Below are 60,948 nucleotides of genomic sequence, written 5' to 3'. Positions count from 1 at the left end.
TAGCCTATGTGTAACTAATCATATAGGTAGACTTTTAAGGTCAACAATGCATGGCCACATGTTCAAGATCATAAGCCAACTTACAGTTAGGCCCACAAATATTTGGACATAAACACAATCTTAATGATTTGGATTTGCATGCCATCACATGGTATTTGAAATGAAACAACTGAGATGCAATGGAAGAACAGACTTTCAGGATTTATTCAACTGGTTAAACAAAAATATTCTATGAAACTACAACACTTTGCAGCCAATGACTGCTTGAAGTGGACATCACCAAATGCTGGGTTTCCTCCTCTACTTCTCTTTCAGCTGTTGCTTGTTTGTGGGTCTTTCTGTCTTAAGTTTTGTCTTAAGCAAGTGAACGCATGCTTGACTGGGTTGAAATCTGGTGACTCAGACATTGCAGAATATTCCACTTCTTAGCATTAAAAACTCTTGCTTTTACAGTATGTTTTGGGGTATTGTCCATTTTTTTCCACCTACTTAAATTATGAAGGATTAATGAAGGAATAACCCAAGCTGCCTGAAAGAGTGGCTGCCTGTTACTAGTAGCTCTGTGATGTAAACCGTTTTTTAGGGTTTTGTTAGTGTGTTATTGGTTGTTTTTGTCTGACTTGTTCTTGTGTTTTTTTCTTGGCCTTGGACCAATCAAAATGTTTTTTTGTTGTTTTTGTTTTTTTGTGCTGTTTTTATTTTGTTTTGTTTTTTCGGACTTTATGTTTGTAGCTGTGTCATTAGTTGTGGAGTTTTGCAGAATGGCCGTTGTGTCTGGTGGTGTGTTCCTGTGATCGAGAAGATGATGAGATGACGAGAAGAGCCGACTCCCAACAGGGAGAGCCAAATCATCAGCAGATCCTGTTTAGCTTCCATGCAGACTGGAGCAGGACTTTATTTTGATGGACCCACCATGGCCAATTGTGTGAATTATGTGAAAGAACTAAGGGTGGCTGAAGCTCCAAAGACAGCCATTGTAGTGGCACAGACCAAGTAGACTACACAGTGCCACAGAGAAATGGGGGAGTCAGATTTAAATGCTTGACTTAAGTGCGTTATGAAAAAGTGAAGAAATTAACAAAAACTGGACATCCGAGTTGAGGCATCTAGTATTTCTAAATTCCAATTAGCACTAAAATTATTATTTTTGTAACAAAAACAAATGCATAAAAACAAAACTTGAAAACAATGAATGAAAAAAATACTTACCAACACAAGTGCTTAATTAGGATTCAGAGGGGTTCCTTTTTCCTTGTCTTTTTTCTTTCCATTTTATTATGTTGAATATATGTTTGTGTATGTTCATATACATGTATATATATATAGGTATATGTGTATATAAAAATAAATGGGAAAAAATGGAGCCATTACTTTGAAAAGAGTGGTACTTCCCATCATTAGTAAGGCATCATAAAACTCGTAATTTTAAATGTTCTGCCCCACCCTTAATCCCTCCCTCCTTCCCTCCCTCCCTTCTTATGTTTGATATCTATGTGTAAAGGGAAATTGTCAGTGAGGGACTCTCATCTGAACTGCCTAGGTCTTCAAACAGAAGCACTCCCTGCACTGCGATAGCATTTCTTCTGTGTCACACAGGATGCTTCATAACATCGGATCAGGCAGGTATTTAAAGAAAAGAGCTCTGGTTGAAGGACTGAAAATGAAGAAATGTATTTAGCATGTTCTGTTCTTTTCCTGGTAGACCACTCCATTTTCCGTAACACATTGTAACACTCAATGGCGACTTTGTCAATAGTTCCTGATTAAATTTCACATGCCTACAACATTTTTAAAAATGCACATATACTTTCAAAGAAGATATTCTTAAGGATGAAACTTTGTCGTGGATTTTTATTTCTAAATACCAAATTTACCTTATTTCCTTTTTTTTGTTCCTTTGTCTTTGGTGTAGTGCGTGATGTGTGGGTGGTGTTGGTCTGTCTGGTCTTTTGTAGCAGGCTGTCAAGCATGGATGCTGTTCCCCTTTGTACAAATTTTCAGGGTGGATGCCACGTCCTCTCTTTGGCCAATCTATTTGATCGCGTTATTCAACACTCAGCCAGGATGCATGGTATTTCAAATGACCTCCACTCCGAGTTTGTAAGTATCCTCATGAAGGCTGTCTAATGAAGTTTATTGAACAAGTTTGATCTTAAAATTATGATGTTTAGTCAAAGTGAATGTATCAGCACAAAGTTGGTGTCCATATATAGTTATTACATTAGGAATTTCTATAAACGGATACAAAAATCTTTCTTTACGAAGCTGTCAAATGCGATGTGTGTAGTCAGCATCTCAGTGTCTAAAAAAACAAGTCGTTTTGGGCATTTTCTTACAACATTTTGAAATGGCGAGAAATTAAAAAAAAAGAAGGAACAGCCACAGTAACCTGGTAGATGAACAGACACAAGTGATAGGCTGTACAATGTAACTATTACTGAGTCCTGCTGTTCACAGATGCAGGACTTCTCATGTCAATGCCACAAAAATTACAGTATTTGCTCACAAACTCACCAAAATTATTGTCTGATATCTTTATTAAACAACAGTAATCTTTAACTTAAGTTTTTAAACTGCATTGCTATTACCAATACCAGACCTACAGTGTTCAAGATTTGGAGAAAAAAAACGTTTCAGAGAATTGCATGGCTATTTAGGACATAATGTATTTTATTGTTTAATTGTACTGGGGATTTCCACGATCTAGCCAATATTTGCTGGTATGTATGATTTCCTTGCCACCGTTCCCTTTAGGCTTGGTTTTGAGGTTTCAAGACGGTTTTTGTAAAGCGTCTTGCAACAGTTTGTATTGTTATTGGCGCTATATAAATATAATTTAACTGAATTGAAGTGAAGGGTGGAGAAACTATGGGAATAACAAAACATTGTTCAAGAGTATTGTTAAGAGAACTCTAAATTCTGCCTCTGTTTGTATTCATATTAAATCTGTATACATGGATAGGAAATCATCTTTTATTAGTTCTGTACTCTAGCTACAGATGATACAGATGATATTTAAATGACACCTGACCTCTAACATTTCATTGATGTTTGTCCTGTCAGGAGCTTTACTTCTTGCCCAAGAGTCAGATTGGCCGGGTCACTCGCAACTGTCATACCTCTAACATCCTTACACCAAATGGCAAGGAGAACGCTCAGAGAATGGCGGTGAATTAGCCTTTTTTATGTATCTTCCCTTGTACAACACACCATATAAATGATACAAGTTTCCATATACATTGTACATTATTCCTTAATAATTTTGTTGATTGTGTTCCTTTACTTTTATTTTTAATTATTTTGATTCTACTTCTGACTCAAAGGGCAACTTCATTTTAAACTGACTTATAAATGTATTGTGTCCACCTCTCCTGTTGTTACTGTAGAGGTCGGATCTGACAGAAGTGATTCTAAAACTCCTGGTGGCATGGAGAGATCCTCTGTGGCATTTTCATCAGAGCATGGCTCACCACCATGACTTCAATAACTTCAGCACCAATAAATCTCTTGAAATGAGTGACATGGTGCATGAGCTACGGAAAGGTGTACAGAAAGTGGTTGAGAAGGTACTGTAGGTCTTCATATATTAATAAATATAGTTTAACAGAATGCCAAAATGAAATGCCGAGGGTGGCAGTTTACAAGAACCGTTGAAGAAAATATTTAAACTTATTTATATGTTTTACTGTATAGTTTAATCATTTCTTGTACTTAACTCTTTACACGTAACTTTCGGCATTTTACTCTGGGAATTTGAGAAAATCATGTTTTCTATCCTGCCACCTCCCCAAACGAGTGTGTATTTATTTTTGTGAGTTTAAATAGTATTTTTTATTATCTCTAGATTTTTTTTTATGTATCGCAACTTTTATTTTATTGTTGCAATGGAAATGGCGTGACCTATCCATATCTTGCATATACACTCACTGGTCACTTTATTAGGTACACCTGTATAATTGCATGTTAACACAAATTGCTTATCAGCCAATCACATGGCTGCAATTCAATGCATTTAGGCATGTAGAGGTGATCAACACAACTTACTGAAGTTCTAACCGAGCATCAAAATGGAGAAGAAAGGGGATTTAAGTGACTTTGAATGTGGTTGTTGGTGCCAGACAGGTTGATCTGAGTATTTCAGAAAATGCTGATCTGCTAGGATTTTCATGCACAACCATCTCCAGGGTTTACAGAGAATGCTCCGAAAGAGAGAAAATATCCAATGAACGGCAGTTGTGTGGACAAAAATGCCTTGTTTTTGACAGAGGTCAGAGGAGAATGGGCAGATTGGTTTGGTCCTTGTATTCACCCTGCGCCTTGTATCAATGGTTCAGGCTGGTGGTGGTGTAATGGTGTGAGGGATATTTTCTTGGCCACTTTGGGACCCTTAGTACAAATTGTTTAAATGCAACAGCCTAACCTGGGTATTGTTGCTGACGATGTCCATCCCTTTATGACCACAGTGTACCCATCTTCTGACAACTACTTCTAGCAGGATAACGCACCATGTCACAAAGCTCATATCATCTCAAACTGGTTTCTTGAACATGACAATGAGCTCACTTTACTCCAATGGCCTCCACAGTCACCAGATCTCAACCCAATAGAGCACCTTTGGGATGTGGTGGAACAGGAGATTTGCATCGTAGATGTGAAACTGACAAATCTGCAGCAACTGCATGATGCTATCATGTCAATATGGACCAAAATCTCTGATGAATGTTTCCAACACATTTTACTAGCAAGGTGTACCTTATAAAGTGGTCAGTGAATGTACAATCCCTGTATAGTTTCACAGTCCCACATAATTCTCCATATTGAGTGGATGTCTAACAATAGAGCCGAAAAAGGTCTATTTAAAGCTGAAGTCAGATTGAGAATCGTCAGGAACAATGATTTGCATAGTGTGTTCAGATGTGGGACAGGAAATCATGTGGGACTGTGGAGATAAACTATAGCCTGGCATGCTTTTTATCATCATTTCCAACTCATGTGATTTCCATTACAAATACATACTGCAAAGATGTATACACATACACACACACACGGTGGTGAGTAGTTGGTGTAGTTGGTCTGTGGAAACATCTATCATCCCCCTTTTCATCCCTTCCCCTTGACCATTGTCATCACATCCCCTTCACCATTTTCATCCTGTCTCCCTCGACTCTTTTCATTCATCCTTTTCAACTCTTCTTATGCATCTCCTGTAGGACAACAACAGACAATTATTTTTTCAGTTGATTAATCTGCTGATGATTTGTTTTTTGTTTTTTTGATCAGTTGACTATCTATCGATTGTTGTTTAAATTAATGTATTAAGTACCATCATATCTATCCCTTTCGTTTACCTCTAACATGCGGGCACAAATTTTAGGTTTGTCTGTACCACCTAACTTTTACTGTTGTTGTTGTGACAGGCGGCTAGGTGGCTTTTTTCTCTCTCTGGCAATCTAATAGGTGCCTTTTTTAAGCATATCTGTTGATGTTAAAGAAAAGCTGTAAGACTCATACTTTTTCTAAGTTAAACATACGTGACTAAGAAGGACCACGGGCCAAAGCAGATTCAGCACCTAGCAGTGATATCCACTGAGAGATTCAAGTGTCGTGGTAAAATTCAACAAGTGAGGGTTGTTGAGAAGTTAGTAATGATTCAGACTCAGTGATCACTTTCTGTTAATTTATCTGCAAATATTCTGCAGTGGAAGGAGACATACAAACAGTGTAAATCCCAGAGAGAATGTCACACCAAATGTGGGGCAATCAAGGCGTTGGTAACTGTTTTAAGGTTAGAGAGGGAGAGAACTAATTTTAGTTTGGCAATATTTTGTAGTTGGAAAAAAATACTTTTCACCCCAGAATTTATGTGTTTATCGAATTTTAAAGATCACCCCAAGATTTCTAACCTGAGTGTGAAGATTCGGTGACAGGGGACCTAAGTGATTATTTATATCTTTAGATGAGTTTTGGGGGCCAGAAAGGACTACTTCTGTCTTCCTGTCATTCAGTTGGAGGTAGTTATTTGCCATCCAAAGTTTGGCGTCTTGGAGGCAGGCAAGAATGGACTCCAAGGTGGAGTTATTACATTAACCAGGTTTAAGGGGGAGGTGTAACTGCGTATCATTGGCGTAGCAATGATATGAGATGTTGTGCTTTTGGGAAATGGAGCCTAAAGAGAGCAAGTACAGGGCAAAGAGGATGGGGCCTAAGATGGAGCCCTGGGATACACCGCACGTGATCGGGACAGATGAGGAGTAGAGATTATCAGTGTTAACAGAAAAAGATCGGTTTGAAAGGTAGGAGGCAAACCACTGGAGGGAGCTGCCTTGGATACCGACCTGAAGCTCAAGCCGGTTCAGCAGGAGGGAGTGGGAAAAAAAGTGGAATAAAGATCTAAGAGGATTAACAAGGCAGGTTTACCAGCATAATAAAATAAACGTAATAAAAGATAAAAATTTACTGGAGCACTGCGCCAACGGTGTAATGGATTCGAGGCAAACTTCCCTACCGGTGCTCCCTGGTCTGTGGGCGTATGTCCAGGACATTGCTTTTCCAGTCATTATTAACAAAAATGTACTTGTAGTACCAGAGTCAACCAAATTAGAATTTTTAACTGTGAATTGTTGTTGTGAGTGTGGGCATATCAGTGGTGTGTGACATTATGTAATCTACATAAGTGCAGTGGGGTAGGAGGTTTTTCTAACTCTGAAATCCTATTCTGAATCTGAGTGAGCTGATGTGTGGTAAGTTTAGCGAGCTGTTCTTCATTGCATGTGTTGTGTGTGTTTTCACTTCCCTTTTTGTTGTTTTGCGGGTGTTGGTCAGCAAGGACAGTCACTGGCTCAACGGCCATATTCGCCGCAGTTGTAACACTTGAATTCCTCTGATTGGCTCCCTGAAGGAGCATGCGCAAGTCTTTGTGCGTTGAGAAGAGGACCTTCCAGATAGTTTCTGACCTATCTCATCCAAGCAGTAACCTCTGGGTCTGAGCAATGAAGCCCATGCAGAAGTGCAAAAAAATGCAGTTCATCAAGCTCCAAAAGGGAGCAAATCTCCATAGTCCTCCATGTTAAAAAGCCCAACTTTACAGAAATATTAAACATGTTTACAGCCTGGTGCAAAAACAATTTTGGTCTTAATAGTTCACTATTCTTGACAACTGTACGGGACAATTTTTTTTTCTAACTCATTTGTTTTAATTATTATCCAATTATTAATTATTATTATTTTTAAATTTTACATAATTATGGGCATTCTCATTTTTTTTTTTTTTTTTTTTTTGGTCTGCATTTGTCTGCATAGTTGATCACCACAGGGTGTCAACATAATATGAGGTTGATGCAGTTATATTCTTGCAGCTGAAAGCTTTATTACTTCAGTGCGTGAGTGTGACCATCACCTGCCCTCCCTGGGAACTATCCTGTTGATCTTTATTGAGTGTAGTAACCTTGTGTGGCAGGGAGGGCAGTGCTACACCAGTGTTATTTTGAATGGCAGTGTTTTGAAATTGCAAAGATGTGACTTTATGTCAGATTGTTGCAGAGAACCGTGTTCAGTTCATTTAAAAACTGCCATTTTGAATTGCAAAATGTGTTTAAAGCAGAAAATGTGTTTAGACTTTTGGAGACTTGAGAGAAGGTTTTGCTCTCTGTGTGTCAGTTAAAATAATTGTACTATGGATGTCATTTTAGTGTGTTAGCAATTGGAAAAAACTGCAATGTCGTGTTTTCTGTTTTGTTGTTGTGTTTAGTAATTTGTGCTTGTATTTTCTGATTTGCAGTTGTGTTTAGTAATTTGTTGTTGTGTTTAGTAATTTGTCGTGTTTTCTCTTTTGCCGTTGTGTTTTCAGATTTGCCGTTGTGTTTTCTCTTTTTGTGTTGTGTTTTCTCTTTTGCTGTTGTGTTTTCTGATTTGCTGTCGTTTTTGGATTTGCAGTTGCGTTTGTCTTTTGCTATTGTGTTTTGTCTTTTGTTGTGTTTTCAGATTTGCTGTTGTGATTTGCAACTCAGGGCCACCATACAGTCCTTTTTTATGCGCTTTAATCCAGTGTAAGCAGGGTACACAGATGTGGTGGGTGTGGTTGTATGTGTGTGGTTCTTGAATAAACTTCAAATGAGAACACTAACAGCCATCATTAAAACATCTCACAATATGTTTAACCATAACACGCAATACGAAATAATAATAAAATAACCATTAGCATGATAATACATTATGATACGTATATATCATATACAGAACAAATATCCATGATATAATAGTAATAGTAATATAATGATAACTATATATCACATATTTAACTGACAACATAAAAAAACTGTCGTCAGTCTCTTTTTCTCCCTCACACAAACAGCGGTACTCTGCCTGATGAGCGCGCCAGCGCCACTAGTGACTAGATCTGGCTAAGTCACCTGCGCTGTCATGCAGCCTTCAGAACACGAACAGTTTTCGGACACGACCAGGCGGCAACAACCTCCCGGTCTGACCGATGAAGCCCATGCGGAAGTACAAAAAAATTGCAGTTCATCGAATGGCCGCTTGAGGCTGGCTGCAAAAGGGAGCAAATCCCCATAGACCCCCATGTTGAAAAGCCCAAATTTACAGCATTATTAAACATGTTTACTGCCTGGTTCAAAAAACAGTTTTGGTGTAAATGGTTTATCTCACCATGACAACTGTACGGGGGGTGATTTTTTTTCTAACTCGTTTGTTTATTTTTTATTAAGGTTTTAAATTCTGCATAATTATGGGCGTTCCCACTTTGAGTGACAGGTGACATATGGCGCTAGCTGCTAGCCTTGGTCACTCTGCTAGTCCTCACCTGAGCTAATGACAATCTTTTGGCTAAGTTTGAGGTTTTGATGCATTATGGATCATTTTAAATAAATAGTTGTCTGCTTTGCTGCACCTCTTACAAGACCATTCGGTAAGTGAATTTGAAGAGTTATGTTTATGGTCGGTGTCAGTGCCTAATATTGCTATTCTGGTAGCTGAAGTTTATCTAAATAGCCAGCTAATGAATTAGCCTTGGGCTAGCCTTCCAGCGAGGCTCCGGTCTGTTAACCAGGTTAACGGGAGGCTATCCATCAAACTGCCACCGAGGTCAGAACGTAAATAATAATTAATAATACTTTTAACTGAAATGTCTCAGTTTGGGAAATATTTAACCACCGCATAAAGTAGGAAACATTAATGTCTCGTTCATTTTTTCTATACAACCAATGTTATGCTAACAACGACAGACTTGGTACGGTTTGTTGTGTTGAACTGTGTTCAGTCATATTAAAATATTAATGTTATATTATAGTATGAATCCAGACATAACTTTAGTCTAAATGTTGAAACGAGGTTATATATTAGTAATTGAAGTAAGACTGTAATGTAAATTAAGATCAAGGAACCAAAATGTGAATATTTGTAATAATATTCCGTACACATACACATTATGTACATATAACACATACCTTATTTTACATGTCTATTTGTCTGTGTAAAATTCAGGTGATCCAGATGTTCTACGTGAGATGAAGAACTGGACTATCAGGATTTCTCATCAGGGCAGAGAACACTATGAAAGACATCACTACCGATTTTTATTATAGCCCAGATGTGACATGTGACCCATAACTTGTCACGGAACTCTATTTCTTTTAATTAAAGACATCAATCTCTAAATCATAAGTGTATTTAATATATTATATTTTAGTCATGACAAATTACATCAGACCGTGAGCGAGGCCACCGTGTAAGCCGGCTGCTAGCACCTCGGATAGCGATTAGCCTAGCTCGGTAGCCTAAGCTAACCCGGTAGCACAGAGTTGGGTAGGCGGGTTTCAACATTCAGGCTGCTTTAGCTCCGCACCAACACGAACCCCATACCCATATTTGGAGTAACCGAGTGTGGGTGAAGTAAAGCTCATCAAATGATGATGTGTAGTGTCCATAGTATATACAGTCAATGGACACTACACATCATCATTTGACGCTCAGTTAATTACATCACTACTGTTGCATCATTATGTGTCAGACTACTGCGGCTCCCTTGATTATCCCATTATAATTCCCACATTACTAAAACAGGATGATTTTGTAAGCAAATATCTGTCGATGTTCATGAAATAAAAAATTAAATTATGTTAAGAATTAGGTTTCATATTGTCACACGTAAACTCTAAAATATGTCTTCCATTTGGTATTCAATGTATGTACTCAGAACAACAAAAACACTGCATTCACTGGCGAGCAATTTACTTTTGGAGCCGTGAAAATGTTACCTGATAGCCTTCAGGATCTTCTTGCACTAGTCACAAATCAGCTATTTTGCTGAAAAGAAACTGACTTAACATAGAATTACAGCAGAGAGAAGCAATGCATGATGGGACAACCACCACCCATTAAGCGGGCATCGGATGGTCACTACTTTTTGCAATGCTTGATAGGAGTCCCATATACAGTGCATTACATATATATATATATATACACACACACACACACACACACACACACACCTCTATATAGGGATTAGGGGGTGATTTTGGACATGGCCTATATTTGGAATATCCAAGGGTGGGGTGGGGTCTGTCCACTTAGGGCTTCATTTTGGAGGTTCAGAATCCAATGGGTGCAGTCATGATGGGTTTGTCCATACTATATACAGTCAATGGTCTTGCCTTGGGACTTCCCCAACCACTTGATCTTCTTTTGTGATTTTGGCAGGTTTGAGCTACTTTTCGTGTTACTGCCATCTACTGGATAAAAGTATTAAAAGCATTAACTGTATTATCTTACGTGGCGCTTTTGACGTTTTGACGCTTTTTAGTAAACACTGTGACGTGTTGTAGTATTTTATGAAGATTAAAACCACTGACAGGAGAAGTAAATAACATTGACTATATTGTGGGAATACAATGTTCTGCTGGGAATCTTTTGGACCTGGCATTCATGTGGAAGCACCCCCACCCTATAGCAGTGACACTTCTTGATAGCAGCAGTAGGTAGGTAGGTAGGTAGGTAGGTAGGTAGAGTGGGTTGTCCATGTTCATATGCCGAAGAGTACCTGCAAGATTTGTGTGTGCCTGTGTGAGAAGCGTAGGCATAGAAGCATGACCATTTACCATCCCTAGCAGGAGCAGCTTCACAGGCCCACACACAAAAACGGTTTAGGAACTATTCAAAAAACATGAACTACCGTATGTTGAACTGGCCTCAAATTTCACTAGATCTCAAACTGCACTGAAACAAGTCTGATCCACAAAAGCCCCTCCCCTAAACCCATGGGACCTAAAGACCCCGCTAACAACATTCTGTTCCCAGACATCACAGGACTTGGAGGAACAAGGGAGACCTACAGTCGTAGCCCTAATCACGTTTAACCCTTCTCAAGCCTCCATACATTTCCCTGTAAATAAACTTCTTTGCACCAACTAAGGTGTGGTCTTTGTTTGTATGTTCAACGTGCTAAATGTGTTCCCACAATGTATGTTTTTCAGAAACAAACAAGCTCAGGATGATAGAATGTATTGTATGTACAGTATTCAGGTTATAGTGTGATTAATCTGTTATTTGTTTTCATGTTTTACTCTACAACTGTAAATAAGAAGATCAAAATAAAAACAAGACATTAACCTTCAAGAACAACTCCTATTCAGCCCACTTATGAGTTTGTGTATCTGTTCATTTTCAAGATGTTCGTGTACTCAGAAACAATAATGTGCCTTCTTTCTTGTGAATACATTTGTTTTAATTGTAGGAAGCTGATGTGCATATGTGTGTCCTTTCTGCTCTAGATGCAAATGTTGGGAATAATAAGTGACTCTGTGAGCAACATGGCTTCTCCTGAGGCTAGGTTGGCATCTCACAGTAATGGATGGCGCATCATGAAAGACTATGACCTCCTATACTGCTTTCGCAGAGACTCCAACAAGGTGCAGAACTACCTCAAGATCTTAAAGTGTCGCATTGTTCCTGAAAATGGGTGCTAAAGGATAAACCATAATGGACATTGTGCTTAACTTTTAAAAACATCAAAATTGAAATGGAAAACTGAAAATCCCTTTGTTGGAAAATGCATGGATAATAATGTTTTTGTTGTTGGACATTTACTGATTTACTGACATCTATGTGTAGGACTATTAAAATCCAAATTCTCTGCATGCCTTGCACTTCATATCTGATATTATATAATACAGTCCATCTTCTACAATCTTTCAATTATGATGAACAGGATGGAATGACTGTAATACATGACTAACCACTGTAAAATGCAAATCATACTGAAATATATCCAAATATATACTCCAGATTTTAAGTCTCATGCATTACATTATTGCACTTTGTTTGTTAATGCACATTTTATTTTTGTTTTGAAAAAAAAAAAAAAAGCTGTGTACTTCGGTGTGTCCCATCCACTAACAAGGATGAGTGACCTTTTGTGAGAAATATCTTGAATTTGTATACTTTTGTATGCTAATTAGTGTTTCTAGTTACCACAGTCAGGATAGAAAGATCAGAGGAGATCAAACCTCTGAGGGGGTGGTCTCTCTCTCCCCCTCCACAAACTATCCCCATTCTCTTCACAACATCATGGCCTCTACTGTTCCTCCCCCATCACTGGTCTTTCTCCCTGTCTCTTTGATTGCTCTTTGTCTACAGATGCTATCTCATGATTGGAGAATACAGAAGAAGGGGCGGTCCAACCAGCTGATTCATCAATGGGAAGGCTCCTCTTCAACTATAGAAAGCCAATCACAATTGATCTGTAGTTTTGGATATAACACATTGGAATGTTGGAAACTTTGTCCTCTTTGGAAAGCTTCAACAGACCAAGGAGGGACAGGGGATCCAAGGGGACCAAGGAGGGATAAATATTAACGCAGATTCTAATACTATGATCTGTACAGTACTACTTACAGTGTGTATGGAAGCTATGTAAGCTTCCATAATAAGTTTTGTGCAGGTTTTGAAAATAGCCACAGGGCAGAAAACAATAACTACAATGCAGGGAGGGAAATCCCTACCTCCCTCCCCCTCAACCTGGAAAAGTAAACGGTCGGTCCAAAGAAAGTCGACAGTCAGTGGTGCTGAGAACAAACAGCAAACATGGAGCTGCATATACAGTTAGCTGTTTGGGGATTGTGGCCTTTCTTTATTTATCAAATCCATACCAACCGATAACAGATAAGTATGTTACTGTTATAACAAATGTTTTTTTTCCACGAGGGGTTTATTTTTTAAAATGTGCAAATAGCAGCATTAAACAATAACATGACAGGGTCCAACATGTGTCTGTCGCCTTTCACACAAAAAGTTACGTGGGTGCTTCACAAAATACAAGTGGAGGCTTTTCTAGAGCGGAGGGTATTGCTATTAGCAAGCCGTGTTGTAGCTTCAATACAACGGCTGTCAGTTGTTCACACCACAGAAGATGCACTGCGTCTTGCATTACTTCCTACATTTGGTCCCGCGTTTACTCTGTTGCGGTTCGTAGGCAGTGTGAATGCTCACCATATTTCACTTTTAAGTAGACCAAACAGCTCTGGTGTGAATGTGGTAGATAGATTTTTATTAAACAGGTTTGCAAAATGGTAGCATCAGAGCTGACCTCCAACCTTACCTGCAACAAACATCAAGTGATGAGCTGCTCCTTGAAAAAAAATGTAGCCTGTGCAAACAAAACAGAGAGACAGAATAAAAAGAAACTACTTACCCATCAGCGTCCAGTCACTGTGCATTTAGTTCAGTCCGATGAGGTGCACCAAGACAAAAAAGGGAAAAATCTAAATCCAGAGCACGCTCACACACAGCCTGATGTTACTAAATGGCACGACATGGCAGCATTGAAAAATCTTGTCATATAAGTCACTCAAATCAGAGTCCATCCAACAATCCAATTCAGCACAAACTCAGTATCTGTCCTCTCCTACAGCACCAGAGAACTTCCCCACTCCTCACTTTCAGCATCCCCTGCAGAGCTTCTGGCCTCCCCAGGACCAGGACGAAGAGGAGTATAACGAAGCACATTTCCTTACCTGTTTATATTGCACATGTGGTAACGGTATTTATTTGCACAACTTTGCACAAGTGATAGTAGTAATCGTACATTCCACTGAGTCACGATAGCACTTTATTTACCATGGTTTGCACAATCCATTTTGCACATTGCTTATTTGCACATCTTTACAGATAATTAACTTTTATTTTATTTTTTATTTTATTTTTATTTTATATATTAATATTTATTGAATATTTATGAGCTTTTAGGGAACCTCGTGATCACGGCTGATTGCGTGCCGTCGGGCAGGTGCAGGAGTGCGCACTCGGCTCCACCTGCGAAAGGAGAGGAAAAGTTAAGCTCCAAAGTTGTGCACATTATTGGAAATAACACTAAGCAGCGCAGATGTGTCTGTGAATATGTATGTGCAATATGATCGTGGTAAATGAGGAAGTTAGTGTTGTTGTGGTAAATTATGTTGTTTGTGTTTAGCACTTACCTGTCCAGTCTGGCAGTCTCATAAGTGCGCGGCCAAAATGATTCCCCCGGGGGCACAGCACCTTCATAAAGGTCCCGGGAGAGACCAAGTGACAAGATAGGAAGTGGTGGGATTTTCAAATCTGGGTGTTTTTTTTTCTTTCTATTTCTTGTATTCGTATTTTAGAGGTGTTTTGAGGATAACGACAGCAGCAAAATAGAGTATTGTAGATATTATACGTGCAGGAGACATTGAAGATTTGTCTATGGTGAGTTAGCCATGTGATAAATATGTAAATTTACCTGTAAAGTGGAAGAGTCCAGTAATTAATCCAGTGGCACAGTACTTAAGGCGCCAGTTAACATCTGTTTGTGTTGCAGGTCTGACCACAAGAGACGTGTCACCCTTTACTGTTGGGTACTGATTAATTAAAAAGAAAACCAGGAAACCTGACGTTGCCTAAACTTTTCTTGGACATCATCCAGCCGCACACGGGTCACCTAGTTAACAAGGAGACACAACAGAGATTTGCTCCACAGTGTCAGTATCCTGCCACAAATCAAGCATGATTGAGGAAATGCTTTGATTGTCAGCAGAATGGATGTGAATATTGCACCCACTGCTACAGATGTGGTAGTAATGAACATTATTTCACAGGCTGCAAGGTAGGACCTACCAGACAAAACAGAGATGGTCCTTGTGACAAAGTGGGTCAGACCATTTGTCTCATTATTACCATCTTTAGTTTAGTTTAACCATACTTGTTTGTTTCAGTTATGTTGCCATCAGTAATCACCATTTTGCAGATACAGATTATCCCGGGTTTGTTTGTGTTTTGTATTATGTTTGGTTATATTTGGTAGCTCAACATCTTGGTTAAAATAAACACTTACACATATTTTTAGATTTAGTTAAAGTTTATTGATTTACTTCTTGTTAAAATAGGTTATTTTGATATTGAATTGTGTTACTTACCATACTCACCATGTGGCCAGAGTCAAAGGAGGGAGTGCGGCCATATTTCCTGCTTTTATACTCAGGTAACATGATTGGGGGCAGGTCATTGGACTAGTCCAAATGGGTAAGGGTAAGGGAAATTACTAAAAAGTATTATTTAGGTTTATTTGTTATTATATGAAGATAAATGGTTTTATTAGGAGCCAGTGGACTCTCCTCCCGTAGTGGTACAGCCAGGGAGGCTGGGTTAGGAGGAGGAGAGGTTATTTAAGCAGAGGCCTTTTGTCTGTCAAGTGGGAAACAGTGTGCTTATCAGGTGCAGCAATTTACACATGATTTAAGTTGAATTTTGCGTTTTGTTATAAGTTGAGTTTTATTTAGTTCAACTAAGTTAACTGTTCAGTTACCTTTTTTTTTCTGTTGTACATACTTTTGTTGATACAAAACAAAGCTGGAAGCACCTGTAAATAAACACCTTGTGGTGATTTTTTCTAAACAAACGGCCTTGAATCTGCCTCCTACTTATCCCGCTCCGATCAGCTTCCCAACAGTCCTTTAAATGGACCAGGCTTACAGCCACAGGACAGGGAGTAACCTGCAAAAGTGGAGAGTCCCAACAGCGTTGCTTCCATTATGGTGTCTCTGGCAAAACATAAAGACTACAACAATGTCCATCATGTAAGAAAGTCAGTTACTGCTCTAAAGCCTTTCGAGCTGAACACTGGTCAAAATACAAAAAACAATGCAACCAGCACTCTCACCCTAAAGTAAACAAGCATTCCATTTCACAAGTAAATCAACCAAAAAAGAAGACCTACACTCCCATCTTGTAGCCCTGGTAGGCAAAAAAAATGCGTTGTAGAATGCTACATACAAGAGGATACAGACGATACAGGCTCACAAGTTTGTATTGTTGATGAGAAGTGGAAAAAGAGACATTTGCCACATGAAAAGTTGAGATATGTCTCTGAGTTGCTTGATGCACCTGATGACTTGAAAATCACGGCTGCTAATGGACAAAACATGCCTTATAAGGGTTTCATTAAAGTCACTTTCAGATTGACTGCAGAGGGGGCTGACCCCAAAGAACTTGTTGTCCCCCTGCTTGTGATGAAGGGCAGGAGCCTTTCACAGCCATGGGCTTCAATGTCATTGACCAAATAGTGAAAATGAACACTGAAGAACAACTTGATGCTGCAAGAACCAAGCAGTTGCATGGGGTATTAATGGCAGCTTTTCCTCGTCTTGAGGAAGAAAATGCCACAGCCTTGGTTGACCTGGTGACAACTGAAGAGTAATATGACAATGTTGTGAAACCCACCAAAGAGAGCGTCACCAATTCCAAATTGACTGTAAAGTTCAGATGCAGTCACTGAAAAGAGACAGCACACTTCTGTTTGAGCCTGACATGAATCCTCAGTGGGTGGAGGGCCTTGAGTTCTGTGAAACTTTGGTAAAGCTCAGAAGTGGTGTCCCACCTTATATTGTTATCGATGTCCACAATCCTATTGATCATGACAATGAACTATCACTGTGACTGAACTATAACTGTCGTGGGCACCCTCACCCACTACTGTTTTGGAGAAACCTGGCCATTGCTCTACAGTGTCAGTGAGTCACACCAGTGCAGTAGGAGAGCAAGCTGTTGACACCCCCTGGGATCACCCAATTAATAAGCCATTTGAGTGAATCTGAAAGAGTAGTGATGCAGGACATGCTTTACAACGAATGCTCCTCCTTTTCCAAATCAGATGATGACATCAGATGTAGTGAGAAGTTAAAGTTGAGCATATCACTGAAAGATATGTACCCTAGCATGCACTATGCGCCAAAACCACTGTCTAAAGTTGTGAAAGATTATTTACACAACCTCATTGCACAGGGATGGGTAAAGAAATCCAACTCACCGTATGCTTCACCAGTGGTCTGTGTAGGAAAGAAGGAGGCCTTCGACTCTGCATAGATTACTGTGAATTAAACAGAAAGACCCATCCTGACAGACAACCAATCTTGAGAGTGCAGGACAAACTCGACAGCCTTAGTTTTCACTATTAGATCAAGGAAAGGCCTACCATTCAGCCAGCCTTAGACTACATTTGTGACTCCATGGGGCCTCTATGAATGAATCAGGATTCCATTTGGACTGATGAGCGCACCTGCTGCATTCCAGAGGTGTATGGAAGAGTGCTTGGAACATGTGCGAGGATACATCTGCGTGCCCTATCTGGATGATACACTTGTGTACAGTCAGACATTTGAGGACCATGTGAGTCATGTCAGGAAAGTGCCCCAGCTATTGAGAAAGTTTGGAATCAAGCTAAAGCCCAGCAAGTGTGAATTGTTCAGATATGAGGTCTAATACCTGGGAAGAATAGTTTCAGCAGAAGGGAGCAAAGTTGATCCAGCCGACACCGTCGCCGTTAGAGGTCTTAAAGATAAGAGGCCAAGCAAAGTAGGAGAGCTCCGTGCTATAGGAGAGGTCCTGTATATACTGCCTGTAGTAACTTAACAACCATCGTCGGCTTGTTAAGTTACTACAGGCTAGGAATGTCAAGATTACTCGATTTCACAATAAATCGCGGTATTAAGCGCTACAATTAATTGATCTTAACGTTTCCTGAATACCGTCAGAAAATTTTATGCCAGAACAACAGTTAAGGGCAACTCAAACAGAACGTAAACAAAGTCACGCAAGACCCACGCAGTGTTTCCTCTACATTCATTTAGGAGCGGCGGGTCACCATTCCTAAATTCTAGCCACTGCTCCTTCAAATTTTTTTATTGACGCAAATACACCACTGCTGCATGTCTCCGACATGTCTCATGGGTACTCGCAACTACTAAGGTAAACAACAGATAACTATCTTGCTCAGTATCTACTCTTTGGGGTCCTTAATCCACCGGTTACCACTGGTTAGCCCCCCATCGAAGGGAGAGGGGAAGCACCAAGCCACCACCCGAACCAACCGATACCGGAACAACCGGGTACCCAAGGGAGCCGCCACGAACCCGTCGCCACGCAGCACCGGGAGACAAAGCCAGGCCAAGAGGACACCAAAGAACCTAGGTAGGTACCCCTACCAACCGCCGTGGGGCCACAGACCGCCAGCCCAGACCGCCAAGGCCCACCAGAAGATCCAGGGAGAGCCAGCCACCGATACACCACGACCCCAGGAAAGTGAGCAAGCGCCGAAGCCACAGGGAACCCCAGGCAAGTCTCCAGCGCCACCCCACGTGGGGGAGAGGGAGGCCAGCCGGGTAAACCGCTCAGGGCCGGAAGTCAACCCAGGGGTGAGAAGGAGTAGGGCACCCCTAATGCTTGCTCAAGGTGTTGTGGTCCGGGGATCCTCCTTAGTGAACCTGGATGAAGAGGGCAATAAAATCTTTTCCATAACGACAGTCATCACTGTAAGAGAAATATTATTATAGCATTACAGTAAGTGGAACAGAAGTGGCAAAAGCTAGCAGGCAAAGTCAAGATGTAAATTAAGGTTGAGGGAGTCGCAGAATACAGACCATTTTTTGGCAGAGTCAACTGATTTTTTCGAGTAGCAGATATTTTCTCCAATGATATATAATCGGAAAGAAGGTTCAACCACTGGGAAATGTTTAGTGACTGTTTGTTCTTCTAGTTCATAAGGATTGTTTTCTTGGCGATGGTGAGAGCTACAAGGACAGATTGTGATAGATGGTGAGGAAGACTGATTGTTTCCAGGTCACCAATGAGGCACAAGTTAGGGGTTAATGGGATTCTGCAGTCCAAAATTAAGGCGAGTTTCTGTGTTACAAGTGACCAGAAGTGCTGTACCGGAGAACAGAGCCAGAGAGCGTGGAAATAAGAATCTGAATAGTTTTGGGTGCATTGCGTACATTTGTTGGATTGGGAGAAGCCCATTCTATACATCTTGTATTGAGTTGTGTGTGATCTGTGGAGTACTTTAAACTGGATCAGCTGTAAATTCGAGTTTTTTGTCATTTTAAATATATTTTGGCAGATCTGAGACCAGAAATCAAAGTCTGTAGACAGGGAAAGATCGTCTTCCCATTTTGATATTGGTACATGTATTAAATGTGTGGTTGATAGCCGCTTATATATTAAAGACAGGGTTTTCTTCTTTTTCAGTGTGAGTTTTTTAACGTTGGTGACGAATTGTGGTGGCTGTATGCAGTTCTGGAGCACTGGGATTTTCTTTTTGATTGTCTTGGTCACCTGTAGGTATTGGAGGAAGTTTCCATTTCTTATTTCAAACGTATCAAATAAATCTGTGTGATTCATAAGTAAGTTCCCCTGGAAGAGGTGATGGAGGTGGGTTATTCCTTTATGCTTCCAAGTGCTGAGGTGAAGAGGGACTTTGTTATTCACAAAGTCAGGGTTGTGCCAAATTGGGGAGAACCCACAGGGTTCCAGCAGGGATCCTGTGGTCTCTAGACTCTTCCACCAAGCCGACAGGGTGGCGGCAATATGGGGTTTTGGAAGCAGTTATGACGCTTAAGGGTGATTATAATGAAGGGCAGGTCCGAAATGCATATGTTGTGGCAGTCGGCCTGTTCTATTTCCAACCACAAATTGTAATCTGCCTCTGGGTTTATCCATTTGGTGATGTATTGTAACTGATTTGTTTGTTTGTTTCTTTGTTTGTAGTTTGTAAAGTTCGGTGCATCAAGTCCTCCTTCTGATTTATTTTTTTGAAGGGTGGTGAGGCTAATTTTTGTCTGTTTGTTTTTTGAGTAAAATTTGGTGACTGCAGAATCTATGTTCTGGAACCATTTTGCTGTGGGTTTCAATGGGATCATGGAAAATAAGTAATTAATTTGTGGCAAAATTTTCATTCTAACTGTTGCTATGCGTCCCATCAGAGAGATAGGAAGATTGGTCCAGCACTTCAGGTCATCACAGATTTTATCCAGGAGTGGATCGAAGCTCAGTTGCACTAACTCTGACAATTTAGGTGAGATGTTTATGCCCAAGTATTTGATATTTCCTATGGAAAAGGGCAGTTGGGGTTTATGGTCTGCAGGATCCCATGCTTTGTCCGTTATTGGTAGTATTGTTGATTTGGACCAGTTGATTGAGTAGTCAGAGAGGGCTGAAAATTTTGAAATACAATTATAAGCTTCCTGTAATGATCTCTGAGGTTGTTGCAAGTAAAGTAAAACATCGTCACCATATAGATTGATCTTGTGTTCAGAGATGGATGAGTGGATACCCTGGATACTGGAGTTCTGACGTATTGCGAGCGGTTCAATAAATATAGCAAACAGTAGGGGAGACAGGGGGCATCCTTGTCTGGTTCCCCTCTGTAAGGTGAAGCTTTGTGATGTGAAACCATTGGTGGTGACTGTGGCCTTAGGTGAATTATACAGTGCAGCAACCCAGTGGATAAATGACTCTCCAAAGCCGAAATGTTGAAGGGTGGCAAAGAGGAAAGCCCAGTTAACTTTATCAAAGGCCTTCTCAGCGTCCAGTGATAAAACAATGGCTTCTGTGTTTCTATGCTGGGACATGCTGATCAGGTTAAGGAGCCGTCTAACGTTATTTGTAGATTGTCGGCCTTTGATGAAACCTGTTTGGTCATTGAGAATTATTGATGAAATTACTTTCTCTAGTCTAGATGCTAGTGCTTTGGAAATAATTTTGATATCTGTATAAATCAATGACAGAGGGCGATAGCTGGAAGGGAGTGTTGGGTCTTTATCTGGTTTTAAAAGTAATTTAATTGCAGCAGTATTCATTTGGGATCTTATGCAACCTGTGTTTTTGATTTCTGTAACAGTCCTTAGGAACAAGGGGGCCAGATCTGACCAGAACGGTTTCATAAATTTGGCAGGGAAACCATCCGGCCCAGGAGCTTTGCCCGTAGGCATGTTTTCTAAAGCTGTTAATAGTTCTTCCATGGTCAGTGGCAAATCCAATATGTTTCTTTGTTCTGCCGTCAGTTGGGGTAGATTGAGTTTTTTGAGGAAGGCCTGAATGTCGTCAGGATTCTGGTTGGTAGTTGTTGAATATAATTTTTCATAGAAGCTGTAAAAGATATGATTAATTTCCTGTGGTGATTGAGTGTGTTTGCCACTTGAGTCCTGAATTGCATTTATAAGAGATTTTTCTCTGTTGCGTTGGAGTTGATTCGCAAGAAATTTGCTTGATTTATTGCTATGCTCAAAATTTTGGTATCCAAGTTGTTGAAGTACGAATTCTGTTTTTTTGGTCAAGATATTTTCTAATTGTAGTTTCGCATTTTGTAGTTGGGTCCATAATTGTTCATTTGGGTTTGCGGTGTATTGTTCTGTTATTTCTTTAATCTTATCCTCGATGTTTTTTTCTGCTTGGTGGTCCTGCTTTTTCTTGTAAGCGGAGTAAGATATAATTTTGCCTCTGATTACGGCTTTCCCTGTTTCCCAAATCAGAGATGGGGATAAATTTAGAGAGTAATTTATTTCCAAAAAACCCTTCCATTCCTTCCTTATTAATGAGTCAAATTCAGGGTCTCTCAGTAATGAAGTGTTGAGGCGCCATGTGGGTGATGGTTTTAGGGAGGGTTCTATTTGAAGGTGGAGGGACACCGGTGCATGATCACTGATTATGATAGGGTGTATACTGGTGTTGATTCTTTGTACAATAGAATTGTTTGTCAGAAAAAAAGTCAATTCTAGAAAAGGATTGGTGTACTGGGGAAAAGAAAGTGTATTCCCTCTTTGTCGGGTTTTTGATTCTCCAACCATCGCCAAGTCCAAACTCATCCATGTATTCTTTGAGGACTTTGGCTGATTGTGATTTTTTTATGTGTGTCGAGTTATGGGACCGATCTAGAGAGGGATTCAGGACTGTGTTGAAGTCCCCTCCAATGATTGTAATGGGTGTGACGGCTATGTCAGATAATTGTGAAAAGACTTTGTGAAAGAAGGCCGGATCATTGTTATTCGGGGCATAAATATTTGCAATTGTGTATAATTTATTAAAGATTGATGCCTGAATGATGATGTATCGACCTTCTGTGTATGTTATCAATTTGTTTAAGGTAAACACGAGTCTCTTATGGACCAAAATCGAGACTCCTCTTTGTCTACTATTGAAACAGGAAGAGAAAACTTGGTTAAAATTTGGATCTATAAGAGATTTTTTTTCTGAATCTTGTAGGTGAGTTTCTTGAATGAGTAAGATATCGGCTTGTAATTTGGAGATATAATCCATAATTTTAATTTTTTTTGCCTGCGAGCGAATGCCATGCACATTCCAAGAGGCAACAGTTAACTGCGACATTGAGATTGAGAGCATTCAGTCCTTCTTTGTATGTTGTGTTGGTAGAGGATTTTGTACGTCTTTACGGGGTTGTCTGCTGCTGTCAGCATGAAAGGATGTACAGACAATGGAGAGAAATCAGGAGTGAGTGTTGGAATACTTGATTATACCTGGTACAAACAATGTCATACAGACATATCAACAATAGCATCAGTTCCTGGAAAATGGATTGTTAACTTAATAACATTAGCACCACGAGAAAGGAAATTATTGTGTCGGAGATATGTGGAGGGGTGAAGGGGTGAGTGGAGGTAAGTGTGGAGGGCAGGGAGACATGGACAGAAGGAGAAGAAAGAAAGAATAGCAGGGGGGATGTATGAGGTGAGTGAGAAGGTAAGAGGAGTGACATACATTAACGTTTTGTGAGGTTTTTCTTTTATGTTTTTTTTTTTTTCCTATTCTAAGTATTTATATTTATATATACAAATGTACACCTTTATAATATACATACAAATAACAAATATACATGGCTTATTTTTCTTAATACTTATCCGTCAGTAGAGCCAGGGGTGATGTTTGCATCCCGGAACAGCTGACCGTCGATGTAAAGTTTGTCCACTGTAAGTGCGGCCCTCTTTCCTCTCTGCCGATGATCCTTGAGGATCGGGTACAGCACTTTACGCCTCTCGTTGATTTCTTTCGGGAACTGATCGTTAATTCCGAAAGTGGTGCCTTTGAGTTCGCGTCCTTTGCTCTTCACAAGTACCTTCTGTTGAAAATGTTCAAATTTTGCAATGATGGGACGCGGACGTTTTCCTCCTCGGGTTCCGAGCCGGTGGACGCGGTGAAAGGAGATGTTATTCACCGTCTCCGTTGGCAGCTTGAGAGGGGTGGTCATAATTTTTTTAATCAGGGCCTCTGGATTTTCCGGGGAGCTCTCTGAGATCCCTGAGAAAATTAGGTTGTCCCGCATACTCCTTGATTGTATGTCCAGGACAGTCTCTTTCAGTTGTTTGTTTTTTTTGAGCTGATTTACTTCCACTGAAATGGAGGTGACGTCAGCTCGCAGCTCGGCGTTATCTCTTTGAAGATTAGCGATCTGATCGTACGAAAATTCTAAGCTTGACTTGAGATCCTTGATCTCCTGGTGCATAAGGCTCAGCAGATCTAGTTTTTTATTAATAGAATCAAGTACTGATACCTCAGCTGTTATTAGATCGCTTGTGTCCGTAGAGGAGTCAGCTTTCTTTCTCTTGGCCGGATTGTCAGAAAGCTCCATGACGCACCGCAGGTAGTACCCGTCAATAAAGTTTTCTAGGGACTCCACTCTGGCGGTATTTCAGTGTTTTAATTTAGCCTCTTCGATTGCGAGTGGAGTCCGCGGATCTCTGTTGATGTTATCCTCTTAAGTCTTGATTTAATCGGTTTAATCGTGCAGCGTTATGCCGCCATGTAACGATTCAAAACCTCACCCGTCTCGTGAGATCACAGCTCCTCTTCCTACCTGAACCACATCCCCTCTTCCTACCTGAACCACATCCCGGCAGCGGCCCTCTGGTGGGTGCGCCAGGGGAGCATATTGGGGGTTAGGTGTTTGCTCAGGGCACCACAGCCATGGACAGGGCGGGAGGCGAACCTGTGACCCTCCCGCCAAGCTCTCACCACTGCGTCACAGCCCCCCCATGTGGTATTATATTGTCCATCCATTTCTTCCAACGTGAGACAAACAGGTCCCTCTTATAATTCTCATCCACTGTCGATTTCTCCATCCTGTAAATGTCCATTGTGTCCATCCACATGTTCAAACACGGGCTCTCACGTGAAAGCCATTTTTTGGTGAGGGCCTTTTTGCTTGCCACCAACAAAATACTAAGCAAATATTTATCTTTATTTGTCCATCCTTGTGGCATAAGTCCAAAAAATAAAACTTTACTTTCCAGAGGCAACTGACTTCCAAAAATGTCTTGTATTGCTGCATGAATTCCCTCCCAATAAGTTTTAATAACATGACAGTCCCAAAACAATATGATAATTATTTGCATTTTCATTTCCACAATTTCTCCAGTAAACATGCGGGTTACCTTCATAGTGGGATTTTTGGTAAGGTGTAATAAAATATCTTATCAGGCTTTTCCAACTAAATTCCCTCCAACTCTGTGAGCTACTACATTTCCATTGATATGCCCATACTGTTGTCCACTCTTCCTCTGTTATATCTATTCCTCCCTTCACTTCCCATTTTGTTTTAATGTATAAGGTCAAGTGTGGTTTTATGTTTATTAGTCCTTTATGCAGGCCTTTATAATGTCCTTTATAATGCCTCTGTCTTTGTTTGAGCTGTCTAATAAGGTCTAATAGCTGTTTGCTTAATTCTCCCTTGCATTTTATCGTTTTGTTGACAAAATGACTCATTTGTAAATATCTATAAAATCCTGTGTTTCTAGTGAATAGTTTTCTTTAATCTTTTCAAAACTAAGTAGTGTATCTTCCTTCATTACCTTACATAGAGTTGTTATTCATTTATTTGTCCAATCTTTGAATCTAGTGTCTAATTTATCTGGAGCAAAATGTGTATCATATGCACAAATCTTAAAAATTGCTATATCATCTTCTAATTTATACTCTCTTATTACTGTTTCCCAAATTTTAAAAGTCAACTTGATCCATGGGTTTTCAATAGTTTTTATAAGGCCGTGCAGGCTACTGTCTGCTATAATTGTTTGTATGGGAATGGAGGTCAGGCCCTCTTCAATGCTTTTCCACTGAGCATCATATAAGGAGTTACACCAGCATATCATAGGTCTTAGTCGTGCTGCCCAATAATAATCCCTGAGAGAAGGAAGGCCCTATCCCCCTTTTCCTTTAGCCAATTGTAAGGTTTTGAATCTAATTTGAGGCCTTTTACCTTGCCATATCTGGACAGAATTTTGTCCGATTCATTAAATTGTTTCTGGCTTATTTCTATTGGCAAAGTTTGAAACAGATATAATAATTTGGTAGTATATTGATTTTAATTGAATCTAATCTTGAATTAAAATTTAGATATAGGATTAAGTTCGATCTTGCTATGTCTTCCTTGATTTGCCTTTGTATTGGTGAATAATTACGTTCTAGTAATTCTGTGAGATCCTTTGGTATTATAACTCCCAAATATTTAAAATATTCTGTTTGCCATGCAAAATGGTACTTACTTTTTATTTCTTCTGATGGATTATAACTGTATTTAAGCAATTGTGTTTTACTTATATTAATTTTATATCCCGATAATTGACCGAAGTATTCAAATCATTGCATTAGTTTAGATAAAGAGTTTTCTGGTTGACCCAAAAATATTAAAATGTCATCAGCATGGCTGGCTAGTTTGTGCTCCTTCCCATGGATATTAATGCCTTTTATTTCTTTGTTGTGTCTTATATATTGAGCAAATGGTTCCAAATATAGTACAAATAATAATGGTGAGCATGCACAACCCTGCCTTGTTCCTCTTTCCAACATAATGCTGTTTGATAAGCAGCCATTAACTTTAATTCTAGTGCTGGGTTATCATATAATGCCTGTATTGTTTTAATTATTATTTCATGTCAGCCAAATGTATACAAGACTCGATAAAGAAAGTTCCAATTCACTGAGTCAAATGCTTTTTCTGCGTCAATACTGATTACCATTGCTTCTATTTTATTCTTTTGAACATGTTTAATAATATGTAATGTCCGTCTTATGTTATCTTGTTTTTGACGCTCTTGAATAAAGCCTGTCTGATCATTATGTATTAGACTAGGTAAAACTTTTCCAATCTTCTAGCCATGATAAAAGTAAACAGCCTATCATCTATATTAAGAACAGATATTGGTCTATATGAACCACATTCTAATTTATCTTTATTTCCTTTCGGAATGACAGAAATTATTGCTTCTTTCCAAGTGGAAACTCAGTTCAGTGTAGGAAGCATCACAGGTATTAACTCTTCTTTTAGCTCCTTATACCATTCTGCTGTATAACCATCTGATCCTGGTGATTTATTTAATTTGACTTTTTTTTTTCTGTCCTCAATCTTAATTTTATTCTGTTCTTCTTAATACTGGCAACTCGAGAGAGTCTAGAAAACTGTCCATGTCAGCTATGCTGCTCCCTGCCTTATTAGCATAAAGGGTGTTATAGACTGTTTCAAAGGCTTCCTGAACTACATGTAGTTTATTTTTTATTATTTTTGTTACTGGATCTTTGATTTTGTGGATTGTGTTCTGTGCCATTTTCTTTTTAAGTTTACAGGCCAAAACTTTCATTGCTTTAGATCCTCCTTCATAATGCCTTTGTTTAAGAAACATTAGATTTTTCTTAGTTTTGTGTGTAGTCAAATCATTAATTTCTTTTCTTGTTTTCGTAATTTCCTCCAATATATCCTGTGTTGTTTTCATTTTATGCTTTTTCTCTTATTCTTTTACCTTCTTTTTCTCTTCTTGTAAGAGGATATTGCTATAATTTTCCCTCTCAGGACAGCTTTTAAGGCATCCCACAGAATGGGAGGGGACACATCACCATTGTCATTCATTTCCAAGTAAAAGTGAATCTCTCTTTTAATCTGTTTTTTAAAATGAGGGTCATTGAGTATACTCAAATTTAGTGTCCAGTTATTAGATTTTGGTTGTAGGTTTAGATCAACAGACAGGTATACAGGTGCGTGATCACTTAAATCTATTGCCCCAATTTCACATGTTTATTTTGTCTTTCCCGAATGTTATAAAATAGTCTATTCTTGTGTATAATGAGTGGGGTGAGGAATAATGAGTATAATCCCTTTGGTTGGGATGTAAGTTTCTCCATATATCAATTAGACCGACCTCCTCAAATAATGTATTAACTTTCTTAATGATTTTGCATCCTATGCTTTTCCATTAGAGGTGTCTAGTTTTGGTTTTAATTGTATATTTAAATCTCCCTTACAGATTAGGAGGCCCACTGTCTCTGATACCATCACATCTATGATTTTCTTGAAGAAATAAATATCGCTTCCAGGTAGCACATATACATTCAGCCACGTAACTGGATTTCTCTAGATGTTTCCCCTTACTAAAATAAATCGTCCCTCTTTATCACTTATCTCAAATAATTTTTCAAAAGTTTGCCTGAAAGAAGGATAGCCACTCCTCTCCTTCGTCGAGATTTATAAGAAAGAGAAAAAACTACTGTAAAACCCATTCTTTTTAATTTCTCATGTTCCTTACAGTCTAGATGGATTTCCTGTAGGTACACTATTTGTGCTTGCTCTTTCCTCATTTTAGTTAATTTTATTGCATTTAATTGGGTTCGACAGACCATTTACATTATATGATATGACTTTTATCTTGCCATTGGCCATACCCTGACTGTCTGGATGCAAAACCTGGTACAATCAAGTCACTCCCTGAACATACTTAAACAAACATTATATTAACATTAAAGCTGTGTAGAACAACATCTGCAGAAAGAAACCTTAGTTGTGTTTGAACAAAGAAAAAACAGAAAAGTATGTTGACTTTCAACCGTGTGGTCTCCAATATGATCCTTAATAAGCCCCGATGAAAAGGGGGCTTTGAGGGGGGGCCTCTGGCACCTGTTGGTGGGAAAGGGCCTTCCTTTGCCAACCGGCCAGTGTCCATTCTATTAATAGCATAGGTAAAATGCCTGACCGTTTTCACTTTCTACACTGCCACACACTGTATTTATTTTCAAAAATAAGAAGTCTCTACCAGTATACATAGCTTGTTTCTTCAGTGAATGTCTTGTTACTATTATAAACTCACCACCGATCCCTTTACTCCTCAGTCTCTTAGTGTCCCTCTCATTCCTGCTCCAAAAGTGTCTCCGGGCGTTTGATGACCGTCACCGGGAATCCCCTCTTTGCCATGTCACTTGTCGCCTCCTCGGTGTCGTGGTTCACACTTTGTGACAGGTAATATTAATTTATGCTGTATTTTTTGATGAAGTCGTACCTTAAGTTACTTCTTAAGTTTTGTTCTGGAGGACTGTCTGATAAGTTTGTCGATGTTGTTGTTCTGGCGTAATTATGGCTGACAGTTACTATTTCAGATCCAACAATAAATAACAATGTCCGCTACAGTATTGTATGGCTAACGTTACTTCTCAGTAAAGCTCTTAGCGTTAGCATCTTTTATTTAATTACATTTATCATAATTAAATTACCTAAAACTAACTTAAACTAACTGAAACTGAGGCTAATCCACTTTTCCAAATCCACACTTGTTCGTATGGATTATTGTCATGTCCAATTATCCTTTTAATTGATCTGACAAGCTACATTGCGTCACTGCCCCAGGTGGTAGTGACTTCAATGCATACCCTCTATTAGTTAGTCTAGAGTGATGATTTGTGTGGTGGAAATTTTCTCTGATAGCACTCTGGACACAAAATAATCGCACAAAACTGATTTTAAGTAGATTTTAAGTATTCGAATACATTGTAATTACAATAGGAGATCACTACAACATGTCAGCACACAAAGTGGCGGGGTGGATCTCAAAGGCACAACAGAACAACGCTGGTCTCTTGTAGGGTTCACAAAGACGGAAATTGTAATGCAATTGGTTATCTTCCCACAGCTAAGAATACATGTCATGAAGATGACCATGACTAAACCACATTCCTGTCACACAGAAATAGGAAAAGGCCTTCTTTTATGATGCCAAACACCTAGTCAGTGTCTCCTTTTCCATCTAAGACACTCATGTAAATCATGACAAGGGGATAATAATAAACTGTACAGACACACTATCCTTGTGGTTGAAAATAACACAGTAAGAAGGACAAAATGCTAACCATTTTTTGAATTAATGATCAACTAGTAACTCCACTTCCACACTTGATCCTAAGATAATCTTGGAAGGTTTCTTTTGGTTAATTTTGTCAGTGTTGGATGTGTTGTCTGGGTTTGAGATTGATGTGGATCAACATCTGCGAGGACCTTAAATGGACTATAGAAAGCATTTTACCATACCGCATCATGCAGGTTGTACTGATTAGTCAATGAAGCCCCTTTCACATTGAGCAAATAACCCGGGCTTCAATGTGAACAGGAATGGAGGTTGGTAGCCGCCTGTCGATGACACCACAGTCCTGGGACTCATCAAGGACGACGATGAGTCAGCTTACAGGGACACGGTGTCACAGCATGGTGTACCCTTGACAACTTGGAGCTAAACATTAACAAGATGGTGGAGATGGTCATGGACATCCATAGACACTCACCCTCACATACCTCACACACCCCACTTCTCATCAACAACACTACAGTACAGGTGATGTGAAGTTTCTGGGCACCACCATGACCAACGACCTGAAATGGGAGACACACTCATCTAAGGTCATCAAGCAGACACACCAGAGGATGTTTTTCCTTATGAACGTCTCATCTTAGGTTCACACACAGTTCTGCCGAGCCACCATCCAAAGTGTCCTCACCTCCTCCATCACTTCTGCCCACACCAAGTACAGACTGGAACGCATCGTGCAAACAGTCAGCCTGCTCACGGGCCTCGAAAGGAGCCTGTGTGTGTTCTGCACGATGTCAGATTAAGGAAGAGGACTAGAAGGATAGTGGGTCACCCATCATATCCTGCTCACTCCCTGTTCACAACACTCCTGTCAGGACGCAGGTTCAGGTCCATAAAGACAAACGCTCCCAGACCCCTACTCCCCACCATTTCCAGAGACACTTAAAACAGTAGAACACACCCCACATTTCTGCACGCACCATCTACAGCAACAGCCATTTCTTGCCTATTTATTACGGCCATTGATCACTGTATATCTCCAGTTTTTATTTGTCTAAATTGTATATATTGACTTCAGTCCTTTTTTCTTGCCAAATTATCTTTTATTTAGTGTTATGTGGCACTGTTACACCAGTTAAAATTCCTGTGTACATTGTACATTTGGCTAATAAAGATATTCTGTCTTTTATTGACTCTTGTATATATTTCGTACGTTGTCTTATGTCTTAAATGCAGAGAAGGAATTTCCCCATAAGGGATCAATAAAGGAATAATAATAATTATTATTTAACATTAGTAACAGGAGCTTAAAAAATTTAATTGTAGCAGTTGATCTTATTACAACATCCTCATGTGTGTATTTATTTGTAAATGTTCGATCCTGGAAGTCTGAATGTGTGAATACATTTCTAGTTATACAGCTCCCCTTGATTTCGAAACAACCTCAATGTGAGAAAAAAGCAAAGGATTATCTTATTTTATCTTTTTATTGAAATGTTTATTTATTTATTTTTAAAAATCTATTTTATATGTTTAGCTGTAAAAGTGAGATAATAGTGACTATTCTGCATGTATTATCTACTTTTTCATAAATTAACAAATAAATGTGGGAGAATATGATAATGTAATACGTAAAAAATATTAAATATTTGATTATTGTAAAGCATTTTAATGAAGCAAATGCTTAGCATAATTATTACTATTTCACAGCACAGAATGCAAGTATTTTTTGCGTGTACTTGCGTATTAAAGGTTAAGGGCACAACACACTAGATTTTGCTGTTACCTATAAACAAGATGTACAATTATTGACGAATGTGACAAAAGTTATTAAATTGTGCAAATGTGCAGTTAAGATCAGGTCTGTGTATGTCTACTATGTGTACCATGTGTATTGTGCATGCTTGGAGCGTTTTTTCGTAATTTCTACAGAAAATCCATAGTTCAAATAGAAAACCCAGGATGTTCTTTCCCTGAGGCCCAAAGTTCACCTAGTAAAGGATAGTCTGTGATAGTACAGTACTCATAATACATCAAGTGGGCTCAGAGGGGAGGTCAAAATTCCACATTTGTTAAAACAAAAACCAGCCTGCAACCTCCAGAGCAAGCCTGAGGGCGACGGTGGCAAGCAAAAACTCCCTTTTAACAGGAAGAAACCTTGAGCAGAACCCAGCTCATATGGAGGGACCCATCTGCCGCAGGCCAGCCGGGTAAAAACGGAGAAGATAGAGAGAAAAGAAGAGCAGGAGAAACAAGATAAACAAACTTCTGTCATAGATACATACATCAAGCTGAAGGAAACATGAAGGGTCTAGTACAAATCCTTTTCAACGATAGACTATATTTTCATCTCTAAGGACCTGGCTGGGAGAACTCACTACACATCCCAGTTACTTTTTCCAATTATAATACCGTCCTACAGTCCCCTTCAAAAGTATTGGAACAGCAAGGCAAATCCCCTTGTATTTGTTGTTCACTGAAAACATCTGGGTTTTAGGTCAAAAGGTGAGTATGAGAAAAGGAGAAAAGCAAGCCATTTTCAAGCTGAGAAAAGAAGGAAAATCAGTCAGAGTCATTGGACAAACATTAGGCATAGCAAGCACAACAACTTGGAATGTCCTGAATAAGAAAGAAACTGCTGGTGTACTGAGCAACAGATGTTGAACAGGTCGGCCAAGAAAAACAACAGTAGTTGATGACAGAAATATTGCGAGAGCTGTGAAGAAAAACCCCAAAACACCAGTAAGTGACATCACCAACGACCTCCACAGTGCAGGGGTATCACAATCCACTGTTCAAAGAAGACTCCGAGAGCAGAAATATAGAGGCCATACCAAAAGATGTAAACCACTCATCAGGAGTAAGAATTGGAAGGCCAGATTGAAATTTGCAAAGAAGTACAGAGATGAGCCACAGAAGTTCCGGAACACAGTTTTATGGACTGATGAGAAGTGATGGAAAGGCCAAAGTGTGGAGAAAGAAAGGAACTGCTCATAATGCATGCAAGCTCTTCTATGAAACATGGTGGAGGTAATGTCATGGCTTGGGTGTGCATAGCCGCTTCTGGAACAGGCTCATTAATATTTATTGATGATGTAACTGATCATGGTAACAGCAGTAACCCTAATGAATTCTGATATGTACAGAAACATTTTGTCTGCCAATTTACGGAGAAATGCATCCGAACTAATTGGGAGAAATTTTATCAAGCAGCAGGACAATGTGACAAGTGACCCAAGGATTCTGTGGGAATCAGTCAAAGGTTTCATTAGATCTTTCACAATCACATTTGGCTCCAATCTAAATAAAAATCATTTACAGGAAATCAAGTTAGGGGAAAAACTTGATTGATTCATTGATTGAAAGCAGGTTGCATGATGCTCCCCCTTCACAGTCAACACAAGAAAGAGAGCTAACTAGCATGAATCTTCATTCTCTTCTTCGACACAGAACCAAATTCATGATACATAGAAACCACAGAAAATTTTATTTTATTGGATCTCATCCGAGTCGTCTATTGGCTCAAAAACTACACAAGAATGAAAACATGTCCTGCATTCCTTGCATTAAAGACGATATTGGCAACTCACTGACTAATCCAGTTGATATATTAGTTACTTTTGCTACATTTTTCTTGAAATTATATAGTGCTGATCCCTCTTTGGACAAGGTAGATAAATTATCCATATCTAAGGGAACAAGACAAGGGTGTCCACTCAGTTTGTCATTGTTCACTCTGTCATTGGAAGCATTGGCCCAAGTGATATGCCTCAGCTACGATCCGATCACTGTTCATTATACTAATCACCACCTTTCATTGTAGGCTGATGATATTCTTATTTATGTTAACGACATGTCCACTCAGGTTCCTGATTTACTTAATACCTTTGCTAAATTTGGGGCCATCTCAGGTGGCAAAATAAATTGGTGTAAATCAACTACCACTGAATTATGAAGCCAAAGTTATAAACCCTTCTACAATCATCCCCATTGATAAACATTTCCGATATCTTGGTATGAATGTTTTTTTTTTACTCTATTACAAAAATCATATCTGATAACTATAGTACCACACTTAATGCCATACTGCTAGATTTTGAAAGGTGGTCTACGAATCCACAGCCAATTCAAGCATGTTTCTCTATAATTAAAATGAATGTCATGCCTAGGATCAATTTCTATAGCTCTACCTTACCACTTTCCCCTCCAGCTGGCTACTGGAATAAACTACACTCTACTGTTAATAACTGTATCTGGATCAAGAAACTCAATCAAATTAACTACCATTCAGAGAGCAAGGAATCAAGATGGTCAAAACGTGCCAAACTTGAAATACTATTTCTGGTACTTTACAATGCGGGCCCTAAGCTCATGGTCTAATCCAGATGTGGTGAAGTCCTCTACCTATTGTTGTCTTGGTTTTCTGTGTGTGGCACATGTGTTTTTGTTTTGTTTTTTAAACCAGTATCTCATGCATTGACCAAGTGTATATTGCGCTGCAGCCTGTAAAGTAAAGAGATACATAAAAATTGGATCACAAAAAAAAAAAAAAAAAATCTTGGAGAGTCCGCCAGAGTTGAACAGTTGACATTGGTTTTGCATTTATTTATTTTGATTTCAAAAAATGCAACTGAAAGAGTGGCAGCATCTCGCAGGTAGCTTTGTAATTTTTTACCTGTTTAGGTTATTCTAATTGTGTTATTGGTTGTTTTTTGTCTGACTTGTCCTTGTTTTTCTGTACCTTGAACCAATCAACATTGTTTTTGGTCCTATTTGTGCCGTTTTTATTTTATTTTAGTTTTGTTTGTTTGTTTTTTTCTGGACTTTTTGTTTTTGTCTCTGTTGCTGGCTGTGGAGTTCAATGGAGCAGCCATTGTGTCCGTTGCCGTATTCAAGAGACCAACTGCTAGCACTGTCCGTGTCCTCTGAGCTGCCCAGAGTCTGTACATTTAGAAAACTGTATTCGTTGTAAATGATATTATGGATGCCATTAAGGCTGAAAATGTGAAAATACCTATGCCTTGGTAGATGGTTTAACTGGTGAAGCAATAGAAAATGAGATCATTGACTTTTTGGGTGGTGCAGCCCTGTTGAAATGATAATCAAGTTGACCAGTTCAGAAGCTCGGTTTAAAGACCAAGGAGACGCATTGGTTACCCTGAAATGTACTATATTCAGTGCCTCTGACTTGTATTCTAAGCTAAATGGCACTGACTTTGAGAAGGTTTTGTTGGAACAGTTGACCAGAATTTGTGAGGACCCCTTAACGTCAGCAGAGGACCCAAACTCCTGTTAAAGTGGTCAGTGACTCCCTTTCACTCATAGTAGGTAGGTGCAGGGACATTACCCAAGAACCTGAGAAACCACATTGATACTTACCCTCAGAACAACTCCTGTCCAAAAAGTCCGAAAGGTAGTAGTTGAACATGTCCTCAGGAATAGTGATGTGGTTTCCCAAAACCATGGCCACACCAAGCTAAGATGTTTTTCTGGGAACATTTTCTGTCTCAACCTGGCCAGTGTTGCCATAGTTACCTTGAAGAAGTAATCAAATTACTGATTACACCTTCAAAAATAACTAACTTAAAGGTAACTTTATTAGTTATATTCAGCATATTTTCCCAATTTATTGGTTTTGCATCTACGTCTTGAATTATAGACTTAGAGGCAAATCTCTGACCCTTTGTCCACCAAGCTGGACCTCTAACCACTACTCCAGTAGCGGTATGTAAAGCTCAAAAACACTCATCTCTCTCCTCCTTCCATTTTTGTTTACGTTTACGTGGCATAATAATGTTCATTTCTATCTTGCTGATCCTTCCATGTGTGACAAAGTCATTGTCAGTAAGCTAGTAGAGAGTCTTCTTTCACCCACTGCCAATGTTATTAAAATCTTGGGCCTAATTCCAACCCCCATGACTATATCAGTCTGCTCAATTCAGCACTGTGGATGCTACCACCACCAATATTCTCAGAACTGCTCCTTCTGTTACAGAAGAAGACCGTTAAGCTGCTAAATCAAACCAAATGAGACAAGACTTTTCTAAGACCAAAATCCAGTTGGAGCCCTTTTTTATTAATGACTGTACCCCTGATGATATTGACATGGCCACTGCAGTCTCTATGACCCACATGGTTGACATGAATAAATTAGAACAGCTAGAAGCAAGCAGAAAAAACAAGCTTGGGAACAACAAGACAGACATCTTTTGAATTAACCTCTGTTCCTGCTGAGGGATTAACAGGAACTGGGACCAAGCGTGCATGTCCCAAAAGTGATCCAATCGACCTAGAATCCATTCACTCTCAAAACTTGCAACATTGCAAACTTCCAAAAAGACTTACTCGGAAAAAGTGTACTGGTAACATCACAGTTGAATGTAAGTGTCTCTTTTACACTGGGCCTCAAAGGACCATATTGTCCACTTCTTTCTACAACAGCCATCTGTCAGAACATCCCATTCAACTTATTGGTGGCCTTGATGTTAAAGGTCCTAGTGGTGAAACAGTTCCTTACTTGGGTTATATTCCTCTTGTCTGTAAGTTTCCAAAGAACTTTGTTGAAACCTGAAGCCCTGAAACCTTCATTAATAAAAGCGGCAAAGAGAAATGAAGACCCACAAATTTGACAGTGATAAGCTAGCTGAGTTGATGGATAGAGCAAAGCCTCTCTATAAACTCTAAACGTTTTTAGTCTGAAAACTTGAAATGAAAAAAAAGCACGAGCACCTGGGGTTGGAGGTATTCCTATCAGATTTGCCTGTTTCTAAATCTATACTACTACCTATTGGCCTTTTACTAGGACCATGTCAAGCTGACAACCTTATGTTTGTTTCTCCTATTAGACACCACTTCTGATAAAGAGACTTCTTAAGCAAATCTCTTGTACATCATCTTGTCAACACTTGTCAAGACAATACAATAGCCATTTTTACTTATTGAAAGACCAGGGTCCAACCTCAAATAAGGAAGAATTAGAAATTCATAATAGAAAAGGGCCCAGTGTTCCTCCCTCAGTTTGGGTTTCCACCTTTAATGATGTTGCTGAACCAGATAATGCAGATACTCCTAAGGCCTCATTCTAATTTGCCAAAGATTTGACAGTACTCTCTCAAGAAAAGAGAAGATGCATCTGACCTGTAACCTGGTCGATTCTAACCCAGAAGAATTTAGCTTCTCTTCGGAGCCTACCACTCTCTTGTCTGCAATACTGGCCAACTCGTGCTGGCTACTGATGTTGCATGTCTAACTGTGTCAGGCAAGGTGTTCCATTTTTGTGGGGCATATACACTAAAAGCTGCCTCCCCTTCTTTGGATCTGGTGCGAGGGATGAGTAAATTGCCACTGCCTGTTGACCGAAGTGTTCTTGCTGGCGTGTAAGTGATGAGCATATCTGTGATGTACTGAGGTGCAAGACCATGTAGTGCTTTATAAACCAGGAGCAGTATTTTGAAATTGATTCTTGTTCTAACAGGTAACCAGTGCAAAGATTTAAGAACGGGTGTGATGTGTTGATATTTTTTGGTACCAGTCAGAATACGTGCAGCTGCATTTTGAATTAGTTGTAACCTCTGAATACTTGAATTCGGGAGTCCAGTGAATAAACCATTACAGTAATCTAATCTACTTGTTATAAATGTGTGGATTAATTTTTCCGATTCTGATTTTGACAGAAAGCCCCTCAATTTGGAGATATTTTTGAGATGATAAAAAGATGATCTTGTAATGTGATTGATATGACTTCTGAAATTTAGATTGCTGTCGATAATTACGCCCAGATTCCTTGCTTCAGTTTTGCTATCAAGAGAGAGAGAGTTGAGATGTTCTGCGATTTTCAGTCTCCATGCCTGTGCACCAAGGAGGATTATTTCTGTTTTGTCTTTGTTTAGTTGTAAAAAGTTTTCTGACATCCATTGATTAATATCTTTGATACACTGAGTAAGGGATATTTTGGGTGATAGGTCATCTGGGTGTAGTGAAATGTAAAGTTGCGAATCATCTGCATAATTATGGTAACTAAGATTATGTTTGCGTATGACATGAGAGAGCGGAAGCATGCAGAGATTGAATAGCAGTGGTCCAAGAATTGACCATTGAGGTACCCCACATATAATGTTCATTTTGTTTGAATTGAATTCACCAATGGAGACATAAAACTGACGATCATAAAGGTAGGTTCTGAACCAATTTAGAACTGGGCCAGACAAGCCAACCCACCTTTCAAGCCTTTCCAATAAAATTTTGTGGTCAACTGTGTCAAACGCAGAGCTAAGATCAAGTAGAACAAGAATTGAGATTTTTTTGGAGTCTGTGTTTATACGTAGATCATTTAAAATTTTAATAAGTGCCGTTTCTGTGCTATGGTGGGGACGAAAACCAGACTGATAAGTGTCTAAAAGGCTATTTGATGCCAGATAATTCTTGAGCTGAATGTAAACTGTTTTTTCAAGTATTTTGCTAAGGAATGTTAAGTTGGAGATGGGCCTATAATTTGCAATGACACTTTGATCCAGATTGTTCTTCTTCAGAAGTGGTTTGATGACAGCTGTTTTTAGTGACGAGGGAAATATACCTGACTGAAGAGACCAGTTAATGATATGTAGACCCTCTGGTGCTAAGGAGTTAAAGACAGTTTTGAAAAATGGAGTTGGGAGAGGATCCAGGCAGCAGGTCGAGGACCTCAGCTGACCAACAATATTGTCAAGTTCTGTCAGATCTAGACAGTTAATGATATGTAGACCCTCTGGTGCTAAGGAGTTAAAGATAGTTTTGAAAAATGGAGTTGGGAGAGGATCCAGGCAGCAGGTCGAGGACCTCAGCTGACCAACAATATTGTCAAGTTCTGTCAGATCTAGACAGTTAAAGTGAGACATGGCACAGGTGGAGTTCCTGGAGAAAGGAATGGCGAGTTCAGTGCTAGATTTAAGGGCACTAATGTTTTGTCTAATAGAAATGATTTTGTTATTAAAGAAAGAAGCAAATTGATCACATTTTTATGAGGACATCATTTCAGAGGGAATGGTTGATGGTGGGTTAACAAGTCTATCAACAGTGGAGAAAAGCACTTTACTATTATTTATATTTTCATTGATAATTTTAGAAAAGAATGACTGTCTAGCCTGTTTGATTGCTTTGTTATAGTCATTCAGTTTATTCTTATAAATGTCATTGTGAACCTGAAGTCTTGTTTTTCTCCACTGTCGCTCTGCCTGGCGAAACTTTCTCTTTAAGCATCTGATGCACTCCATTTCTCCAGGGAGCCTTTTGTTTTTTTACATAATTAGTTTTGAATGGTTCAATTTTGTCAAAGACACTTTGTGTATTTTTGACTTGAAGTTGTCCACAAGGTCCCCAGTTGAAGATATTGTGGATAGCGACATCTCTTTTACATTCTTCTGAAAGCTTTTGATAATATTGTCATTAATTGTGCATCTTTTGAGTAATCGAGAGCTGTTACCTTGTACAGGGAAAGCAGAAACATCAAAATAAATGGAACAGTGATCAGAAAAAGCTACATCCACAACAAGAGGCATTGTAATGTTAAGTCCTTTTGAGATGACAAGGTCAAGAGTATGTCCTTTATTATGGGTGGGTCCACGGACATGTTGAGAGAGGTCAAATGCCTCTAGCAGACTATTAAAGCTTATGGCATAATCAGTGGAAACTTTAGATAATACCTGAGAAAAATCTTCCAGAAATCCACATTTAGATTTTGGTGGACGGTAAACTGTTTTTATTAAGACTCTAGATTTGCAGTGTACTGACAAGGCAAGGTATTCAAATGATGTGAATTCACCAAGGTGGACTTCCTTACAGCCATAAGCGTCAGAGAAAACAGCAGCAATTCCACCACCAATTCCTATCAGTTCTTGTGGTATGGAAGAAATTGAAGTTTGGAGGTGCAGTCTCAATTCAATTCAATTCAATTCAGTTTTATTTATATAGCACCAGTAACAATACAAATCGTCTCAAGATGCTTCACAAAAACCAGCCTGCAACCTCCAGAGCAAGCCTGAGGGCGACGGTGGCAAGGAAAAACTCCCTTTTAACAGGAAGAAACCTTGAGCAGAACCCAGCTCATATGGAGGGACCCATCTGCCGAAGGCCAGCCGGTTAGAAACAGAGAAGATAGAGAGAAAAGAAGAGCAGGAGAAACAAGATAAACAAACTTCTGTCATAGATACATACATCAAGCGGAAGGAAACATGTAGGGTCTAGTAATATAACACATAGCTGATGATCTGTGACAGTTTGTGAGTATGACAGGAATCATGGGCAGGTTGTTGAACTGTTCATCTAGGTAGGAGTGGACAATTGGAGGAGGCCATGATGACTGGGGCAGATGCAGTTTATGGAGCTCCACAGGTCTGATACACAGCACTCCAGACCATGAAGACTGGGCTGGTTGATGAGGCCACAGCAGCAGATGTAGCTTAAAACTCCACAGGTCAGATATTCAGCACTCCAGACCAGAGACCCTCACAAGATGATGGAGAGGGAGGGGAGCGGAGGGGAGAGAGCAAGACACAGTGGTTAGTAAATTATAAGAGATAGAAAATAGAATGATAAGATATTAGAGGACAGGAGCCAGAGAAGAAAGAGTAGAGGACATGTCCTCAGTGCATTGTCCCCCTGCAGCCTAGGCCTATAGCAGCATAACTAAGGGATGGTTAAGTCCAGCCCTAGCTATAAGCTTTTTCAAAAAGGAAAGTCTTAAGCCTGAACTTAAACGTAGAGACTGTGTCTGCCTCCCGAACCCAAACTGGGAGCTGGTTCCATAGGAGAGGAGCCTGATAACTGAAGGCTCTACCTCCCATTCTACTTTCAGAAACTCTAGGAACCACAAGCAGACCTGCACTTAGATATCGTAGTGGTCTGTTGGGACAGTATGGTACTATGAGGTCTTTCATATATGATGGAGCTAGGCCTTTCAGGGCCTTGTATGTAAGGAGGAGGATTTTAAATTCAATTCTAGATTTTAAAGGGAGCCAATGAAGAGAAGCTAATACTGGAGTAATATGATCTCTCTTTCTAATTCCTGTCAGTGCTCTTGCTGCAGTGTTTTGAATCATTTGGAGGCTTTTTAAAGAGCTACTTGGACAGCCAGACAGTAACGAGTTACAATAATCCAGCCTGGAAGACACAAATGCATGAACTAGTTTTTCCGCATCACTCTGAGAAAGGATGCTCCTAATTTTGATGATATTACGAAGGTGAAAGAAAGCAGTCCTGGTCACCTGCTTTATATGAGAATTAAAGGACATATCCTGGTCAAATATAACACCAAGGTTTTTCACAGTAGTACTGGAGGCCAAGGTAATGCCATCCAACAAAAGCAGGTGATTAGATAATGAATCTCTGACATGTTTAGAGTCAAATACGGTATCTTCAGTTTTGTCTGAGTTTAAAAGTAGAAAATTACAGGTCATCCAAGCCTTTATGTCTTTAAGGCATGCTTGGAGTTTAATCAGCGGATTCGTTTCATCTGGTTTCATGGATAAATATAGCTGGGTATCATCTGCATAGCAAAGGAAGTTTATGCCGTGCTTTCTAATAATATTGCCTAAGGGAAGCATGTATAATGTGAATAATATTGGTCCTAGCACAGAACCCTGAGGAACTCGATAGCTTACTTTGGTATATATAGAAGAGTTGTTGTTTACATGGACAAACTGGAATCTGTCTGACAGATATGATTCAAACCAGTCTAGTGCAGTTCCTGTAATTTTGATCACACTTTCAAGTCTCTGTAGTATATTGTGATCAATAGTGTCAAATGCAGCACTAAGATCTAGCAGGACAAGGATAGAGACCAACCAAAGTCCATCGTCTGAAGCCACGAGGAGATCATTGGTAACTTTAACCAGAGCTGTTTCTGTACTATGATGAGCTCTAAAACCTGACTGAAACTCTTCAAACAAACCATTCCTGTTTAAATGATCAACCAACTGATTGACAACAACCCTTTCCAAAACTTTAGAGATAAAAGGAAGGTTGGAAATTGGCCCATAGTTGGCTAAAACATCTGGGTCAAGAGTGGGTTTTTTAAGTAATGGTTTAATTACAGCAGTTTTAAAAGACTGGGGCACATATCCTGTTAATAAAGATAAGTTTATCTGATTTAATATGGAGGTATTAATTAATGGATAAACCTCCTTGAGCAACTTAGTTGGGATGGGGTCTAGAAGACAAGTTGATGGTTTAGATGCTGTAATAAGTGAAGTGAGCTCAGGAAGATCAATTAGGGAGAAAGAATCCAAATACTGACTAGGTCCTACAGAGGTTTCTAATGCCACTGTACTTACATCTTTGACAGATGGAAGGGTGCTATGAATTTTATCTCTAATGCCAACAATTTTATCAGTGAAGAAGCTCATGAAATCATTACTGCTGAGGTCTGAAGGAATAGATGGCTCAACAGAGCTGTGACTCTTTGTCAGCCTGGCTACAGTGCTGAAAAGAAATCTGGGGTTGTTCTTGTTTTCTTCTATTAATGAAGAATAATACGCTGTCCTAATCTTACGGAGAGTTTTTTTTATAAGTTGTTAAACTATCTTTCCAGGCTATGTGAGCTTCTTCAGAACTAGTGGAATGTCAAATTCTTTCCAGCTTTCGAACTGTCTGCTTTGAACTATGCAACTGTGAATTATACCATGGAGCTACCCTCCTTCGATTTACCACCTTCTTTTTAAGAGGAGCAACTAGATTTAGAGTTGTACTAAGCGATGCTGTCGTGCTGTCAACAAAATAATTTGTGGCGGAGTTAGATTGTGGTTGCTGATATCCACATCACTAACATAAGGCACTGAGGTAAATACTGAAGGTATTAATTCCTTATATCTAGTCACAGCATCATCAGATAAGTGTCTACCATAACGAAATGTCTTTCCAATTTCTGTGTAATTACTTATAGTAAATTCAAATGTTACAAGAAAATGATCGGACAATAGAGGGTTGTGAGAATATATGGTTAGACCTTCAGTTTCTATGCCATAAGTTAGTACAAGATCTAAGGTGTGATTGAAATAGTGAGTTGAACCATTTACATTCTGAGAAAAGCCAATTGAGTCTAATAATGACATAAATGAAGAGCTAAGACTGTCACTGCCAACATCAACATGGATGTTAAAGTCACCTACTATAATGACTTTATCTGTTCTAAGCACGAAATCACATAGAAACTCAGAGAATTCAGCTAAAAATTCTGAGTAAGGAGCAGGTGGGCGATACACCACAACAAAGAGAATTGGTTTTTGTGTTTTCCAGTCTGGATGCGCAAGACTAAGAGTGAGGCTTTCAAACAAATTAAAGCTTTGCTTAGGTCTAGGATTAATACATAAATCAGAGTGGAAGATTGCTGCCACTCCTCCTCCTCGGCCTGTGCCTCGAGGAATGTGATAGTTACTATGACTGAGTGGCGTGGACTCATTTAAACTGACATACTCATCATCTTGCAGCCACGTTTCAGTCAAACTAAATAGATCAATCTGATGATCAGTTATCAAATTGGTCCATAAAAGAGATTAAGATGAGAGAGACCTGACATTCAAAAGACCACATTTAATTTTCTTATTGCTCTGTTGTACTAGTGAATTTGTGTTGATTTGGATAAGGTTCCTATGAGTAACTCCTCTATTGTTATTTTTCCATTTAAAAAATCTGGAAGCAGACAGCACATCTATGGAGTTTGTGGAGTTATGGGTGTGAGACAGTACTAGAGAAGCGGCAGAGAGGCGTGCAAGACTGCAACTCTGCCTCCTGGGCTGAACTCTGGGTTGTCATGGTTTTGGGGTGTTAATAAAATCGGCCAAATTTCATAGAGATAAGAGAAGCACCCGCGAAGTCGGGATGAACTCCATCTCGTCTAATCAGCCCAGGCTTTCCCCAGAAATAGTTCCAATTATCAACATAGGCCACGTTGTTGGCTGGACACCACCTAGATAACCAGCAGTGGAATGACGACATGCGACTATACATATCGTCACTGGTCAGATTGGGCAGGGGACCAGAGAAAACTACGGAGTCCGACATAGTTTTAGCAAACTTACACACCGATTCAACATTAAGTTTAGTGACCTCCGATTGACATAACCGTTGGTCATTACTGCCGACGTAAATAACAATCAATGAGTCTCAATGTAGTGTAGCAGTTCCATTTTTATCCAGCCAGGTTTCAGTAAGCAGAGTGAAGTCTAGATTGTGGGTACTAATGAGTTCATTTATTAAAAATTATTTATTTGTAAGTGACCTGACATTTAATAGAGCCATTTTTATTTTTATTTTTTGAGTCCATAATAGTACTGCTGATCTCCACGTGTCGGACCATAGAAGTTCCAACAACAACAGTAGGGGAGCGGTCATCAGGAATGTCCTCAGCAGCCTCTTGGCTCCGAGGCCCACCGACGGAAAAAAGAAGCGAGGGTCTGGAGTGATGCGTACGCGCTGACTGAGGCCCATTCTTAGAGGAGAAGCGGAGCGCTTTCCCCAAGTTGGAGCGGGCGTTGGTAGAGGTGGAGGTGCTGTGCTTCACGGGATGCTGTGCCACTTCCGCCGGACCAGAGAGGGATGAGCCCAGATGTCGTGTGGCCGATGGCACAGAGGGCTGCCGAAGCTCCACAGGATCGTGAGGTGAGTGGAGCCATGATTGATAGCAAACTGTACTTGATGAACGCTGAGGAAACACAAATAGCTGTGGCCAGTAAAGGTGAACGCAACACAGGGCAGGTGTTGTTGTGTTAGGTGAGGGATGTAGCGGTGGCACTGAGCAAGACTTACTCGCAAGGGCTCCACAACGGGCCCACAGTGGAAAAATGCAGAGTTATAAATCCCACACTAAGTCAGCAAGACGGGAAACGGGACTTACCGGCACAGGCCCAAAGAAAGGGCCTGTTGAGTTAGAGCTGCCTCCGGTAAGCGTATTGAACAGCCTGTACGGGAAGATCAGTCCTCATTCAACGGTGTGATTCGGGGTCGATATAACAAACACCGGCGAAGTCGTCCTTCTACGGCTAGCTGTAATGTTACCTCGGCGGGTAGCTAGCGGTATATCAGAGGATCTAAACACCGGATTGTTGTCTTGTATCACACGACAAGGATATCTTTTGTATTACTTCAAAGTTGCCAAAGACTTCCAAGTGAAGGTCAAGACGTAAAACAGAGTATTACAGGAGCTTCTTATTACTGTTTACCCACAGGGGCGGCCATCTTGGAGTCCAAAAGGCAATTGGACTTGTAGAGTAGAATATGATCTCAAGGGCGCCGGACTTTCAAATAATGACAACTTCAAATGTTTCCCTTTGTTTTAGCACAAATAAATACAATATGAAGGTGTTTACATTTAATGAACTGCACTATTAAAAAATCTTTTGAATAACCAGATGTTTCTTAAGAAAAAGAAATGCAATTTATGTATGTCTCAATGTTGTAGTATGTCCATAGCTCTCACTAAAATAGTGTGAAACCTAGGAAAAGTAGTTACTTTTATTGGAAAAGTTGCAGTTAACGTCTTCACTGTAATTTTTGCACTTTGCAAATTCATCCCGCAGGCCATATGTTTGACAATTGTGTTGTAGACAATGGATAATGGATTATGTGTCACTAGCAGATATTTCCGTCCTCAAGTCCTCAACATGCACTAACCCCTTTACTTGGTCACAACAAGCAGATGAGTTTAACACTCATCTCTGCACACCTAACACTCAAATGATGTTTAAATCTTAACCCAGCTACACTATTATTTAATGGAGGACATGGTGATCCCCATAACTGTTTGGATGTTGTTGCATGTACAGTACATCGAAAGCACATACTGTGCTTCCTGGATCTCCCCTTACTAACCCAGATCTTTATTTCTATACTGATGGATCAGTTTATGAACATTGAGTGCCATACACAGGGTATGAAATTTGTGATAACTTTTCAATTATTGAAAGCACTACCCTGCCACCTTCCAGCTCCGCTCAAGTAGCTGCACCGTACGCACTCATGAGAGCCTGTTAACTAGCAGAAGGTAAAACTGTCACAATCTACACAGATTCAAGGTATGCTGTTGGGTGGTTGCATGACTTTTGGTACACTGTGACACCTAGTAATTGTCAACCTTTTCATGTTCCTTCTTTCTGATGTTGGCGTCAGCTGGTATCTCCACATCAGTCACCACAACCACTATGTCTGGTTGGTTAACCAGGACCTGTTTGTCAGTCTGGAAGCTGAAGTCCCACAGAACCTTGGCCCTGTTGTTCTCAACCACTTTCTGTGCTGTGGCCCATTGGGACTTGGGTACTTCTATTCCATATTGAGTACAGATGTTCCTGCACATTCCCAGCCGCTTGGTGGAGCCTCTTCATATACGCTGACCCTGCTAGCATCTTACACCCTGCTACTACATACTGGACTGTCTCAGGGACATCTTTGCAGTCTGCACCTTGGATCTGATCTGGTAGATCTTGGCCGCTATGGTTCTTGTGCTACCATGATTAGTGCCTCCGTGCTGTCTGTCAGTCCAGTCATTGGTAGGTTTTCTCGATATCAGCCACTTCAACTTGACGGTGGTACATGCCATGTAGGGGCTTGTCCCTCCATGTTGTCTGCTCCTCTTCCTCTGCACTCTCTTTGGGTTTCTGTTGAGACATTCTCTTACCAGTTTATCATTTGGGGACATTTTCTTGATGTACCCTTGGATTTTTGATGTTTCATCCTGCACTGTGGCCTTGATGCTCACTAGTCCTTGGCCTCCTTCTTCCCTCTTGGCATACAGTCTCAGGGTGTTGGACTTGGGGACTCCGTGCATGGTGAGGAGCTTTCTTATATCTGTGGCTTCCATCGCCTCCTTTGGCCAGCTTGTGATGTCAGCGGGGTATCTGATGACTGGAAGTGTGTACATGTTGATGTATCAGATCTTAGCATTCAGCTCTCTTTCCAGGTCTTGCCTTACTTTCTGGAGGTATTTGGTTTTGGTTGACCACCTTGTGGGCTCATGATATCCATTAGACTGTGGGATACCATGGTACTTGTAACTAACTTGGATATCACTTGTGTTTTCCTCTGGTAGATCGACCCCTTCAGTTCTGATCATCTTGTCTCTCTTGGAGACCCTCCGGCCGCACCAATCCGAATGACATTCCAATCCTGGTGGTTTGGATCAGTGAGACGATTTCTTGCTCGTTCTTGGCGTACAACTTGATGTCATTCATGTAGAGCAGGTGGCTGATTGTTGCTCTACTTGGTAATTGGTACTTGCATCTGCTCTTTGTGATGATCTGACTGAGGGGCTTTGTTATTGGCTCAGTTATTACATTTGCAAAAAAATATTTTTTTAACAAGCCAATAACGTAATTAGTTATAACGGTATTGGCCAAACTTTGTTATCGGTTCAGGATTTTTATTACTTTATTGGCCAGTTATTTATTTTTATTTTTTATTGGATAATACAGTTCAGAAAATACAGATATGAACAACAAAGATATGAACATTGTGTATTTGTGTGTGTGTGTGTGTGTGTGTGTGTGTGTGCAGATATGCGTGTGAGACCTATCATGGTGTTACCTTTAATAATTTGTATGTTTACCAGTAAATGGTTAATATGAATAAACGAATAATAATAATTATTACATTGTTCTTTATATTATATATAAAGAATATATGAAGTAAAATAATGCTTCCATTAATAAGCATTTAAAAAGAAAGTAATAATGATAATAAATAAAACAGACAAAACAGACATATAGAAAACAATTATAGTGATAATAATTACTATAGTGAAGGATAGTGGGAGATAGTGGAGGAGGAAGGATAGGGAAGACAAGTCTTCTAAGACACTGATTTATTTATTGCTGCTGACCCACTGAGAACCAGCCTGAGGGTCCCCCGCCTCCCACCGGGGCTTGTTTTTTATTTAGTTTTTTTGGTAGCTGCTCGTGCTTGTGAATGAATGTAGTGTGTGTAGGGCGTGTGTGATGCATTGACAACAAGAGGGAGGTTGCCATGTTTGCTTAATTGCAATTTCCTTTTTTGTTGTTGTTTTTCCTTCCTGTTTATGTTAAATACAAGAAAAATAACACTGATATACAGTGTGCCACAAGAGAGCGGTCCACGGCAGAAAGGAGAAGGCCAGAGGCCAGGAGCAGCGAAGAGACCCTAGATGAAGGTCCACCGGGTGCAGCTCCACAGGGACCCGAGGCCTTAAAATTAACAAGTAGCAAAAATAATCATAGTAATAGTTACCATCATATTTATATCTGTTGTTCCTCCTCCCCCTCATTTGATATAGGGTTATTTGGTTATAGTAATAATAACAACAACAATAATAATGGAAAAAGCATTATCAACAACAGCAAGAAATTATTGGAGAGGGGCAGTGGAAGACAAAAAAAAGAAAACAAATGGAGAGGAACACTGCTGTACTGTAATTCATTAGTGAAGATACTATCTATATAAAACAATATGATACAATAACTGTGGAGCACAGGTATGTTTTAGGTTAATGATATTCTGGCTATGATATTGTAAAGACTGGATGTAATGATATTGATGCTTCCAGTGGAATTGGCTCTCAGGCATCATGAGGGACTGTTTTGTGAAGAGAAAATGAGTGGTGAACAAAGTAATAACACCATATTGGCCAGTTATTACGTTATTGGCCTATTACATTTTAAAAATGGCACATTTATTACATTATCGGCTGTTATTACGTTGTCTGCCTTCTACAAGTGCTTTAAAAAAGTTTAGAACAATAGCATTCTGCGTTATACCCTGACAGTATAGAAAGACAATGAATCAATCTTTATATAGTTTGAGTTGTATTATGTTTATTGAGTGAAAATTGAAGGAAAAAAAACACACACAAAAAACATTGCAACAACAAATTGTCAATATGGCGGAGGACTAGGACTGCTGACTTCATGATGCTGCTGCTGTTATGGTGATGGCCTGCGACTTTCCAGTACCCTGTTCTACACAGGAAACATGAACCGAGCCATCCCTAAAGATACAGGGAAAAAAAATTATACACCAGTAATCACATCAAGTAGTAGTGATTATTTGTACTGATTAGGGATGGGTAGGGATACTCGGTACCATAAGGCACCAATGCTGACGCAAATGAAAAGCAATGCAGATTTCGATGCCACTGAATTTTAAATTAGCATCCCCTTAGCTGTATTGCTATGCCAACACATCAGATTTCCAATTGCATGGATGGAAAGGAACCTTCATAATGTGAAATGGTCAAGTGCAAAAATTTGCACCTCAAAAGCTGCAGACTCTGCAACCTGCATTAAGTGCTCAAAGGCAATATTGTAAAAAGGAGGTAACACCATGAATTTGATTAAACATATGGTGACGCATAGCATTTTTTTTTAAAAAGCCAAGAATTGTATCATCTTCAACTGCAAGGAAGAATACCTTTTCATTGTCACAATGGTGTCGATGCTGTGGTTCTCGTCTTTGGGCTGCAGGTCTTTAAAGACGATCTATACATTGTATACACAGAGGTGTGAAAAAGCGTTTACACCCTTCTTTTAAATATCAGTCAAAGATAACACAAGTAAACAAAAAATGCATTAAACAAAGATTTCCATTATTAAGGGAAAACTAAATCCAAACCTACATGACCCTGAGTGAAAAGGTGAACCTAATAATGGGTTGGGACCACTGTTGGTATGATCTTTTTCAGAAATGTTGTGTTACTTTAACGACAGAAGTAATGGGACACACACTTTCTAACGGTCAACTTTTGTCACGTCAGAGTATTTTACCAAAAATTTTGGAGATCATCAAGAGGGCCAAAAACAATCCCCATGATAAGAATTTGTCACGATAGCAACACAAATTTATTCCACCACCTGAAGTACAACCACAAGTCGGACCACAGTGAGAGACAGCAAATGTGTCTGGAGAAAGCAACCACATCCTCCGGTAAATCTGGGTGACCAGAAGTACCAGATTTCTGGGGACAGTCCCTGATTTTAGCATTTTCTGAATGAGGACAAAAAAAAAACAAAAAAAACAACAACATCTATTATGGTAGCCGGTCGCACTGCTATTGATATTACAGACATTTAATGATTTTTTTTTGCCAGTCCATCTGGCAAAAAAAGTCCATTCTGTATGATTAGCAAAGCCAGCGATGGAACGACAAAACCATGGAACCAAGGCTTTAAAACTCTCCGGGAGTGGGAGGTAGCCACACAAACTTATTCTTTGTAAAACAAATAAATAAAATACATGTTTCCATCAAAAATGCAGCATTTCCTTTACAACATACTGCCCGGCCAATCAACCAACTTCTTCAAGTCTCTATTACACCCACGTTGTCCTAGAACGTCAGCGCTCAAAAAAGGAGATAATAAACAAAGACATGTGGTGTTAAACTTCTGGGCCATAATAACCTCGTTCTTTATGGATAAACCGAGCACCGTCCAGCAGATTCAGACACTTGAGGAAGTTTAAAAATTGAAGGTAACCGGTGGATTAAGTACCCCAAACAGTAGATACTGAGCAAGATAGTTATCTGTTGGCGGCCCACCACTCCTAATTGAATGTGGAGGAAACACTGAGTAGGTATTCATTTCAGTCACACTGGTTTAATTTTTGGCTAAAAAGTTACTGAATGCTGTGGGGCTGCTTTGCTGCAGCTGGTACTGGTGGCCTTGAACGTATCACAGGACTCATGAAATCAGAATTATCAAGAGAATTTAAAACGAAATGTCCTACCCAGTGTAAGAAAACTTGGTTTAAGTCGAAGATCATGGGTCCTCCAGCAAGACAAAGACCCAAAGCACACAACCAAAAGCACGCAGAAATGGCTGAAGAGGACATAATGGCCAGCAATGAGTTCTGATCTCAATCCGATTGAAAATCTTTGGTACATGCTGAAATCCGCCATTGGGGAAAAGCAACCTGCAAACGTTCAAGAGCTTGAACAATTTGCAAAGAAAGAGTGCCATTATTGCTGCACATGCTGTTTTTTCTGTTTCTTCTTTGAAATAATATGTACGTTGAAAAAACAATTTTCTTTGTTAAATTACTTTGGACCTCCAATTAAAAGATCCTGATGATAGAAATTTGGTACATTTCCATTTATTTCTGAAGATACTGTAGAGGTTATGCGAGAAATGAAGGGGTGCCAATAATGGTGAGCAGGACTGTATTTCTAGTTGTAATAAATAATAGTCATGCATTGGTTTTATAGTGCACTTTTCCATTTTAGATGCTCAAAGTGCTTACAGTTGGATACATTATTCATTTGCTCACAGCCAAACCCTGGTGATGGTAAACTAGCTCAGTAGTCAGAGCAGACTGACGGAAATGTGGCTCCAAATCCGCACCCACAGCCTCTCTGACCACCACCAACACCACTCACTCGCAATCATACACCAGGGAGCATACACCTGGCCATCTTGCCAAAGGACACAATGGACAGATAGGGCAGAACTGAACCGCCAACTGCTGAAACCTGTGTTTGTTGTTGTAATGTGCTTGAAACAGACGGAAATAATAAAAAATAAATTTGGCTTTTTTTTTTTTTTTTTTTTTTAGCTGTTTATGACATTTTGTGCTCACACGTTCACATGTTTGCTCACATCCTGTGCATCTCCAGAGGGCTAAGCCTCCCCTATCCTTAAAACCTAGTGAGGCCCCTGCTGTGACCAAACAATTTCCCTTGAGGATGATTAAAGTCCAAGCCTGAACAGACACCAAAATTTACCTCTGCTGCAGAGAATACATTTTTTCAGTTACCAGCCTCAAAAACAGAAAGCACCCCAGATTAAACCCCACACCATCACTGCGTTTACATGCACGTGAAAAAACAAACAAATTAGTGCCTTAATTGGACTATAACAGGAGAACTTAAGTGCATGTAAACACGTTACTTCGATTAAAATCAGAGTACTCATTATCCGATTGAGACACCCAAATAATGCGATTGGAATCTTAGCTTTCATCGGATAATACGTAAGCGCATGCTCCACAACCACTGTGCTGGCGTGTGACCCCAGAACAAAAACATCCAAGAAAGCCGCACGTAGAAGAAGAAGAAGAAGAAGAAGAGAAACGGAGCCTCCAGAAGAACCGTCTGAGGGATAGCGCAGATCTTACCTGCACCAGAAGTAGCGCGAACGTTACGTACGAGATTTAAAAATGTACTATTATCCGTATGGTTGTTGTTTGAAATGCTGGTCGGCCGCATGAACGACTCTGTTTATTATATCACGTAATCGGTCAACCAGAAATCGGGCCTTATTACCGTGGTATTATCCCGCTGCAAAGACACGTATCGCCACCTTGTGAGGAGGAGGAGGAGAACAGTTATTCGATTTTCTTGCGCTGCATGTAAACTGGGACAGGGACTGTAGTGAGAAAGTAGAATTTTGAGCATAGCTCGATTAAGCTCTGCATGTAAATGCACTGAATGCTTCATGGTTCAAGTGTTTCCTCTACATTCATTTAGGAGTGACTGGGGTACCGAGTACTGAGGTAAACAGTACTGAGGTAAACAACAGATAACTATCTTGCTCAGTATCAACTCTTTGGGGTTCTTCATCTACCGGTTACTGTCACTTTGTAAACTTCCTCAAGTGTCTCGATCTGCTGGATGGCGCTTGGTTCGCAATAAAGGACGAAGTTATTGTGGCCCAGAAGGTTAACACCACATGTCCGTTCCCATTTATAATCTCCTCTTTTGAGCGCCGACATTCTCACTACACGCTGGTTTGTTGACAAAACATACACCATATCTTTGTGAGACACAGAAATGATTCCCACCACGAGGCATGGAGGAGGTGGCATGATGGTGGCATGATTCATTCAAAATTTAAGGCACATGTAACCAACATGCCCACCACAGCATTCCATTGTTTTTTTGCGCTTAGTGGCTCCACCTTTTGTTTACTCAACAGGACAATAACTCCTAAAACACCCCAAGGGCAACGTGACCAAGGGGAGAGATGAAGTGCTGCTTCAGATGACCTGGCCTAGACTGGGTGATTATTGCATGTTGCTTGAGAGTGCTTAAGACATCAAATCAAAAGGCTTTGTGAAAACAAAACACAATCTATAAAAAAAAAGAAATGTGCATGGGTTTCACTTAATTACTTCATAAACTTTTAAAATAAATGTTTATAAATATACAGTATGATGCTCAGTACCAAAGTAGATGTTGGCAACCTCCAATTCGTAGAACTACTGTCATTTTTAGAGAATTGAATTAAACTGATCTAAATAACACTGTGCCCCAACATAATCAGTGTCACTGTGAAGCATAACGATGTGGTCAAACAATTGTTGACACCCATGTGAAGATGGTCCTACTTGGCAAACAGTAAAAAACAGTAATAGCTGTTCCAGTGTTTGTGCTTTTTTATACCTTAGACAGCTTTTCCGGATGCTCGCTGACAAATCTCTGATAAATCTCCAAACAGAGGGAGGAGACTTTGCCCTCTCCACTGAGGATGTGATGTCTGCGGGCAGGAAGGGGTGTACCCGATGGAAGAAGAACAGTGAAAATCTCAGCTCCAGATTCATCCACCTCCTGCAACATCCAGACATCACTAAATGACTCAAATTCTTACTGGTGAAAATGATACATTGTATGTTTCCAAATGGCAACTATACCTTAAGTAGTAAGTCAGTGGCAGAAACATCAACTACAACGGACTCTTCCTCAGGGGTGATGCCATCTCTGCCAGTCAGTAATCCTGCTTCTAAGGCTGCTCCAACAGCAATAACTTCATCAGGAGGTGCTGAGCTTAGAAGCTCCACATCAGGAAATATATCACGCATCATTTGCTGGAGACGAGGGATCCTAGATGAGCCACCGCAAAGAACCACCTAAAATCACACCACATCAGAAGCAGAAGTTTCAAGTAAAATGTGTAATTGTGTTAATATAACATAAATAACTATCAGGCCAGGATCTTATTTACTCCATGGTCTCATAATGAATTGTAAATATTTTGGCATTGATTTTTCAAACAGCGTTGTGCTTGCATTGTTTTTCCTATTGCTTCCAAAAGCATCTCTCCCTCCCTCCACTCCCTCCCCAAAACAGATTCCCCCGAGACCCTTTACACCGGCTGTTCACCTGCCCTGTACAGAATTTAGCGGCACGGTCAACTCATGTAGTATGTGAGCATGTGACTATTAATGGCTAGTTAGCTATTAATAGTCAACTGTTTAGTTTAAATTAGATGAATTTGTCAATACTTAACTTGCATACATTTGATCATAGATCTCAAGAGCATTATATTATACATTCATATAGTGTAAATTTAAAGCCTGTGATGTGCTAAAAAGAAGATTAATGAAAAATGAATGAAAAATATACCTTCAGACCTTACGTCAGTGATGTGGATGTCAGCAACCACAATCTAACTCACAACTGACAGCACGACAGCATCGCTTAGTACAACTCCAAATCTAGTTGCTCCTCTTAAAAAGAAGGTGGTAAATCGAAGGAGGGTAGCTCCATGGTATAATTCACAGTTGCATAGTTCAAAGCAGGCAGTTCGAAAGCTGAAGAGAATTTGGCATTCCACTAGTTCTGAAGAAGCTCACATAGCCTGGAAAGATAGTTTAACAACTTATAAAAAAAAACTCTTCGTGAGATTAGATCAGCATATTATTCATTAATAGAAGAAAACAAGAACAACCCCAGATTTCTTTTCAGCACTGTAGCCAGGCTGACAAAGAGTCACAGCTCTGTTGAGCCATCTATTCCTTCAGCCCTCAGCAGTAATGACTTCATGAACTTCTTTACTTTTAAAATTGTTGGCATTAGAAATAAAATTCACAGCACCCTTCCATCTGTCAAAGATGTAAGTACAGTGGCATTAGAAACCTCTGTAGGACCTAGTCAATATTTGGATTCTCTCTCCAACTGATCTTCCTGAGCTCACTTCAGTTATTACAGCATCTAAACCATATGTGTCAAACTCAAGGCCCGCAGTCCAAATGTGGCCCGCCACATCATTTGATGTGGCCCGCAAGAGCTTAAAAGGTCTGACTGTCTAAAAATAAATACCGTAAATTCCGGGCTATAAGCCGCTACTTTTTTCCCACACAACATTGCAGCCAATACTACGGTGCAGCTAATGCATTATTTTGCCTCGCAACAGTAGACCAATCAAATGGATGAGTAGGTCACAGAGGTCGCTAAGTATTTGCAGCCACTGGACATCAGCATGAGTGCCAGTGGATCCTAAATGGGTGGAGCCGTGTCAAAACATCCACGATCACCAACGGGTTTCGAAAGGCTGGACTGCTGCGTGATGAAAAGGACCGGGTGCGCTCAAGTGAGAGCAACAACAAAGAGGCTGAAGTGAGAGATGAGATCCTGAGGCTGTTCAATTCGGACACTGAAGAAGAGGACTTTGATGGTTTCAGTGCGCAGGAAGAAGATGAAGAAGGCGATCAATTACTTTTGATTGACTGGTAGGCTGCAGTATGTGTATATATACACCAGTCATTAGGAGGAATGTTGTTTGTGCACTGTTGAGTAAAAAAGCATAAGCAACGTAATTTGTGTGTTACTGATATGTACGTATATTTAAAGGTAGCCATGTTACAGGCACTGTTCGAAAAAAAGCATTTGCAATATGTGTTTTTTTATGTTACCATATGGATTAAATAATATCTTTCTGTGTAAATATCTCAAATTACAACGTTGGACACCTGCAGCTTAAAATCCGATGTGGCCTGTACAAGTACAAAATTGATTTTTTTTCTAAAATCAGAGCATGCAGCTTTTAATCAGGTGCGCTCTGTAGTCCGGAATGTACGGTAGGTCAAAAGCGTGTTTTGACATGTAACTACATTTCCAACAATGCATGTTGATTGTGTTACCCGCCAAGTGACGGCTTACTGCCAGTACAGGGCAGTGTTTCTGCATCAATGCCAACAAGTGGAATTGAGAAATACAAATAATGATCCCAAAATTTCCAGGAAGAGATAAGTTGATGCAGATGGAAGGCTGTTTCAAGAAAGATGGGAAGGCGAATACATGTTTGTGCTTCAAGGAGAAAGACCAGTATGTCTTTTGTGTTACCAGGCGTTGTCAGTTGTCAAAGAGTACAATCTATGCCGGCATTTTGACACCAAACAAGGTGCTAAGTACGGCAAAGCTAGCCTTCAAGAAAAGCAACAAATTGCACAAGAATTAAAAGACAAACTGCAGTCGCAGCAGAATGTGTTGACGAAAGCCACAGACAAAAAAAATGCGGCAGTGAAAGCTAGCTTTATTGTGACTGAAGAAATCGCCCACACTTCAAAGTCTTTTTCAGAGGGAGCGTTTTTGAAGCAGTGCATGCTGAAGGTCTGTAAGCAGGTGTGTCCCGACCAGATACAGACTTTTAAAATGTCAGTTTATCAAGAAATACCATAGCGGGCCGAGTCCATGAACTAGCAGAAAATCTTGAAACACAACTGGCTGAGGAGACATGCAGCTACATAGCTTTTTTATTAGCTGTTGATGAAAGCACAGATAACACGGATACAGAGCAGTTATCAATTTTTATTAGAGGCGTAAAGTCGGATCTCTCTGTCACTGAGGAGCTGTTGGATGTAGCTGCTTTGCATGGAACTGGGACGGGACAGGACATTTTTGATGCGGTGGAGAAGTCCGTAAGTAAAATGCATTGCCCTGGGAAAACTTGGTGGTATTAACTACAGACGGTGCACCGGCAATGTGGGGAGGAAAAGTGGGCTTGGTTGGACTAATGAAGGGGAAAATGCAAAAAATGAACTGTCACACACCTCTGATAACGTATCATTGCATTATCTATCAAGAAGCTTTGTGTGGGAAGGTGCTGGGGATGGATGACATCGTGAACACGGTCATGGACCCGCGTGAAATGTGGAGAGGCATCAGAACCATAACAGACTACAGGAACAGCAACCAGCAGTTCAACCACGACCCCCTTCTGCCTGACACTTTAAACAGTTTCTTTGCACGCTTCGACACACCTGGCAGCAGAGAGACCACAGCCAGAGGAGCAGCCCCAGCCCCTCGTCTTGCAGCAACACCAGGTCAGCGCCACGCTGAGGAGGATCAACAAAACATCAGGTCAGGTGTCAGGTCGGGTCCTGAAGCTGTGTGCCCATCAGCTGGCTGGAGTCTTCCTGGACATTTTCAACCTGTCCCTGCAGCTCGCTTCAGTTCCTGTCTGCCTCAAGTCCTCCATCATTGTGCCGGTGCCAAAAAAATCCGCTGTCACCTGCCTCAACGATTACCGTCCTGTTGCTTTAACACCGGTAATCATGAAGTGCTTTGAGAGGATGGTCTTAAGTCACATCAAGGACGTTATCCCTGCTACTCTGGACAGACATCAGTTCGCCTACAGGGAGAACCGATCGACAGAGGACGCAGTCTCATTATCACTGCACACGGCCCTGACTCACCTGGAGCATCCTAACACCTACGTCAGGATGTTATTTGTGGATTTCAGCTCAGCTTTCAACACTGTGATCCCGGACAAGCTGACGCTGAAACTCCACAACCTTGGACTGTCTGCCTCTCTGTGCTCATGGATTAGAGACTTTCTCACCCACAGGCCACAAGTGGTGAGAATTGGGGACCGTACATCATCTACACTGGTCCTGAGCACAGGGACACCGCAGGGATGTGTGCTCAGCCCGGCCCTCTTCACCCTCTTCACACATGACTGCACTGCCGTTCACCCCACAAACATGGTTGTGAAGTTTGCAGATGACACCACCGTAGTGGGTCTCATATCGGACAACGACGAGACTCACTACAGAGAGGAGATCCAGCACCTGACAGGATGGTGTTCAGACAACAACCTTGTCCTGAACACCAGCAAGACCAAGGAGGTCATCGTGGACTTCAGGAGATCCAGGAGGAAGGAACACACCCCTCTCCTCATTCATGGGGAGGAGGTGGAGCGGGTGGACAACATCAAGTTCCTTGGCATCCACATCACATCTGACCTCACTTGGTCCACGCATACATCTCACCTGGTGAAGAAGGCCCAACAAAGGCTCTTCTTCCTCAGGAAGCTGAAAAGGACTGGACTCTCCTCTCAGCTTCTGACAAACTTCTACAGAGCCACAATAGAGAGCATCCTCTGTCTGAGTGCAACAGTGTGGTATGGGAGCTGCACTGTACAGGACAGGAAGGACTTGGCCCGGGTGGTGAAAACCGCACAGGGGATTGTTGGGAGTCCTCTCCCACACCTGGACTCAATACATGACAGCCGGGTCCAAAGGAGGGCTGGCCGTATAGCTGCAGACCCCACCCACCCAGGCCACGAACTGTTTGTGCCTCTTCCCTCCAGGAAGAGGTTCAGGAATATAAAGACCAACACAAACAGACTGAGACACAGCTTCTTCCCCAGAGCTGTGAAATCCATCACCCCATCTCCTCACATACCCCCCCATCCAGAGACTGAGCATTAAACCCCTGCAGATGCCAGATAGACTCTGATACTGCACTGCACCTTGTCTAAACATGCTGCTATACATGCAATATTCATACTGGTCACTTTAAATATCCTTGATTGCACTACTACCTCTCATCTCATCTTATTTTATTCTTAAATTCTATTTTTTATTTTAACTTGTTATTCTATTTTATATTTCCTATTCTATATTTATATTATTTATATATCTCAGGTCTGTACATTTATACCAAGAGCTGCTGAACAGAATTTCGTTGTGCCTTGCATAATGACAATAAAGATTCTTGATTCTTGAAAACTTCATTCGGGCGCGTGGCCTGAATCCCCGTCAGTTCCAGCTGTTTTTGCAGGAGATGGGCTCGGACCACGGGGATGTACCGTACCATACAGAAGTGCAGTGGCTGAGTAGTAGCATGGACTTTTCCAGCGATTTTTTGACCTCAGGGAAGACATTTCTCTTTTTATGCAGAGTAAAGGAAACCCTTGTCTGAACTGTCAGATCCAAAGTGGCTGCGTGACTTTGCAGTGTTGTGTGACATAAATGAGCATTTGGCCCAACTGAATCAGAAGCGTCAGGGACGCAAACAAGTCATCACACAGATGTCCAACATGATCACGGCTTTCCAATGTAAACTGGACCTATGGATATGCCAAGTGAAACAGGACAAGCTTGCCCACTTCCCCGTTTGTCAGAGCATGTCAGCCTCATATCCTGGGACGGCTCAGTTGGCTTCCAAACTGAGCCGGTTAAAGACAGAGTTTGATCGACGCTTCGCTGACTTCAGAGCACAGCAGTCTGGCTTTGCCATCTTTGTCAATCCTTGTCTGCACTGCACCCCAACACTTTCAGATGGAGTTAATTGAGCTTCAAAGCAACAGTGGACTGAGAGCAAAGGATGCTGCAATCCAGGACTTTTACCGTCTGCTGCCCCCTGGTCTGATGCCACAGCTTCGACTTCATGCTGCCCATGTTCTGTCCATGTTTGGCAGCACCTATCTGTGCGAACAGATGTTTTCCATAATGAATCTGAACAAAAACAAGCACAGATCACGCCTCACTAATGACAACCTCCATGCTGTTCTACGGATTGCCTCAGCACAGGACTTAAAACCAGACATTGACACACTGGTAATGGGAAAACGGTGTCAGACATCTGGTCAGAAAGAGAAAACACATAGGTAAGCATTTTTTAAAACCTAATTAGAATATGATAAAATGTAATTCAGCTAAGAAGCAGAATAGTTAAACTGTGTGCAATTTAATTGATGATTGTGCTTGCATTTTATTTTGTGTTTGTTTTTTCCAGAACATGATTAATGGATGGTAGGGAGGGGATCCACTTGGTGTGTTCAAGGACAGGCTGCATCTCCTCATCAAAAACTAACCTAAAAATTTGTCCAATATAGTTGTGAACTGAGTCAACCTTTGTTTTGGTATTTTTAGTTAATTACATACTTATTTATATGTGTAGCTGCTGTGGCAATGTATTTAGTGTTTGCAGGTTTTATGTGTTTATGCAGACAAATGTTTACTGTAATCAAAGCATCTCATTTGTTGGATGCAAGGCTGTGGCAGCCAATTTTGATCAAACGTTTTGATCAAAGTTAATATTAAAACTTGTGTTTGATGTTATTTTTTTATTCACTTGAATAGTTTGATCCTTGACTGATGGAGTTATGTAGGGTTTATAACCTGACAAATTAAAATGATTTTTATCATAACAGAGTAACAAGCAAACATATTTTTTTCTATGCAACTGTAATGTTTTAACTTGAATAAGTAATAAATTCAGAGATATTTAACATCAAGGAGTAGTTACATTTATTTTACATTACATTTGGTTACATTTAGTTACTTTTATAAGTTACATCTGGCCCTTTGAGGACAGCCATTATGCTGATGTGGCCCTTGGTGAAATTGAGTTTGACACCCCTGATCTAAACCATCAACTTGTCTTCTAGACCCCATCCCGACTAAGTTGCTCGAGGAGGTTTTTCCATTAATTAATACCTCCATATTAAATCAGATAAACTTATCTTTATTAACAGGATATGTGCCCCAGTCTTTTAAAACTGCTGTAATTAAACCATTACTTAAAAAACCCACTCTTGACCCAGATGTTTTAGCCAACTATAGGCCAATTTCCAACCTTCCTTTTATCTCTGAAGTTTTAGAAAGGGTTGTTGTCAATCAGTTGGTTGATCATTTAAACAGGAATGGTTTGTTTGAAGAGTTTCAGTCAGGTTTTAGAGCTCATCATAGTACAGAAACAGCTCTGGTTAAAGTTACCAATGATCTCCTCATGGCTTCAGACGATGGACTTTGGTTGGTCTCTATCCTTGTCCTGCTAGATCTTAGTGCTGCATTTGACACTATTGATCACAGTATTCTACTACAGAGACTTGAAAGTGCGATCAAGATTACAGGAACTGCACTAGACTGGTTTGATTCATGTGTCAGACAGATTCCAGTTTGTCCATGTAAACAACAATTCTTCTATAAATACCAAAGTAAGCTATGGAGTTCCTCAGGGTTCTGTGCTGGGACTAATATTATTCACATTATACATGCTTCCCTTAGGCAATATTATTAGAAAGCACGGCATAAACTTCCATTGCTACGCAGATGATACCCAGCTGCATTTATCCATGAAACCAGATGAAACTAATCAGCTGGTTAAAGTCCAAGCATGCCTTAAAGACATAAAGGCTTGGATGACCTGTAATTTTCTACTTTCAAACTCAGACAAAACAGAAGTTATTGTATTTGGCTCTAAACATGTCAGAGATTCATTACCTAATCACCTGCTTTTGTTGGACGGCATTACCTTTGCCTCCAGTACTACTGTGAAAAACCTTGGTGTTGTATTTGACCAGGATATGTTCTTTAATTCTAGCATAAAGCAGGTGACCAGGACTGCTTTCGTTCACCTTCGTAATATCATAAAAATTAGGAACATCCTTTCTCAAAGTGATGCGGAAAAACTAGTTCATGCATTTGTGTCTTCCAGGCTGGATTATTGTAACTCGTCACTGTCTGGCTGTCCAAGTAGCTCTTTAAAAAGCCTACAACTGATTCAAAACGCTGCAGCAAGAGCACTGACAGG

The 60,948-nt window shown here is 40.2% G+C and overlaps 2 protein-coding genes across 2 annotated transcripts in view; one reads left to right on the top strand and one right to left on the bottom strand.

The window, feature by feature from the left end:
• The first annotated feature begins 1,919 nt into the window (after window positions 1-1,919).
• Window positions 1,920-11,978, top strand: prl2 (prolactin 2). Its single transcript, XM_047575679.1, has 4 exons — window positions 1,920-2,100; window positions 3,064-3,168; window positions 3,387-3,566; window positions 11,784-11,978. Exons 1-4 carry the CDS (start codon window positions 1,969-1,971, stop codon window positions 11,976-11,978), a joined length of 612 nt encoding a protein of 203 aa, XP_047431635.1. The 5' UTR covers window positions 1,920-1,968.
• Window positions 11,979-48,212: 36,234 nt separating this feature from the next.
• The window catches only part of hspa14 (heat shock protein 14), a 32,039-nt gene continuing 19,303 nt past the window's right edge, over window positions 48,213-60,948 (bottom strand). The window contains exons 11-14 of the mRNA XM_047575436.1: window positions 53,040-53,255; window positions 52,792-52,956; window positions 48,828-48,895; window positions 48,213-48,405 (exon numbers count right to left, since the gene is read on the bottom strand). Of these exons, the coding sequence (XP_047431392.1) occupies window positions 48,324-48,405; window positions 48,828-48,895; window positions 52,792-52,956; window positions 53,040-53,255 (531 nt within the window). The 3' untranslated portion in view covers window positions 48,213-48,323. The remainder of the gene's footprint in view (window positions 48,406-48,827; window positions 48,896-52,791; window positions 52,957-53,039; window positions 53,256-60,948) is intronic.

Source organism: Mugil cephalus, chromosome 22, assembly GCF_022458985.1.
Source record: "Mugil cephalus isolate CIBA_MC_2020 chromosome 22, CIBA_Mcephalus_1.1, whole genome shotgun sequence".
Classification (NCBI taxonomy): Eukaryota; Metazoa; Chordata; class Actinopteri; order Mugiliformes; family Mugilidae; genus Mugil; species Mugil cephalus.
Note: the sequence above shows the minus strand (reverse complement) of the source record. Positions and strands in the feature narration are given on the sequence as shown.

Bases quoted from the DNA above. Each gene is read 5' to 3' on its own strand.
- prl2 (XM_047575679.1), top strand. From the start codon at position 1,969: ATGGATGCTGTTCCCCTTTGTACAAATTTTCAGGGTGGATGCCACGTC. The intron at 2,101-3,063 runs GTAAGTATCCTC...TTGTCCTGTCAG, and splicing joins ATGACCTCCACTCCGAGTTT to GAGCTTTACTTCTTGCCCAA. The intron at 3,567-11,783 runs GTACTGTAGGTC...TTTCTGCTCTAG, and splicing joins TACAGAAAGTGGTTGAGAAG to ATGCAAATGTTGGGAATAAT.